This window comes from Mauremys mutica, chromosome 2, assembly GCF_020497125.1.
Source record: "Mauremys mutica isolate MM-2020 ecotype Southern chromosome 2, ASM2049712v1, whole genome shotgun sequence".
NCBI classification, from domain to species: domain Eukaryota; kingdom Metazoa; phylum Chordata; order Testudines; family Geoemydidae; genus Mauremys; species Mauremys mutica.
This window is the reverse complement of record NC_059073.1, coordinates 172,178,270-172,250,358: the sequence shown is the minus strand read 5'-3', so window position 1 is coordinate 172,250,358 and position 72,089 is coordinate 172,178,270. Positions and strand designations below refer to the sequence as shown.

At 40.5% G+C, this 72,089-nt stretch overlaps 1 long non-coding RNA gene across 1 annotated transcript; it reads left to right on the top strand.

Annotated features, from left to right (window-relative positions):
- The first annotated feature begins 25,981 nt into the window (after window positions 1-25,981).
- On the top strand, window positions 25,982-33,787 carry LOC123362693. Its single transcript, XR_006576523.1, has 4 exons — window positions 25,982-26,041; window positions 30,284-30,404; window positions 30,752-30,786; window positions 33,139-33,787. It is a non-coding gene; the product is annotated as an uncharacterized LOC123362693 (long non-coding RNA).
- Window positions 33,788-72,089: the final 38,302 nt, after the last annotated feature.

The window sequence follows — 72,089 nt, the reverse complement described above, 5'->3', positions numbered from 1 at the left end:
CTGCCCTGTGTAGATTAACCATGGTAATTGGCACTGTTTTTTTAAGAAAAAAAACCCAACATATTGTGCAGTGCTTTGCAGGCAGTAGTAATAAATAATGTGCACTTAGCTGCACCATTGGTCATTCGCAGTCCTATCACAGCAACCTCCCCCCATTCAGGGAAGATAAATGTGATTTAAATTAATAGCCAGTCCTAAATAACTCCTCAGCTGGTAAACGATGCATTTATCAGGCCCAGACAGGCAGTGTCCTTTGATTCATGGTCCCCCCCTTACATTGTGAAGGGTGCGTACAAAAATTGTTATTACTTTTTAATAAAGTGTAGCAGTCAGTCTTCAGTCATTTATCAGAAATAGAGGCATTCTGACAAACAGAAATATCTTAGCAGTGGATGAAAGAGAGGGATAAAAGACACATTTCTCAACAAAAATAATCACTGCCTAAATAATCTCATAAAAGTCAGCTTTTAAGTACCTTGAAATAAATGTATCCAGCTGAAAGGTAGAGCCTTACTTAGTGTGTCGTTAAACTAAGAATTAAACCAACTATTACAATATTAATCTTTACACTGAAGAAAAACATTGTTATTTTCATCATCTCTGTGTGTGGTATGGATTCAAACATATATAAAAGTCAGCTAGCTACTGATTATAGCTTAATGACAATCTCCCAATGAATTGCCATTTTGATTTCTTAGCCGATAGATAAACTTTTACTCCTAAGCTTCATCTTTCAATTCACTGTATTTACAGGAAGAAACACAACAGGATGAAGAAGATGAAGATACAAACGATTAAGTTAAATGAATCAAGCAATTTATAAGCAACTATAATATGAATTATTTGATCATTTAGTGCATTTAAAAAAAAAATTAGAGCTACTGTAGGTTTTAATAGAAACCAATTTAGCACCGCCTTGCAAAGTACCAAGCACCTTCATCCACCAGTGAAGGTAATGAGAACTGAGGATGTTCAGTTCCTAACAGTGTCAGAGGGGTAGCCGTGTTAGTCTGGATGCATGTCCACCACATGCATCCGACAAACTGGGTATTCTCCCACGAAAGCTCATGCTCCAATATGTCTGTTAGCCTATAAGGTGCCACAGGACTCTTTGCTGCTTTTACAGTTCCTAACAGGAGGCACTCAGGGCTAGATTCATAAGGGGGACTTACCGGTTGCAATGCTGAGCATAGCAATGCTTAACTCTTGGGCATCCTGCTGCCCCGTGTAATTTACAACCTCAAGTGAGGCCTCCAGGCTCCTGACACATTGTGTGGGAAGAGTTAGATGCTTATAAAAGGGATTCACAGAAGCCAGTTTGCTGAGTTGGGAGCCACCTAAACTAGCCACTAAAAGATGCTGAAGAGAAGGGTGTCCCAAATCCCACCCCTCAGAGGGAGTTGAGTGCCTTATTCCTACCCAGAGGGAAGTGTTTATCTCGGTTCACAATTCATAGCTATGAATCATCTCCTGGAATTCAAATCAGTCCTTTCTCTCTCAAAAAAATTTACCCAGTGATTAGTGCATTCACTTAGGACATAGAGAACTAGGGTTCAAATATCCCCTCTACCTCATTCAGACCACAGACTTAAAACCAGATTTCTAGCCTCCTAGCTAAGTGCACTGGCCTAAAGAGCCATTTATTCCCCTTTCTCTAATCCAATGAATCTTTGAGTGTGCAAGACAAAGTGAAACAGTTCTGACAGGCGAGATTGAGAGGGGGACACCTCAGAATACCCCATAGCCCAGTGACTAAGGCACTTACTCTCAGAAGGAGACAGACCTAGGTTCAAGTCCATGTTCTGAATGAGGCAGAGAGGTAACTTACAGTGTTCATCCTAGATGATGCTAGTACTCTAATCACTGGTCTATTGGGTATAACAGGGGTATCACCATTGCCTTTCATGCAAGTTAGGCATTCTGTGAGTATGCCTACCAGATTGGACCCTGCAGGTAAACTAGATGAGGGAATACCTAGTCTGAGAACCCCACCAGGGTGTTAGGTGTGTGTTAGATTTCTCAAGCAGCTCAGTGGTGTCCGGGCTTAGGTGAATTTGCACATCCCCACAGGAAGAAATTCATGTGCTATGGGGACTTTACCAGTGGAAACTTAGGTACCTAGGTAATTTCACTGCCTGAATGGTTAAACCTCAGCTGAGCAGGTGTTTTGTGAATGCCAGTGGCACCTAAAAGGGCAGTTAGGTGCCTACATCATGCTTATGAATCTAGCCCTCGGTACCTTGAAAAATCAGGCCCTTTATTTTAAATTAATTTACTGAGGGCATGACTCTATAAACTCTAAGTCACATGAGTGCCATACCCATCCAATTTCCACAATACTTGGATAAGGGCTTTAGAACTAGGCTTTCTATCATATAGTAAAATTATTTCTTACTGGAATCATTGTATTGTACTGGGATGTAATTCTTCTCTTCAATATTTTCTTACTGAATCTAAATAATGATTCAAGAAGACATTAAAGAAACCAAAGGCTCATCCTTTCAATGAGATTGCCAAGGTAACAGTGTTTACAGAAGGGTGTTAACAGAAATTAACTCAAAACTTTTAATTTTGTTTAACTTTTGATTCACTTTTTAAATTATTTCTTATTCCAGATTAGAGTTTTATGTATGTATTTTGTAACAAACAAAAAGTGATTTTTTCACAAACACCATATACTAAAGCGGCACAGGCACAAGCACCACTAAATTGGCAGATGAAGATTAAGACATTCAAGCATTAGCTACTCATCACTGGTTGCTCTGCACGCTTCACACCCAAGAATCCCACCCCAAGTATTAACATTTACCTTTAAATACAGAACAGTATGGATAAGAAAGAATAAGAGTGAGAAAGAACTAGAGATAGAGAAACAGAGAGAACAAGCCATCTCCATGTGGCTTGGGAGCTATGACTGGAGTGTAAGGGAACTGGATTTTCTGGAGATAGGATGAGTAGAGTAGAGGCATGGGAATTTGAGGAAGGGTACAGCTTGGTTTTGTACTTCTGACAATGCTAGCTTGACATATAATGGTTACACACATGTTCCAGGGATTAAACCAATCTATAATTAGTATAATTATTAGGAATTAAGATGAGATATCCAGAGGGGACAGATTATTCCACATCTCCCTACTGTAGGGTTTCTTGAACTTTCCTCTAAAATATTTGGTATTGGCCACTGTTGGGGACAGGATCCTGGACTGTATGGACCTTGGGTCTGATTCAGAATGGCAATTCCTATGTTTCTGTGAGGCAAGTGAGGAAAGGAGGAGGAAGTCAAGGCATGGCATGGCTCAGAGATGTGGAATGTGCCTGTAACTTCCTACCCATGTCTATGAGTCTATGGGTCTTTGACCTAACTGAGATTTAGATAGTCAAGGGATACAGGTTCATCCTGAAAATCAACATTGACTGAAGGAGGTGCCACACAGGAGTCATGACTTATGTGGAACCTGATCAAATTAGCATTTTCCTGATTCTGGCCCCACTGCTTGTTCTTCTGGGCTGATCTGTGTCTTTATATATGTAAATGTTTAGCAAATAGTTAAGGTGCCACTAAATGATGCTCGAGAATATGCTGTAGTTCCTGGGTTTTGTAGAACCAATAAAATTTACTGTCTTGCACTGCAAATGGCTTCTGTGCATCTCTTTATCTGTAACTCAACAGTGGAGGTGTTTTGGACTGTGGGTCCAAAAGCACTTCATGGTGAGGGTTACCTCCTTGATAATCACACCAACAGTACAACCTTGATTTTACAAATACCAAACTTATGAACCATCAGTTATACAAACCATTTTCCTGATGGAAAAATAAATAAATCACAAAACAAAAATGATATGGATGAAGAACTAGTCAATTTCTTTTTGTATCCCAATGCCTTACATGGAGTGGAGGACAAGACAAAAGGGATGCAGTGCACTATATTGCAACTTATGCATCAGATCTACTGTAATCAATTTTTTGATTTTATGAACTCCCAAATCCCCAATTAGTTCATAAAATAGGAATTCTACTGTATTTCTGAATCTGTACAATTTGTTTTCCTTTTCCCCTGCATGTGTGTGCCTACCATCCCCATGGCCATTACTGGATGCTGCCACATGCTTGGATCTTATCCTGGTGTTGCTCCACCTCTTGACCTTGCTCTGGTGGCAGCCAGCATCTTGCTTTGACTAGCAAGCACACACACAGAGAATGGATATGGGCTATTTACATATGTAGATGAGGTTATTAGGGGTTGACCCATTCAGGGCTGCACTTATGGGACATATACCCATTTGGCTTTGGAGAAATTCCACATCACATGCTCAGACCCTCATGGTGCTGAACAGTTAGACCTCAATGTGTATCTGAAAAGGTGATTAATCAGTGAGCAACCAAACAACGAGTATCTGGTCAGTGTACTCATCACACAAAAGATATCAGCACAGTATTGATGCCTGAGCAGCCACTGAGGGGCATTTGTTTCTTGGTTTGTACTTAATTTACCTGTTGATTTCTATTTGGGCAGACTGTGCCATGCAGCAGCCAAAATTCTGTCTGCTATTTTGCTTTCTGTAACACACTGCTGCTTTGTGCTGGAGAGGAGTAGGAAGATGAGGACATGATGGGAAGGTGTATCACTGGTGGCAGTAATACAACTACCAAACTATTTGAGAGAAGATTTAAGGATGAACCTGAGTCTCTTTTTGCCTTGATGCAGGCACACTGGTGAAATGAGGATAGGAACATGGATGGATTGTAAGTGGTATGTGCCAATTTTTATTAAACTTAAACATATGGGGAAGGGGCACCTGCCCATGACCCATACTCTTCTATACCAGGCATTTATTTGTTCCAGTTCAGGGGTTACAGGGCTCCAACCATATAACCTACAATTTGGGAAAGGCTCTCCTCAGCCTACCCCTCAGGAACCAGGTTGCAGTCCGACCATCCTCCCTGGCCGTGAGGTCTGGGGCCCATGAGAACCAAGAGGTCTCACCTTATCCCATAAACCCACAGCCCATCACAAAAATCCCAGGTTTGTTACCTCTGGGAACTGTTCATTTGATCCTTTTAACTGCACTGGAAATTATCCACAAGTTGTAACAAATTAACAACTCAGCCAAGTACCTCACTTCCATACTAAGCATATTCCTGCATAACCCACTGTGTCTCGAAGGTGCTGCAATGAGGGAAACAAACTCCTTGCTCCTCTTCCAGTTGGCCCATGGGAGAAAAAATCCTTTCTTACCCCCAAAAGGGCAATCTATTAGATCCACAGCATCTTTTAGGCTGGATTCCTAGTATAGGGTTAATAGGATGGGGCAGCTGAAATGAAGCTTGACAAAGCCCTGGCTGGGATGATTTAGTTGGTGTTGGTCCTGCTTTGAGCAGGGGGTTGGACTAGATGACCTCCTGAGGTCCCTTCCAACCCTAATCTTCTATGATTCTAAGCTGGAAGAGAATCCAGATTGCCCCTTCTCCAGGTTAAATCATAGGAGCTGGAGATTGCTGGCTGGTCAACCAGAATCCCTGTCTCCCACCTGGCCAATAGGTGCCAGAGACTTCATGGGGGAAAAGGAGCTACCAATGTCTCCAATGGGTGTCTCCCTCCCTCCCTCCCTCCCTCCCTCGCTGCTGAAGCTGTTCCTTTTAACTGCTGGCTTCCTAAAGTTCATCTACCCATTCAGGCAGGTGAGTACCATTTTATGTGGACACAGTGGTGAAATGAGGACAGACATGTGGCTGGATTTTAAGTGACCATCTGCAACTTTTATTAAACTTAAACACAGGGAAGAGTACCACACGCCCATCACCTATATTCTTCTATAACAGACTAATTGGTTCCAGTGCAGGGATTATGGGGCTCCTTACCATATAACCTGTAATTTAAGGTAGGCACTCCTCACCTGCCTTCCCAGGGTTCTTCTCACTCTGAGTCCTCCCAGCACTCCTCCACCTTGTGAGGGGGACAGAGGGTGCAGAAGGGTGGGGAGCTCAGTCTGTGAGGACCACAAGGTCTGACCTTATCCGACAAGGTCTAACCCTATCCCATGAGCCCAAGGTCCATCACCAAATCCCAGATATTTTACCTTTGGTAACTGTTCATTATTCTTTCAACCACACTGGGAACCAATCACAGTGGGCACCAGTGACTAGCTTGGTCTACCCCAACCATGCTGACTTCTGTCACAACTCCTGCCTAGTCAATTCCTTCACATTCTGTAGCCATATGTCAATGCCTCCCTCTGACAAATGTACACCAGATATTTTGAACTATGGACAGAGCCATCTGTCCTCTCATGCCAAGGCTAGGTTCTGGAATGTCTGAAGCAAGTGCTTTCAGCTCTCTGTTCCTAATCTTCCTGCAAATAAGATGTGACACTGTGTCTCACACACAGTCACCCATTCCAACGTGGAGCTGAATCCTTTGAAAGCGACACATGGGCATAGGGCACTTAGAAGGCAGAGGCATAGGACACTCCAAGCACCCATAAGCATAGGTTTATCAAAATAGTAGTAGCCTTCAACATGAAACCCAAGCAAGTTAAAGAATCATAGAATCATAGAAAAATCATAGAAAAATCATAGAAAAACCAGCTAAATCATCCCAGCCAGGGCTTTGACAAGCTGGGTCTTAAAAACCTCTAATGATGGAGGGGCCTTAAAGGGGCCTGCATCTCTGTCTACTGCCTCTTCCATGATGATCTTTGCCCTTACTATATGCTCAAAACTTTTAATGGGCGTCACGTGCTTTGCCTAGGAGTGGCATGTCACTCATATGGGTTTTGAAAACCAGCTGAAAATCCATTCCATAAATAAACTGAGACTTCTGTCTTGGAATAGTCCAATAACAAATTCCATAACACTCGTATCTTAACTGGAGAAGGAGCCTTTCCCATGGCTACTGGCTCCCCTTGTAGCATTTCTCAAAGCTTTGGGTTTGGAAACACTGTTTTGGAACTGTTCTTTGCCCCCATAACAGGAGCATGTTCTATGCTGATCCCAGCACCTCCTGCAGCAGTGTTTGTACTTGCATTGGAAGCAAAAACATTTCACAGCATTAAATGCAAAGCACACATTGGCTTTTCTATTTGCATTTTGAAGCCATGGTTTTGGCATTGGCAACCTCCTGTCTGTGAATGGCAGCTGGGAGTGGGGCATGATAAGAAGTCATACACTCCAACTAAAATTACCTCCAGGGAAATTCATGCTTCTCTGCTGCCTTCTGTCTAAATTCTCTGTCAGTCCTTACCCATGCTACTCCACCATATGTAGCATTAGCCCTCACTGTTAAGACCTCACACTTGAGGCAGGAAATGTATCCCTTGGGGCTCCTTACACACATTATACTCTCATAAATGCACAAGGTTACAGACCAGTTCTCAAGAGTTTGAGGCACCTTAAGTCTGTGGGGTTTGTCCTCATCTTTTCTGTCTGTTTTGCCCCATTCTTCTGTCTGCTATTTCCTAAACAACAAGGTAAATAAATCTATAAACTCCACCTTTCAAATCTCTTCCTTAACACCTTTAACCAGGTGATTCCTGAGGGGCTAATCTGATCCCATATAAGACCCAGGGGCATTAGCCGCTGTGTCCTGCTTGAGTTTTATTAGGAATGCTGCCACTTGCTGATGGGGGTAGAAAGGGGAGCCCCTCCTCAGTTGTTCCACATCAAGTTCTGCCACCAGTGGATGGCAGAGTGGGTGGCATTTTGAAGTGACAAGGTAATATTTTATGTTTGCCATAGGCCTATTGAGGCCAGGAATTCCCATACTAATAGGGTCTCTATTTTGGTTGCTTTGCATGTGCTAATCTATCATCTATTGTTTAGATAGACATGTTTCCCGTGCCCTGGCATACTGTCCCTGGCCACTGTATTAACTCACCTTTCATGATATCATGTCACGTAAATGCAAACCAATTTTACTGATCAGTTCTTTAACAGATTTCTAATTCTATTTGTAAACCATAGTCCCTTGTTCAGTGATGGGTTCCAGCAGCCCCAATGCCTTGGTGTGTAGCAGTGCTGAAGTGGAAGGAACATCAGTCACTGCAAAGTGTCTTCTCATCGTAGCCCAGACCAGGCAAGCTAACTTCTGGTAAACCCATTTTGCTAGGATGTCTTTCAGGGAATCAGCTAGAGCTTTCATTTCTCTGTTCCTGATGAAGCTTGCACTCCACTTAACTTCTGACATGATGTGGGCTGGCATCATCCTTTTAAAATCCTGGAGGGCAAAGTTGGCTGCTGGCTCATTGTACCTAATGTAGAGTTGATTTCTAATGGGAATGCTGAGTAGACGTCTGCAGGTAGCATCCCTGGTTATTTCTGTTCCCATATCTAAGTGTCTGCAATGTTAGAACACTGTTCTTGCTAACTTCACATTCAATAGAGATCATTCCACTCCACTCCTCCTATGCCAAGCTCTATGTGAAAGTCATAGACCAAAGCTTATCAAGATATAGGTTTTACTGATCAGAAATGCTCCTGGCAATGTGTGGTTCCAGATGTTGTCTATAATTTTTATTGGCATACAAAATATTTAGTACAAAATACAAAATATGCACATTTTGTCCCTTGTATGGTATAATTTCCTTTTCTCCAACTTTTTCTCTACAGCTAGCTTGAGTAGGTATAAGCAAACAACTTTTTCATGTCTCATATCAGGTATATTTCTTGTGTCTGTGTAGGTTCTTCCTGTTGCCCTATGGTCATCACCTAGCCTATTTGTAGCTTCTCATGAGGGACACTCTTGCAGTTAGCATTTGGGAAGCACATCAGTAGACAGGTAAGTATGACTATTCTAACAGCTTCCTTTGGAAAATTCCAGTGACTGAGCACTCAGCTGAAGTCAGGGCACCCAGACACCCGAGGCACCTATGTCAGAGGCCAGTCTGGAGCATCCAAAGCTGTGTGCTCACATTCCTTGATCTGTCTAAATGGTTCCCTTCATGGGACTTTCTTAAGCTACAGAAGGAGTCAGATAGCTTGTCTACACTGCAAAGAAAATTCTGCCACAGTGAATCTCAGAACCCAAGTCAACAGACTCAGGCTCCTGGGGCTTACGCTATGGGGCTGAAAATAGCAGTTGGGTTGGCGCTCCAGCGCTAAGCTCTTCCCCCATCACTGGGTCCAGTCTGAGCAGGAACATCTACACTGATATTTTCAGCCCTATAGTGCAAGCCCCATAAGCCCAAGTCAGTTGAACTGCGTTCTGAGATTTGAGACGTGGAGTTTGTTTTTACAATTTAGATGTACCCTATGCAGATTGCATAAACAAATACAAAGGCCTGAAAAAAATTTGCTAATATTATCAAAGAAATAAATCTTTCATGATCGTTAATATGCTAATCTCTTACAGCAAGACAAACAGAAAAAATAGTTATTTTTATTCCTTTGTATTGCATGGTTTGGGCTTCATCCTGAAATCTGTAATTGGGCAAGCCTCCCATTGATTTCAATGAAAAAAAAACAGAGTTCAATAATTGATTTAAGTGGGAGAATTGCCTGAGAAAATACTGCAGGTTTGGATCTTTAATACATCATATAATACTATAAAACAACAGATTGGTTAAGAGCTAACTAAAGGAATCACAGCAGATACTTGAAGGGTGTAAATAAGGGCTAAATTCTTGTCTCAATTACGGAGCATGAGTGCAACCATATTTACTTCTAATGTATAACTGAGTGCATAATTTGGACTCAAGTATACTGAAAAATAATTTAGAGAGTTACTCGGGAGTATAAGTATGAATACCAGGAAACACTTCCTGACAGTGAGATGTGTTATGCTGCAGTACAGACTCTCTTGAGAAGTGATGGAAGACACTTGAGATACTTAAAACTAAACTGGACAAAATAGCAGAAAATGTACTGTAGGAAACAATCCAGCACTGGCAGGGAAACAGAATGACAGGACAGATTTTCATATGAGCCTCAAAGTGGGCTCTAAAATTGCACCAATAATTTTGCAAATACAAATAATTTGAGGGTGAAAATTATAGTATTCAAACATCTACTTGATTGCTTTCCTTAATTAAGTAATTAAGACTTCTAAACTCTATTATTTGTCCCCTCAAATGACTTGCACTCACAAAATTACAGAAACAAATAACTGGGTGCAAAATTGCAGGTGCAATGTTAACACCATTTTGAAAAAATTCCCAATCTGAGTATTTTTTCCACCTCTAACTTCCATGTTATTATTTTGAGACTTTTTTAATTTTCATAGGATTAGTACAAATAGAAGATAGTACTTTTAAAACATATAAGTTAGATAATGAAATCTGCACAATGATGAAAAAACGTTTACAACATCCAAAGTACTTTGCATGTTCTAAACCTGGTACTATGGTTTTTCCTTTAAATGTGTTTGTCTTCCCATTATTTCATTTTCTGGGGACAGAAGGGTATTGACTGAGTTCACCCAAACACACTTAGCAGCTCCTCAAGGCTGCTCCACAATACTTGGTGCACTTAGGCTACACCAGTGAAAACTTTATAAAATGCCAAATTTTGTTGTGTTTTTAGGATCTTATGGAAATCAAAGTGTTAAATCAATAGGTATGCCATCTTATGAAAATAGCAGTTAGAATAAAACATTAAATTATATCAGCTTATTTTATTCTGTCCTGGAGTTAGTGGAATTCATGGAGGTAATTTATCTTTATCACATGTATGTGAGGTAGATAGATAGACAGTCTGACCGATAAAAGAATAAATCTTTTATTTTATGCCAGCTCCAAAATTCAATCCAAAATCACTAGGAAATGACATGCAATGTCTGCTTTATGCACATTTCAAAAATGAATTCTAAAGACAGAAATTAGAAAGTTAGAGGAAATAATGATTTTTGTATTCTCCTGTTCTTTGAAAATATTCACACCTTCGTATTTCCCCATTTCTTTGTGAAATCAACCTATTTTCATTTTCATTAAGATTAAATAACCATTTTAGCATATGTTTAATTATCTCAACCAGTCCTGTCAACTACTCCATTTAGATTTTATGTAAGTAACTCTTGATAAATATATTGGTTATTTCTCCCTCCCTCCCCCCAAGCCCCCGCCCATAAACATGTTGATTGTGGTGTAACTAGAGAGCAAAGATTTTGAACTGAAAATATCTCCTTGTGTATTTCTGAGGCAGGGGGGAAAAAGCCATCTCACTCTTTTATGCTAGAATAAATTAGCCCTTTAATTTAGTTTCATGGAAAAAAAATACAACCTAGAAGCAATCCTCTTGTGTATAGGCCAACATTAAGGCTCAAACACAGGTAACAGTCAATCCATTAACCTTTGCTTTTAGCTTAACCTGTGTGTCGCTCGCATCACAGTTGTTCCTCCTTTTTAATACCTTTTCCTTAATAGTTGCTCACCCACAACTGAAAAGGGCAGTGCAGCTTCTCCTGACATTGACTGCACCACTACAATAATAAGCTTCCCTTTTCTTTCTTCCTCACCTCCCCCATCACCCACCTCCTGCCTCACTATGGTGTCAGCAACCATTTTTTTTTTTGGAAGGTAATCTAAAAAGAGCTGTAGAGGCAGAGGTCATGTTAAACTGTAACGCAAATGTTATTCCTCGATTATCTAGCTGGGGTAAATGTCAACTGCTTCAGGCTAAAGCAATTGGAAAAGCAGAGTGTGTGAATCTAACAAAGGGAGAGGGAGAGAGAAAGACACACACAGAGGGAGGGAGGGGATTGTCTAAACTGGGCCTAGCTTGATGGCTGAGAATGTTAAACCAAGCAGTTACTTCTGCATTTTTTTCTCTGGCATATGGTCATGCTGCATCAGCTGGGGTCTTACTATTGCTTTCTTCAGCTCCCCTTTTGTTAAATGTGCATGTCTTTAACAAAATCGCTGAATACTAAGGCAGTACCCTAAATGTTATATACACTTGAGGGATGACCGGTGATAGCATTTAATTAAGAAAAAGGTAAATAATAGTTTAATAAAATGGGCTAAATCAATTAATTAATAATTGTTTAATGTCCTTCAGCACTTTGAAGAAGTAAACCACTATTCAACATGTTCTAATTACTACCATATGTATATTTATATTTCCTACAATATGGAAATAAAACTATTAAAGATCAGAAGTAATTATTGTTGCTAATATGTAGTTATGTATTTATTGGTGAAGCATTTAGGAAAGAAATCAACTTCCATGTGATTGAGAGTTCTTGTCTCCAGTGCAGTTAAATATTTGTTTAGCATGAACATCTCATATCTTTTTCCTGACTTTTCTTCATCCTCTTTATTATTTATTGTTATGGGAGTTTTGTTTGTTTGTTTGTTTGTTTTTGTGGCATACCACTGTGGCGACTAGACAATTTAATGATAAAGATTAAATTGACACACAAAACTAGGTACTGAAATGCTAAATAAAATAAAGTGTTTTATATTATTTTCTGAAGATTGCAAGTCACAGGCTGTGGAATACTTTCAGCAGATATAGATAGCAAAGAATGGATACTTCAGCTATCAGAGCCCCCATCACTGGATGCTCTGGACATAGTTCTCCACTCACTTACACTGACTTTACACTTCAGTGAAATAAATCCTGACTCTTTTGGAAGGAGAATTAAATGTATCATATTCAAACTTAGGTTTTAACAGAATCGTCTTTCCAGCTGATTCTAAATCTCATGAACAAGTGACAGGTGGACTCTCAGAAAACTGACTCCCAGACCTCTGTGGGATTTAAAGGACATCTCTAACATATTTATCTACTCATGTTTCAGATAAATAAGTTGATGATTCCTTACAGTGAGAAACACTGGACATTTTAATATGATGCTGTGATAGTCCACGTTAATTAGACTGCACACATCTTTGAACAATACCGCAGGTCTGAATTTTCTGAAGTCATGGGTAAGCTATTGTCAAGGAGAAATAAACTTTCTTGTTCTCACTGCATCAACATCTATAATATAGGAATGTAACACCTTATGACACCTTCAGTTGAACTTGGAGTGATCATTTGCCTCTCATATTCCAATCTCAGCTGCTTCAACTAATTCAGATTATCTGTATTTCCTGGTTACTGGTGACTTGTGAAGATAATGTAGGTGGAATAAATGTCCATATACCATTAATGTATGTCAACAAATGGTTATAATTTTCCACCATACTATCCAAAATGTGACTTATCTGTAAATTCCTGCAGAGCATTCCAGAACCTCATTTGTTAAGTCTCCCAGACAAACTATCAAAACTGGGCTACACCCTGACAGAAGAAAGAAAAAGACTGACCTCAGCCTGAGCAGATGATAAACTGACCATGATACACAAATGTGTATTTTTAACATACCCTGTTTCCAGAATTAAATGACAATAAGGTTTAGAGTGTGGCCTTTAGTATGGATTGAATCAGAAACTATATGGGATAGTTTCATGGTTGCCATGGAGGTTGAAAGACCTTGATCAAATGCAAAAGTCATATTTTCAACATGGATCTTGGGCTAAACTTGTGGTTTAACAGTTTACTCAAAAAAACCCAACAACCCCCAAATCATGCCCAATAGAATAACGTTATGAATAACAGTAACTTAATTGAACACTCTAACATTTATGTTCTAGACGACAATCTCCTATATTGGTCTTGGGTCTACATTATCCATTTTCTTCCTACCACAGAGACTGTTCCTACATGTGTTATACGTTGCACTGGACGCTGTGGTACATTATAATATAAAGATGGCCATACTAGGTCAGACCATTGGTCCAGTTAGCCCAGTATCCTTTTTTCCACCAGTGGCCAATGTCAGATGCTTCAGAAGGAATTACTTGAACAGGGCAATTATCATGTGATCCATCCCCTGTAATCCAGTCCCTGCATCTGGCAGTCAGAGGTTTAGGGACTCCCAGAGCATGGGATTGCATCCATGACCATCTTGGCTAATAACCATTGATGGACCTATCTTCCATCAACTTATCTAATTCTTTCTTGAACCCTGTTATACTTTTGGCCTTCACAACATCCCTTGGATATGAGTTCCACAGGTTGACCGTGCCTTGTGTGAAGAAGTACTTCCTTTTGTTTGTTTTGCTGCCTATTAATTTCACTGGATGACCCCCTGTTATGTTATAGCTTATGTTATGTTATGTGAAGGGGTAAATACACTTCCTTATTCACTTTCTCCACACTATTCATGATTTCATAGATCTCTGTCATATCCCCCTTCAATCGTCTCTTCTCTAAGCTGAACAGTCCCTGTCTTTATAATCTCTCCTCATATGGAAGCTGTTCCATACCTTTAATCATTTTTGTTGCCCTTCTCTCTACCTCTTCCATTTCTAATATATCTTTTCTGATACAGGGCAAATAGAACTGCATGCACTATTAAAGGTGTGGGCATACCATAGATTTATATACTGTCATTATGATATTTACTGTCTTATTATTTACCCCTTTCCTAATGGTTCCTAACAGTCTGTTAGCTTTTTTGACTGCCACTGTACATTGAGCAGATTTTTTCAGAGAAATATCCACAGTTATTCCAAGATCTCTTTCATGAGTGGTAACAGCTAATTTAGATCCCATCATTTTGTAGATATAGCTGGGAGGTGATTTTCCAATGTGCATTACTTTGTATTTATCCGCAATGAATTTGATCTGCCATTTTTTGCCCAGTCAGCTAGTTTTTGTGAGATTAACAGTCTGCTTTGGACTTTACTATTTTAAATAATTTTCTATTATCATCTGGAGAGAGAGAGAGAGAGAGAGAGAGAGAGAGAGAGAGAGAGAGAGAGAGAGAGAGAGAGAGAGAGAGAGAGAGAGAGAGAGAGAGAGAGAGGTATTAATGAGTCTGCTCTACAGCCTTAGCTAATAGCCAGTTGGTTTTTAGAATCTAATGCATTAAGCTCCAGAGGTCCCCGGCTCAATCCTGCCCACTGATGACCGGGTTCTGTCAGCATTACATTTGTGTACACATGTTAGATGTCTAAATAATCAGATGGGTGAACTTCAGTGGTTGGTATTAAATGAGGATATTGATATATTAGACATCACATATATTTAGTGGAATGATGATAATCAATGGGACATGGTAATAGCAGGGTACAAAATATATAGGAATGACAGCATAGGTTGTGCTGGTATGGGGGTGGGGTGTCACTGTATGTGAAAGAAAGTATAAAGTCAAATAGAGGCAACCCTGGCAATTACAGGCTGGTAAGATTGAATTCAGTACCAGGAAAACTGGTTAAAACTATAGTGAAGAACAGAAATATCAGACACATAGATGAATATGATTTGTTGGAAAGAGTCAAAATAGCTTTGTAAACAGAAATCATGCCTCACCAATCAATTGGAGTGGATCCAGTGGATATAGTGTACTTGGACTTTCAGAAAGCCTTTGACAAGGTCCCTCACTACAGGCTCTTATGCAAAGTAAGCAGCCATGGGATAAGAGGGAAGGTCTTCTAATGGATCAGTAACTGATTAAAAGACAGGGAAAAAATGGTGGGAATAAATGGCCAGTTTTCAAAATGAAGAGAGGTAAATAGCATGGTCCCCCAGGGATCTGTATTGTGACCAGTGCTGTTCAACATATTCGTAAATTATATGGAAAAAGGGGTAAACAGTGAAAAGTAAACAAAGTTTGCAGATGATACAAAATTATTTAAAATAGTAAAGTCCAAAGCAGAGTTACAAAGGGATCTCACAAAACTTGGTGACAGGGCAACAAAATGGCAGATCAAATTCAATGCTGATAAAAGGAAAGTAATGCACATTGGAAAACCTAATCCCAACACTGCCTACAAAATGATAGGATCTAAATTAGCTGTTACCACTCAAGAAAGAGATCTTGGAGTCACTGTGTATATTTCTCTGAAAAAATTTGCTCAGTGTGTAGCTACAGTCAAAAAAGCTAACAGAATGTTAGGAACCATTAGGAAAGGGATAGCAAATACAAGAGTAAATATCACCCCAACAAAACATTTTCATCTATGTGTCTGATATTTCTGTTCTTTACTATAGTTTCAACCAATTTTCATGATACTGAAGTTAGGTCTACTAGTCTGTAATTGCCAGGATTGCCTCTGAATCCTTTTTAAAAAATTGACATTACAATAGCTATCCTCCAGTCATCTGGTACTTAGGCTGCTTTAGGTGATAGGTTACATACCACAGTTAGTATTTCTGCAATTTCAGATTTTAGTTCCTTCAGAAGTCTTGGGTGAATACCATGTGGTCATGGTGACTTATTACTGTTTAATTTATCAGTTTGTTCCAAAACCTCCTCTATTGATATCCAGTGTGGGACAGTTCCTCTGATTCGTCACCTAGGAAGAATGACTCAGTTGTTTGAATATTCCTCTCATCCTCTACAGTGAAGATGGATCCATTTAGATTCTCAGCAATGGACTTTTTTTCCTTTTGTACTCCTTTAGCACCTTGCTTGTTTAGTGGCCCCCATTAATTGTTTGGTGAGCTTCCTGCTTCTGATTAACATAACAATTTTTTGCTGTTAGTTTTTGTGTCTTTTGATAGTTGCTCTTTCAAATGCTTTTTTACATATTTACCCAGTTTCAGAATGCCTCCCCACTCTCACTGGGGGGATGTTTGATCAAACCAGTGAAGGAAAGATAACCCATGAGAGAAGGGGGAAGGGCAGGCTTGGCTGCTCTGCACCTTTTCCCCCCTCCCCCCCACTTAGAATGCATGTGGATATCATGTCAGTGTGGGTTGTGGGAGGATGACAAGGACAGAATTCCCTGTGTCTTTCCTTCCAACTTACCCATTTATGGTGGGAGAGGGAAGAGTTGATTCATGTCTCATCTCCCTCCCTTTCTTTTGTATGAAGCCTTCAGGGCATGAGATAACCATTCCGATGTGGTTGCTTCCCAAGCTCCCTACCCTATTATGGAAGTATAATTTGATTTGTGTTACCAAGATGCTGTGGGTCTGACCGATCCCTAGTTTTGGGGATCAGGAAGGAATTTTTTCCCTCATAGCAAGTTTTTTGGTAGGTTGTTTTTTTTTTACCTTTTTTGCAGCATCCTGGAGGCCTGGTTTTAGGTTAATAAGGAGTAAGACGGGCTTTAAAAATTGTACATGAGTTTGTAATTTCATCACAACTTGTGACTGGTGTCCAGTGGGAGTGAAGAGCTCAAGGAAACCAACTCCAAGTGGTAATCATGAAACCTAGGAGATGAGAAGTGAACCCTATTATCCTAGAGAAAGAAGGGAAGACTATAAGTCTTTTCAGATTGAGGTACCCTTCATGTATATCTTCATTCCCCCTTGCAGAAGGGGAGCAAGAGGATTCAGAGGTGGTTAGGCTGAAGAGGTCCAGCCCTGAAAATTAGTTATTTGACTAGGAGACAACAGGATGCAAATAAATGCTTCGAATTAGCCCCTCCCTACCGTAAAGTTAAAAATTTATAAAATTGCAGCCTTCTGCTTCAAAATCCATCCCCAGATCTGTGTTTTATATTCCTGTGAGTCCTGATCAGACTGATGGTGTAATCACTTGCAAACGTGAGGCCGATCCAAATTCCACTGTAAGATTCCAAAATTAGGAGACAAGGCTGTGACAAAAGCTAACTCCAACAAATACACTGGAATCCATTCAACCTAATAGTCCTAAACAACTTGAGGGAATCATACATTACTCTTTTCTGTTTGGGGAAAGAAACCAATGAATTTAAAATTTCCTTTCTAACCAAAAACAAAACTAAAGAAAAATTGCAAAGGATTGTCCCATAGTGACTGTAATATTAAAATGGAAAAGTGCATCATAACATTTATCAACATCAAGACTCCAAGGCTCCAAGCACATATGTACATGCTTAACTTCATACATGCAAGTAATCCCACTGAAGTTCGAGGCTCTGTTCATATGCTTACTCTTAAATATGCTTTTAATTTAAGAAATTTGAAAAATAATACCCAGAATTTTGTAAGAAATGTTGACATGATTTTTTAGAAATAACTTTGTCTTTATAGAAAATACTTTATATGTAAAAGCAGATTTAATTTGAAAATATTCTGCTACTTTTTCAGATGTATAGGGTTTTTTTTAATTAGTTCTAAAATTACTGAAATTTTTTAAAAAGAAAAAAGGTATCTCAAATAAAGGAAAATTGCTAACAAAATAGCCTATTCAAATATAATTTAAATTTGATATTGACTCTCCCAAATTGAGCTAAATTCTAATTCTTGAACTAATCTCAAAATAGAAACATTGGGTCAAAGGCAGAGCTAGTGAAAAAAGGGTTCAGAATGGATAGGGTTTAGAAAAGAGATACAAGAATGATTCAAGGTCTGGAAAACATGCTGTAGGGTAAGAAACTTAGGATGTCAATCTATTTTGTTTATCCAAGAGCTAGTTAAGAGATGATTTGATCATGTCTATAATAACTTACATGGGGAGAAGATTTCTAATAGGTAGTTCTTTAATCTAGCAGAGAAGGTGACAAAATATGATGTCTGTAAGCTGAAGCTAGACAAATGCAGACTAGAAATCAGGTGCAAATTTTTAACAGTGGAGAAATTAAACATTGAAACAACTTACCTAGGATATGATGGATTCTTTGTCACCTGAAGTCTTTATATCAGGACTGGATTTCTGTCTAAAAGACATGCTCTAGCTCAGTTATGGCTAGATGCAGGAATCACTTGGTAAAATTCCATGGCCTGTGTTTTGCAGAGGACTAGACCAGATGATCATAATGTCCCTCCTGGCTTTAAAATCTATGAATCTATGGTTTAAATATAGCTCCATTGATGTCAATGAAGTTATGCTGATTTGCACCAGCTGAGGGTCTGGCCTATCCTTTCTTTGGATACATTTTGATATAATATTATGACTTTATTCTTTAGTGCAGTAATTGGCATGAAAATGTTTGTATGCTTTAAAATGTTATTTATCATTAATATTCTGGACTTCACAAGCAGGACACAGGAAATATTTATGAAACTCAGACATCAGGGTTGTTTCTTTTTATCTATCTGTTCACCCAGCCCTAGTACAGCCTAATTGAAATGCAATAATTATAAATGGGCTTAGCTTCTCAATGTAATTTCCTTGTGAGTAGTTTCATTTATTTTTCTTAGGCTTTGTTAACATGTTTTAATTAAAAAAAATAACAAAGCTAAAGATATAAAGCATCATTAGGTGAAGGAACATTCTGGGCCATATTTGCAAAGAAAGAATTGGTGTGTATCAGTGCATGAGTTTGTCTCTGTGCAGCTGAGAAACTGGTCTAAGGAGAACTAATATATAATGAGATCATGCACAAGTAATGGTCTGTTTCAAGGCCAGTTCAAACAAAAATGGACAACTGCACTTCTTCCTTACCAATGGATATTTAATTTAACTGTAAATTTTACTACATACAGCAAGCAACAGCAAATATTATTGCCAGTGAAAGTCACATTGGAATGTACTGAAACAAACTGTATGTTTCCAAAAGACTAAGGGCAGGTCTACACTAAGGGCGGGGGTCGAACTAGGGTACGCAAGTTCAGCTACGTGAATAGTGTAGCTGAACTCGAAGTACCCTAGTTCGAACTACTTACCCGTCCAGACGCCGCGGGATCGAAGTCCGCGGCTCCAAGGTCGACTCCGCCACCGCCATTTGCAGTGGTGGAGTACCGGAGTCGACCGGAGCGCGCGAGGAGTTCGAACTATCGTGTCCAGATTAGACGCGATAGTTCGAACTCCGAGAAGTTGAACTCACCGCGTCGACCCGGCAGGTAAGTGTAGACTAGCCCTAAGATATCTTCTGCAAGCAGGCTGACCCCACATCAGTTTGATTTGTGCTTATATAAGTACACCATAAAGAGTCACTAATGGTGTAGCCAGCCAGAAAGGCAGCCACACAGCCAGATACCCTGGTTGGGGAAAAAATCATTTCAGACCTCAACATCTGTTTCTTGCAGATGCCAAAATCACCTCAGATTTTCATTCCATTGACAAAAAATGTCAAAATGGAGTACAGTATTGTCCTTACCAGAAGTACATTTAAACTCTGGAGACAGAGAATTGAATATTCTCATTTTGGAGATGTGCTGATTCTGTCCATAGAAGAATGTAGATTGAGCCCATGTATAATTAGGGAGTCTCAAACTGTATTTTGAAATATTCTTTTACTTTCCATGAGTGAAATGGGTTAAGTAATAAAACATGTTTTGTGTTAAACTGGTAGAGAAAAGAGAACTATCATAGTCTCTCAATATACTGAGAAAATATAGTACAAAAATGTCAACCAGAAATTGGCTATGTCCCTCTGCCCACTGCATTGATAAGAGATTGTGTTCTGACTAAATTAGATGAGGGTATGTACCACTCAAGAAATCCAGGTTCTGAGACTCTTGGTCTTTCTCAAGTTCTTTTCAGCAGCTACTCTTCAAATGTCCAAGCTGCTCATTTTCTTGTTGCATCTATGCCAAGAGTAAATAACATACAGCATGTACATAAAAAGAAAAACATTTTTGGGGAAAAGGTGAGTTATTCATTGGAGACATGGATGCTCACTCACTTGTGGAATTTTCCTATTTTTTGACAATCCATTAAAATAAAACTCTTTGGACATTTAGAAATAGGTATACGTTTTTCATGATACTGTAATTTGATTTTGGATTTCTAACTGTGGCAGTTCTGCAGAAAAGGACCTGGGGCTTACAGTGGACGAGAAGCTGCATATGAATCAACAGTGTGCCATTGTTGCCAAGAAGGCTTATGGCATATTGGGCTGCATTAATAGGAGCATTGCCAGCAGAATGAGGGAAGTGATTATTCCCCTCTATTCAGCACTGGTGAGGCCACATATGGAATTTTGCATTCAGTTTTGGGGCCCCCACTACAAAAAGTATGTGGACAAATTGGAGAGAGTTCAGAAGTGGGCAATGAAAATAATTAGGGGACTGGGGCACATGACTTATGAGGAGCGGCTGAGGGAACTGGCCTTATTTAGTATGCAGAAGAGAAGAGTGGGGGGGGGGGGTTAGGAGCCTTCAACTACCTGAAGGGGGGTTCCAAAGAGGACTGAGCTAGGCTGTTCTCAGACTTATTTCTTTTTCAGTCAATCACTCAAACAAGTTTGTTCACATTTGCAGGAGATAATGCTGCCCACTTCTTGTTTACAATGTCACTTAAAAGTGAGAACAGGGATTCTCATGGCACTATTGTAGCCAGCGTCGCAAGGTATTTACGTGCCAGATCTGCTAAAGCTTCATTTGTCCCTTCATGCTTCAACCACCATTTTAGCGGACATGCGGGTTATATCCTTGGGGGCAGTCGGTTTAGGAAGAAATCACTTGGGGCCAGAGAGCTGACAGCTAACAAAACCACCATTTTATTTACAGACACAGAGAGCTCACTCAGCCGGCTGAAGCTGGCTGAACTAACCCATAATAATCTAACTCAGTTGCCATAGCAACAAAAACCATGACAACCAAATACACAACATATTCCTCCCCCCCTAATAAGAACATCCCCTAAATAAAACACACTCTAGACTAGAGAAGGAGGGTAGACTGCCTCCATTCCTGGCTAAACCCTGGGGATTATTTTGCCCCATAACCGTGGGTTCGCCCTAGCTAAAGATCCAGCTGATGAGGAGGCCTTCTGTCTCTAGGTGGATTACGGCGAACTTCTGGTGTTATTGCACCCGAAAGCACTAGGGGCTCAGGGTCCGCAGCACGAACGGGTGAGGAGGTGGTATCAGCTCGTGCTGGGCAAAGGGGTATCTCAGCCGCCGGCAGTAATGGAGGAGAACAGTCAGGAACAGGTGACTCGTGATTCGGTGCCTCACCAGAAGAGGTGAAGTCAGACCACTCAACTGCAGATGGGTCCTGAGGACTGGAATGACCTGGCAACAGCTGATCTACATGTCGCCGCCAGGTAAGATTCTCTGCAGTCCGGACTGTGTAGGAAACAGGTCCTGTTTGAGTGATGACTGTGGCCGGGACCCATTTAGCTCTGGAAGTATAATTCCGAGCCAAAACTGGCTGTCCCGGGCTAAAGGTTCGTTCTTTTGCTCTGGGTGCCCGTCTAATGACTTGATATTGCTGCTGATGTTGCACAGTTTGTCGGGGTTCAGAAGGTTTCAGCAGATCAAAGCAAGTGCGCAGCTGTCGTCCCAACATTAGAAAGGCTGGGGATGCCTGGGTCATAGCATGAGGTGTGTTTCTGTAGGAAAGTAAGAAGGTATCCAGACGCTTTTGAATGGAGTGTTGTCCCCTTGCTGATTTCAAAGCGTTTTTCATTGTCTGCACAAATCTTTCAGCTAATCCGTTGGTGGACGGATGATATGGTGCTGACGTGATGTGGTGTATCCCATTTGCCTTCATAAAATTTTGAAACTCCTGAGAAACGAACTGCGGTCCGTTGTCGCTCACAAGTTGTTCTGGCAGACCAAAACGACTAAAGAGTCCTCGTAGTTTTTGGATAGTACTCTCTGCAGAAGTGGACTGCATTATAGAGACTTCTGGCCATTTAGAATGGGCATCTATTGCCACCAAGAACATGCTTGCTTCAAGGGGGGCAGCAAAGTCAACGTGAATATGTTGCCACGGGTTTTCAGGCCAGTCCCATGGGTGTAGGGGTGCCCACTGGGGTGCATTCCTCACACCCTGACATGACATACAAGCTTTTGCCTTCTCTTCAATAGCGCTGTCCAATCCAGGCCACCAAAAATAGCTTAGTGCAATTTCCTTCATGCGCACTATTCCACAGTGACCGGAATGTAGCTGTTCTAACATCTGTGATCTCAGTGGTGGTGGAATAATGACACGTCTTCCCCACAACAAACAACCAGATTGGACCAATAACTCCGTTCGCTTGGACATGTAGGGAACAAGGTCGGATGAGACCGGAGAGGTTTGTCGCGATTTTCCATGCATCACCAGGTCCATAACTTGGGACAATACTGGGTCAACGCGAGTTGCCTTCTTTATCTGAGTAGCAGTGATGGGTGTATTCTCTACCTGTTCAAAGTAGAAGATTTCCTTTTGGGCACTATCTTGATGTTTGACCGGCAAAGGCAACCTTGAGAGGCCATCTGCATTGCCGTGCAGAGTGGATTTATTTGATTTCATATGTGTGTGCTGAAAGTAACAATGCCCAATGTTGCATACGACTAGCAGCTAATGGGGGAATGCCTGTGTAGGGTCCAAAAATTGACAACAGAGGTTGATGGTCTGTAAGAAGAGTAAACTTTCGCCCAAACAGGTACTGATGAAACTTCCGAATTCCAAAAACAATTCCTAATGCCTCACGTTCGATTTGGGCGTAGTTAGTTTCTGCTTTGCTTAGAGTGCGTGAAACAAAAGCAATAGGTCTCTCTTCTCCCGAAGGCATAATGTGTGACACGACTGCTCCCACTCCATAAGGGGAAGCATCGCAGGCCAATTGCAGGGGTAAGGATGGATCAAAGAGCATTAGAACTTCAGAATTTAACAATGCATCCTTAGCTTTGTTAAATGCAACATCACAGGCTTCAGTCCACTTCCAGGCCTTGTTCTGCCCAAGGAGCTCGTGAAGTGGTTTTAGCAGTGTGGCTAACTGTGAGATGAACTTTCCATAATAGTTCAGTAGTCCTAGAAACGAGCGCAGCTGGCTTACATTTCGTGGTGGGGGAGCCTCCACAATATCTTTAACTTTTGCAGGGGCCTTATGAAGACCTGCAGAATTGATGATGTGTCCCAAATATTCAACAGAGGGCTTGAAGAATTCACACTTGTCTTTGCGAACTCGTAGGCCATATTCTTCCAATCTTTGTAGGGTAGCCTCTAAATTCTTTAAGTGATCCTCTTCATTTCTTCCAGTGACCAGGATATCATCCAGATAGCACTGAACTCCTGACAAGCCACACAAGATCTGGTCCATAGCTCTCTGGAACAGGGCGGGAGCCAATGTTATTCCGAAGGATAGGTGACAGTATCGATAAAGCCCCTTATGAGTCACAATAGTCAACAGCTCTGGGGACTTTTCATCGATGTGCATCTGTAAATATGCTTGACTCAGATCAATCTTACTGAACTTTTGTCCCCCAGCCAGGCCTGCGAAGAGGTCACCGATGCGGGGAAGCGGGTATTGCTCTGCACACAACACTGGGTTGACAGTGACTTTAAAATCACCGCAAATCCGGAGAGAGCCATCTTTCTTCACTATTGGAACGATAGGAGTGGCCCATGAGCTATGGGTAACTGGTATTAGGACTCCATTGGTGACCAGGCGCTCCAGGTCTGCTTCAACCTTTGGCCTGATGGCATATGGCACAGTTCGGGCTTTCAGATATTTTGGTGGACTGCCAGGTTTAATGTTCAATGTCACAGTGATTCCCTTCATACTTCCCAAATCATCTCCAAAAACAGCAGCATGTTTCCTTAGTATAGGGGTTAGACTGGTTTCTTCTTTAGTCATCCAGTGCACTTCTGCCCAGTTCAGCTGAATCTTCCCAAGCCAAGACCTACCCATTAAGGCTGGGTAGTTACCTCTCACCACAAACAGTGGCAATCTAGCCGCCTGTCCATTGAGCTCCACCTTAACATCAATAGTGCCCACCATGGGCACAGCTTCTCCCGTATACATCTTCAGAACAGTTTTTGTTGCCTTAAGCGGAAGATGCTGTAGCTTTTCTTTATACACAGTCTCAGAGACAAGCGAGACAGCTGCACCGGTGTCCAGTTCCATGCGCATAGGTTTGCCCTCCAATAAGGGGGTTACCCAGTAGTCATGTGAGCCCACTGCCAAAGACAAAACATGCAGTGGCACTTCCTCTTGCGATGAGGTGTCTCTTTGATCATCCTGGGTCTGCTCTAGGGTATGCAAGGTTCCTCTTTTTGTCGGCCAGACCACGGGCCTCTTTTTCTTTTGTTTACAGGCACACTCAATGTGTCCCTTTTTGCCACAGTGTCGACACACCAGGTCCTTACACCAGCATTCTGATGTGTGGTGTCCTGGCTTACCACAGCGGTAACATTCTTGACTCTGCACCGTTTTGTGGGTCGGTTCTTGTGACACTTTTTGCACCCTAGGGGATGCACCGATGTATTGCGCCTCCCTTGTAGCCAGTTCCATGGAGACAGCAATATCAACAGCCTTCTGTAACGTAAGCTGAGCCTCTGTCAGTAGGCGCTTCCGTATAGCTTCACTGCAGAGGCCACACACTAACCTGTCACGCAGGGCATCATTTAACATCTCTTTAAATTCACAGTGTTCTGCTAGCTTTTTTAAAATTGCTACAAATTGTACAACTGTTTCCTCTTCCTTTTGGTCTCTTTTGTGGAACCTATATCTTTCAGCAATTACCAGTGGTTTTGGGGAAAAATGGGACCCCAGGATTTCCACAATGTCACTGTAAGATTTAGTCTCAGGCTTAACAGGGTGTAGTAAGCTGCGTAGCAGGGAGTAGGTTTTAGCCCCTACAACACTTAAGAATATTGGCACCTTCTTCGCTTCTGTAATGTCATTTGCAATACCAAAAAGCTCAAAATGCTCAGTATACACATGCCATTGCTGTATATTCTCATCAAAAGGTTCCAGTGGCCTAGTCAGAGTAGCCATGATTTTTAGTTTCACTTTCACAGTCAGTGCAAACAAGCAGTATTTTTCTTTGTTTGTTCTTTACCTTGGCTTCTACTTCCTTCTGTTACTGGAGCAGCACCAGGATCCCATCCTCGTCGCCACTTGTTATATCCTTGGGGTAGTCGGTTTAGGAAGAAATCACTTGAGGCCAGAGAGCTGACAGCTAACAAAACCACCATTTTATTTACAGACACAGAGAGCTCACTCAGCCGGCTGAAGCTGGCTGAGCTAACAAATAATAATCTAACTCAGTTGCCATAGCAACAAAAACCATGACAACCAAATACACAACAATGCGTCCATGCTGATGACGGTTCTGCTGGATAATAATCCAAAGCAGTGCGGATCAACGCATGTTCATTTTCATCATCTCAGTCAGATGCCACAAGCAGAAGGTTGATTTTATTTTTTGGTGGTTTGGGTTCTGTAGTTTCCACATCAGAGTGTTGCTCTTTTAAGACTCCTTAAAGCATGCTCCACACCTCATCCCTCTCAGATTTTGGAAGGTATTTCAGATTCTTAAATCTTGGGTCGAATGCTGTAGTTATCTTTAGAAATCTGGTAACTTCTTTGTGTTTTGTCAAATCTAGAATGAAAGTGTTCTTAAAATGAACAATGTGTGCTCAATTATCATCCAAGACTGCTATAACATGAAATATATGGCAGAATGCAGGTAAAACAGAGCAGGGGGCATACAATTCTCCCCCCAAGGAGTTCAGTCACAAATTTAATTAACATTATTTTTTTAACAAGCATCATCAACGGGGAAGCATGTCCTGTGGAATGGTGCCCGAAGCATGAAGAAGCATACAAATGTTTAGCATATCTGGCACGTAAATGCCTTACAATGGCATCTACAAAAGTGCCATGCAAATGCCTGTTCTCACTTTCTGATAACATTGTAAATAAGAAGAAGGCAGCATTATCTCCTGTATATGTAAACAAACTTCTTTGTCTTAGAGATTGGCTGAACAAGAAGTAGGACTGAGTGGACTTGTAGGCTCCGAAGTTTTACATTGTTTAGTTTTTGAGTGAAGTTATGTAACCAAAAAAAAAATCTACTTTTGTAAATTGCACTTTCACGACAAAAAGATTGCACTACAGTACTTGTATAAGGTAAATTGAAAAATACTATTTATTGTGTTTATCATTTTTACAGTGCAAATATTTGTAATAAAAAATATACACTTTAATTTCAATTTCAATACAGAATGCAATTAATATGAAAATGAAGAAAAACATCCAAAATCCTTAATAAATTACAATTGGCATTCTAGTACCACTGTGATTAAAACTGCGATTAATTGAGAATTATTTTTTTAATCACACTTAATTTTTTTGAGTTAATCGTGTGAGTTAACTGATTAATCAACAGTTCTAATTATTAATTACCACGTGTGAAACTGAACTAATTACCAAAAGTGGGAAATCAGGCAGTGTAGGGGGAAGATAGTGTAGGGAAATCTTGAATGACCTATTCATAGATTTGTTAATAACAAGCATGTCACGACATTCTGTACTCCTTTATTTACCTCTAGTACCATAGGTAAGTCTGCAAACATTTCATCTTCCTAGTTGCAACATCATTCAAAATTATATAAGTGAGGTCTAGAAGGGTATAACCTCACCATGTTAATGGGCATATGTGCATGTTTGCATCTTTTGTGGTATATACTATTCAGCTATGCTGGGGCAGGAGGGTCTGCATAGGTTTCTGAGAAAAAAAAGAATTAATTTTACTATCCAAATATACAGTTCAACATACTACCCTCAGAGATCCAGATCTTCAGAAGTCTGTTTAACTGTGTGCTCTTTTGTTTGCAACTGATTTATGTGGATACAAACTCTTATGTATGTGAAAAATCTGACTTACACATACAGATTCATTTATACATGCACAAATCAATATCTATGCACATGTATCAGAGTGTAAGGATGCACACTTCTTAAAATCTACTACATAGTGATATTTTTGTACTATTAAAAACATATGATACACCAAGCATTTAATAGAAGAGACACATATACATTTAAATCACTTGATCCTGCTATTTGATAAGGGAATTGAGGTTTTTTTACCTAGCTAGAGTCGATGTAGCTTAGGTTGACTTACTACGGTGTCTACACCGCTCTGCGTCAATGGGAGACGCTATCCCATCAATTTAGCTTACTCTTCTCTTTCTGGTGGAGTACCGGAGTTGACCAGAGAGTGCTCTGTAGTTGATTTAGTGGGTCTTCACTAGACCTGCTAAATCGACCCTCGCTGCATCGATCACAGCAGCATCTCGATCCCTGGTAAGTGTAAACATGGCCTTAGATAAGACCATTCACAGTGTGAAAAGTTAACCACCTGAGTAAATCTTGGCTGAATGGAGCCCTGGATTTTCAGTTTGTATGGTATTAGTAATTTTATCCTATGAACCTTTTCCACTGAATGAATTACAAGAATTGGAGACAAGAATTGTGACTCACTGGTTCTAACAAGAGGCCATGATAAAGTTTCATATTACTTTTCAAGAATAGGAAAATGAACCAATATATGATCACAAATTTGCTTGATATGCTGAAATGCATCCCATCCCATTGGTAATGGTTAGAGAAAAATTCCATAAGTTATGCAGAATTGTCATCAGAAATGAAATTTCCCTCTGTTATATTATTTCAGTTATTTAGTTTTAGAAAAATATAATTCTAAAATATAAAAATATAAGTCTAGTAACAGATATTCTTTCTCTCACAAAAAAGAAGAGACGATATGTTATTAACATATTTTCAGGCTTTTTAAGTAAAATATTAGAAAGCTGTATATTAAGTCTCAGAATTTTGAAGAGAATCCTCCACACATATCCCCAGATGAATGAATATTCTTGGTATTTATTGTTTTCTAATACACACAGGGGCACTGTACATTTAATGTATTTCATCTTATGAAGGGAAGATGACTTTGAGGACAAGCACCCTTGTGTTTACCAGTAAGAATACATGTGCTGAGGATTAAAGTGCATATTTATTTTATAAAACAGCAATATGTAGTTGCAATGTGTTGTCTTGAACTAGCCTGCATAGAATGGGGTACAGTGTATTTAATGAAAAGGATTGACTTGAATGACAGCTGAATACCACAAAGAAAAGGGCAGCCCTACATGGGTCATGACTGAAATTGGCTTCTGCTGTGATTTAGTAAGAGCTTTTCAACTGGGAAGTGGATATTGTAACTCACAAAAGGTAACTTATAGCAACAAATTGAGCTGAATAGAGCTCTAAACTAATTCATGGTTTATTGAGTTCCTCTCTTGTCAGTGATAGCCCACAGTTAGCTGAAGTGATCAGTCCAATAATCAGTCACAATGATATACAACCAGCTTGCTAGCTCATGGAAATCTGTAAAGGGTTTAAAGTTTGTGCAGGTAAATAATTTTAAAAATCAAAATTTCCCAAACTTTTTCAAGTCTGAGAGAGATGAACTAAATCTGAGCCTTACAAATATTTTAGATTCCTAGGAGAGCATGAGTACTCTTGAAATTGATTATGAAATGAAAAGTAGCATTTTGAATATTTAGAGCCAAAAATGATACTGTATAACAAGAAATGTGCTGAGTTACACAAATCTAATATTATTGATCTTTTGCATTGTTGACACTATTATGTAGTGACATATCCAAGTCAACAATTATTTATATAGCTCATCCAACTTTCACAATAGTCCCTAACCATTATAATTCAAAGTGAATTCTATGTGCACATTTTTAATGCCTTAGAAACAAGACATCAAAGAATTGGCGAGGTTATATTTTTTATTCAATCAACTTCTGCTGGTGGATGCAGCTTCACAGCACTCTATTTCAGGCATGGGGAAGGAAAACACAGTGTCTGACCTAAATACAAGTTAGGATAGATTGTTAAGGATAAGGGGTTAACACATATTGTGGGTGATCACTTAAAATGAAGTGGACAATTAATGATTAACAGAGGGGAGTTTTACATATTGTAGTAATAAGACGTAAAACCAGTGTCTCTGTTGAGCCCATGGTTTTTAATGTCTGGTAGAGTTATACGTTTAAATTCCTAGGCTCACCTTTTGAAGGCATTGTGCAGGTTTTCTTTGAGGATAAGTACTGAGAAGTCAAATATGGAGTGATCGCCCCATGTGATGTGGTGTTTTTGTGTCTTTTATCATTTTTCTGTGTGAGTTCATCCATTGATTGATTCACCCACATATTTGTTGTTGGGTAATTGATGCATGGCTACATCACTGCAAACATAACAGGACTGGTCATCCTCAACAGCTGTTTATAAGGATTAATTCAATATTGCTATCACGGATTAAATATATAACATAGCTATTAACATTTGTAAGTAACGTTGTTAACAGTAGGCTTTATAATCCAAAGTATATCAAGCTGCATACAAAGTGAGCTACATTGTGCTCTTCCACTCTGCCCATAGTATGGGATGATGCACTGATGTGCTGGAGAGACACAGTTCATTCATGCATTGCTTTACCCACAGGGTAATAATTTGCTACTCATCCACACTAGCTGTAGAGGGACATGGATGGCCAAATGCTGCTCTCGGGCATGTGGTCTACAGTGTGTGGGGTGTGTGTATTATAAATCACTCCTTTACCAGAATGTCATCTAAAGACTCACTGAGACATACAAAAGCATCTAAAGAGAACATGAGTGATGCCACAAAAATGTAATATTAACAATAAAGATTAAAGGTAGATAACTTTTTTCTTTTTTCAGGCATTCAGCTCTTCTGAAAGAATTTGAAGCCTACTAGAAGTTGTCATTTTCTTATTTTTGAAAACTTTCAATTGAAGTTTGATTATCAACCTGAAGGAAATGGGTCCCTCTGCTTTCAATTGTAGGTATAACATGCCTTTTCAAAAGACAACATCTCATATGGTTAGGAAGGCTAGATTATAATCATTAAACTGTAACTTTACATGTCCTTCAAAGCGGGTATACTAAGAGTCTCAAAGCAGAACAATAGGGTAGTGAAGAGAATGAAAAGCCAAGCCACAAGTGGAAAAAGGGATTAAGACTAATTAAACCAGGGAATGTTTAGCTAATGGAGTTACAGCAGAAGATGACAGGGAGATATTAAGAAATGATTGTCACAAGGCACAGAACTGTTCAGGAATCCAAACGTTCAAGCTGGAAGAGATCAAGTTTATATTACCTCATATTTTCTTTTCTGCTTTAAAACAGGTAGTGAAGAAAAGAAGGGCAGACAAATCTGTAATGTAGGTAACTGATTTATTTCTTTTACTGATTACCATTGTATTCATAATATATTTAGGACCAAATTTGTCTTTCTGATAGCACCCTGGATATCAGTGATGTTTGACCACTGACGAGCTTAGCCTTTGTGCTCATAAGATTGCACACTGCATCCAAACATATGAAGGTTTCCTTTCACCATTGACAGCAGTTTATCTGGTAATCTCATAGACCTTGTATAATAACATTGTCATCTTGTGTTTCTTCTAGTGTAATAATACCAGCAAGCTAACCTTTAGCAAAACACAAAAACAAAAATGGTCCTAAAAAGGAGGAACCTCACATTGTTTATGGAGCTTTATAGATTAATATATTGTACATGATAAATTAAAATGTTTAGACTATAGGGTTATTTTTTATGTCAGCTTTGACAAGTAGTCTCATAAGAACGTGCAAGTGCAACACAACTAATATTAATAGCAGGAAATACCTAGAATATGGTAGGTACATTTTTCAGTAAATATATAATGTTTATGTGAAGTCATTTTGGTTATGTGCATGCCCTTTTATGATTCCTTGTGCAGGCAACCACAGAAATACATTTTTAAATTTGTAACAAGTATATGCACGCTAGAAGCATTTATGCACTCATCCAGTCAGGTAACAGAATCAATACTGTGGAATTTATCTGTTTATTAAATATCAATTATCAAATGCTCACAGAGTAAACTGTTAGTGTTCAATTGACTGAGTTAAAAAAATCACAGCAAAATGCATCAAATTGGTTCAAATAATGAATAAATTCAAAGAACTCTTGACCAGTTCGCAGACATTTTGCAAAAAAGAAAAAGAGACTGTATTTGTCAAATAAATTATTCATTAGTAGTTATTTGTTAAAATCTAGAATGCAGTGTATTTACCACAATCCAGCAAAATATTGAAGCACATGATTAACTTTAAAAATATGGGTAGGCCTACTTGAATTCAATGAGATTAAATATGCACATAAGCTCGTTCTCAAGTATTTTGTTGGTCTGGGACCTCCAGCTGCAATCACTGGAAAAACTGTAATTCACTTCAGTGAGTGAAGTACAGGGTCTATGAAGGTTGTTATACCAATTCTTTTTCTTCCATTCTTCATATTTTCCTAAGTTGTACATAATTAGTATTCTAAAGCTAATCTATTTTTCTATCTATTCCTCTACCTATGTGTCTCTGACATCTGTAATGCTCCTAATACAATAGTATCTGGATGCTTATGATAAAACTATAAAGAAAAAAAAACATAAGAGATTTAGCACAGTCTCATGAACTGCGGTCTGAAGTAGCCCAAATCCCATTGCAGGGTAGAGTGTACACAGTGAAATGAAGGGCATGTAGTGGTGGTTGCCCACAGCACTTTCCAGAGGCTCACACTGAGATATGGGTATGGAGCTCAGAGTAAGGATCACAGAGCCTGAAATACTAATACAGGCAGTCCTCGACTTTACGACGTTTGACTTAAGATGAAAGGCACTTATGATATTTCTGAATTGACACCCTGATTCAATTTACGACCATTGGTTTTGACTTTACTATGCTTGGTCCTACAATGGAGTGTATTGCAGTTCCAAGTTACAATGTTTCAACTTAGAACACAATTTTCAGGAACCAATTGTGTTGTAAATCTGAGGACTGCCTGTACAAATATCAGTGGGTAGAAACCACTGGAATAGATTAATGGACAGCAGTGGGCATGATACCAGCTGTTTTTATTTGTTGAGTTTATTTAGAGAAGGGATGAAAGAATCCAAACAAATTTGGTTAGAGACATAGAAAAGTAAAAATAATAACAAAAGCTATCTGACCTGTAACTAGGGGAATTAGTAACAATGTCTTAAAGTTAATCCAATTGGCAATATAGCCTTAGAAGCTTCCTTGAGACTATACAGGTCAAATCCTCCAGATTCTCGGTTGGTCTAAATCACCATAGCTCCAACAATGTCAATGGAGCTACTCCAATTTGTACCAGGTGAAGACCTGACCCATTCTATCTCTATGCTGTGATACAGTTATTAGTAGATTTTCTTTCTTTCTTTCTTTCTTTCTTTCTTTCTTTCTTTCTTTCTTTCTTTCTTTCTTGTTTTTGTTAAAGCAGCATATACACAAAAAAATCTGTACCTTTGTAGGTATATTCCATGCCTAAAAACTCTATGCTACCAGTGGGCAAACTCCTGTATTTTTGTTTAACAACAGTTCCATTCCAGTTTACATTTTTCTGGTAACATGTCAAAACCTCTGAAATATTTTGATAGGATTTCTGTATTTTAGTCAGTGATTAAACCAGCTTTATGAAGGGAAGAGGGATGTGTAATCCTTTCAACATTGTGTTTTAGGTGCAAAGAATGGATGCAATCACTTCATTGATCAACCATCTTTACAGATCAAGCTATACTCAGTCTGCCCTGAAGATTTTATTTTGTGATCACTGTACAAGAAACTAAAATGGTGAACAGGAAATTGAAACTGTTATTATACAGGAAATAACAGCACTCTGTCAAAATCTACAGAAGAAACATATGTTCAAAGTTACTGTCAACATCTAACATATCTGATCAGATACAGAGAAAGACCAAAATTACAAGAGTCATTATATTATCAATTCAGGACAAAGTTCTGTTTGAAAATAAATCCTTTCCAACTTTGTGAAATCAGGGTTAACACAGAATATCTGATGGAGCATATATCCCATAATAATTTCATATACCAGTTGATCAGTAGGCAGAAATTTCAATTCCCCCCTCCCAACCCTCATAAGCAGTCACAACTCTGATATCTAACACATATAAGTAATTGTATTTCCCTCTAGCTGTCTGTTATCTGTACTTAAACAAACAGGTAAACTTCATACTGGTTAGCACTAGGCAACAAATAGGTGAATAAGTACATACAGCTCAGATATGGTACAGTTCTATTATTGTATATTTACACTTATTTGTAACATTGAATATGGTTTCTTTAAAGCTGTATGAAACTTTCATAACAAAGCCCAAAGGTCAATTTTTATATTATTAAATTATCTATAGATGGATGAATATTAAAAATTATGCATACATAATTATTTGATTAACATTTGCCAAAAATGTAGCATTGATTTTTCTGTGGCATTGTACATAGCATCCACAAGGAGATATTTGGTGTTAGAAACTGGATCATAGAAAATCATATTATGTTGTTGGTTTTCAATTCATTTTCTGTGGTATACCTCTAATTTTGAAAATCGGTGTAACATGACATCTCCATGTTATATGCTCCGTGTGTTCATGTAGACCTCATGATGCAAGTTCTTATCTTTCTTTCATTTTTTTTCTGGCAAAGACATTATTCAATTGACCCATATCACAAAATAGTGTTTGCACTCCATTTAAAGTATGCAATAATAATAATTAATAATAATAATGCTGGAATTCACAAACTCTGCTAGAGTTTACGCTGTCTCTCTTTTTTTGTTTTTTGTTTGTAACTGCAGTCTATGCAAAATTCACTTCCTTTAGATCGACGGCTGTGGTACACACCAAGCTCCAATTTTTTAGAGTCTGACCAGCTTGGGTGATATATATTAATGACTTACTTTAGCAATACAACAAATATAAATCTTGCAATTGTTGATGGAAGAAATACAAGTTTTATTTGTTAATGAAATATGATGTAGTCTTTTCAGTGTTCTATTTAAACATCACCTCGGAGTAGATCATGTTTTTAGAAGTCAGGAGTAGCCCCAGGCTCTCCATAATTCTAATTGATGTAAATGAAGAAAATAATGAAAGCTTGTGTGTGCTGACCCTGTTATACAGGGTGGTTCACCTCAATTAATCAAAGAACCTTTAGAGATGCAGCAAGCATCTGGCCTGAATAAAGAGTTCTTGAGTTACTGATATTCAACTGTCCACACTTGGCTGTGAGATACCAGACCCGCGTTTCTAGAAAAGCTGCTTACCTTCCAAATGATGAAATGTTTAAAGTGGCTAGCATGGTAAGAAATACTTAGTCCTTTGTGTTGGTTAAACAAAACCCATGAGAACAAACAGCTCTTCCTGGGAAGTTCATGTTCTTCCTATGGAGCTGAGAAAGCAGAGAGAATTTCCCTTCTATATTTGAAAATGCTGAATGTCAACTTTGGCAAAACTGAAAATATGTGGAGCAGCACCTGGATATAATCATCTCTTTTTGTTCATTATATTCGTAAAACTGGCATTTGTAAATGATAACATGGTTTTATCATATTTATTTTGACTAAGTGTAACTTATGCTGTTTTTTTCTTAGAACACAGATACTCTGGTATCATGTTACCTTTGTCACATCTGATATGTGTACTTTCCATAAAATGACCTTTGTGCCACACAACTAACAATGCTCTCAGGTAAAACCTGAAGACAAATAAAGGTCTGTAATAACATACTGGAAAGTATGTATATTGATTACAGGGCTGAGTTTTTCTACAGTGATATTGCTTTGTTTTAAAAACACAGCATTCTTGCATTTTGAACGTATTTAAAATGTTTTACAAATGTGGTCAGTTAATTTTTTTTTTTCGGTGAGGTGAAGTGGTAATTCTAACTAAGGATTGTGTAGAGAATGGATATGTGAATGGGAAAAAAATAAACACCTTGGGGAAAATGTACACCCATATGCTGCTCATACAAATTTGAAACCTGCCTGGTTTCTTGAATAGTGAATACTGTATGATGCAAATGATGTAAGTTTAATGTCTTTCAAATATGTAAACATAGCCTTATTGTACAAATTGTGAAGAATGCATTTCAAACTCGGGAACAAGATCTGGAGAAGATTAAAAAGAGAAAAGTATTCTGATTTAAGAAGCAAAGTGTTAAATGAGCCATTTAACATTCACTATAAATGTTCTTACTTTTTTTGTGTTAGATGCTTCATAGTACTGAAAAGTCTGGCAAGTAGTCTTCTTTTTCCTATCCATAAGTTTTATAAAAAAGGTATGTCAGTATGAGTTGGAGTGCAATTGGGAATGTATTTAAGTAAAAACATCAATTTAAATTTTACCTCATTGGATCACTATCCAATGTTTTTCCCACTTCCTTCCTATTTGTAGCAGTTGCTGCAAAGTAGCACCTAAACTAATCTGGAAGGAGGGAATCTGAGAGGAAGAGATAGGTGACCAGAAATTGACATCTCTGCATAGCCTTCCTCATGCCTAGTGAAAAGGGTGTTGTATTAGCCTGAGATTAACATCTCTGACTATGAGCCTTGATATATAAACCCACAAGGAAATACAGGAAGACACATTTATCCTACACAAGAAATTCAAAGATGGATCTGGGGGTTGACAAGAATGTGGAGGATAGGCCTGCTGTATTCTGTGCCTGTTCCTGTATCTCTTTCTGCCAATCCTTTGTGCTACATTTGGGAGGGAAATCTTATAAGCCCTTGCAGCCCTTTCTGACTCTCTTTCTTTCCTGTTTGAAGGCATGGGCATTGTGTTCCTTAGTTTGTGAGGTGTTTGGGAGAGTAAGGATAATGAGACTAAGGGTGTGTCTACACTACAAAATTAGGTCGAATTTATAGAAGTCGGTTTTTCAGAAATAGTTTTTTTACAGTCGATTGTGTCCCCACAAAAAATGCTCTAAGTGCATTAAGTTGGTGGACTGCGTCCAAAGTACTGAGGCTAGCGTTGACTTCCAGAGCATTGCACTGTGGGTAGCTGTGAGTAGGTATCCCACAGTTCCCGCAGTCTCCGCTGCCCATTGGGATTCTGGGTTCAGATCCCAGTGCCTGATGGGACAAAACCAGTGTCATGGATGTTTCTGGGTAAATGTCGTCAGGCCCCCCTCTCCCTCCCTCCCTCCATGAAAGCAACAGCAGACAATGGTTTTGTGCCTTTTTTCCTGGGTTACCTGTGCAGACGCCATACCATGGCAAGCATGGAACCCGCACAGCTGACCATCACCATAACTCTCCTAGGTGCTGGCAAACGTGGGACTGCATTGCTACACAGCAGCAGCTCATTACCTTTTGGCAGCAGATAGTGTGTTATGACTGGTAGCCATCGTCGTCATATTCCTGGGTGCTCTTTTAACCTCGGGGAGGGGTGCCTGGGCAAATGGCAGACGTGGGACAGCATTGCTACACAGCAACAGCTCTTTACTGTGCGGGTTCTTTACTTTTTGGCAGCAGACGGTGTGCTATGACTGGTAGCCATCTTCGTCATATTCCTGCCACCCTAAAGATGTAAAAGATAGATGGAGTGGATCAAAACAAGAAACAGACCTGATTTGTTTTGTATTCATTTGCTTCCTCCCGCCCTCCGTGAAATCAACGGCCTGCTAAACCCAGGGTTTTGAGTTCGATCCTTGAGCGGGCCATTCTGTGTATGACAGTTGTTTGTGTTTCTTCTCATGGCCAGTGCAACCTATTAGGCAACCTAGGCGGTCACTTGGGAACTAGGATTTGGGGGGCGGCATTTTCTTCGGCAGCGACCATGGCAGCCAGCTCTTCAGCCACCCCAGTTGCTGCCGGCATTTAGGTGGAGGGACCTAGGGCAAGGGGGTGCAGGGAGGGTCACCTGCAGTAGGTAAGGGGGGGGCAGCATGCAGGGGAACTCCCCTGATTGGCGCCGCAAGCCTGGGAGGCGGGAGAAGTGAAGCAGCGACAGCGTGCCTGGGGAGAAGGCAGAGCAGGGGTGAGGTGGGGTGAGAAGCTGCCGCATGGCTCCCCGGGCTGGGGAGGAGAGCTGCCACGGGGGGGGGGGGGGCTCAGGGTGGAAGGAGGGTGAGGAGCTGCTGCAGGGAAAGTGCCTCAGGGCGGAGGAGAGGGAGCTGCCGCAGGGCTCGGGGAGGGGGTGGAGCAGAGGTGAGCTGTGGCGGGGAGCTGCCGCACGGCTCCCCAGGGGTGGGAGCTGCCACACGGCTCCCTGGGGGGTGGGGAGCTGCCGCAGGGGAGGGTGCCTCAGGGTGGAGGGAGGGTGGGGAGTTGCCACGGAGGGGGTGCCTCAGGGTGGAGGGGGGGGAGCTGCCGCAGGGCTCAAGGAGGGAGGAGGGCGCAAGATGGAAGTTTCGCCTAGGGCGCAAACATCCTTGCACCAGCCCTGTTTCTCCTTGATGCAAAGCCACCCCCTTTGTGGACTGTAATTCCCTGTAATCCATGTTGTCAGTCGCCCCTCCCTCCATCAGAGCAGACAATTGTTTCGAGCCTTTTTTCAGCCCAGACGCCATAGCACGGGGATCATGGAGCCTGCTGAGATCACTGCGGCAATTATGAGCACTGTAAACACCACACGCAGTATCCTGGAGTATATGCAGAACCAGAACCTGCCAAAGCAAAACCAGGCAAGGAGGCACCGGCAGCCCGCTAACGAGACTGATGAGGACATAGACATGGACATAGACTTCTCGCAAAGTACGGGCCCCAGCAATGTGCACATCATGGTGTTAATTGGGCAGGTTCATGGCGTGGAACGCCGATTCTGGGCCTGGGAAACAAGCACAGACTGGTGGCACCGCATAGTGTTGCAGGTCTGAGATGATTCCCAGTGGTTGCAAAATTTTTGCAGGCATAAGGGCACTTTCATGGAACTTTGTGATTTGCTTTCCCCTGCCCTGAAGTGCCAGAATAGCAAGATGAGAGCAGCCCTCACAGTTGAGAAGTGAGTGGCAATAGCCCGGTGGAAGCTTTCAACGCCAGAAAGCCACCGGTCAGTCAGGCATCAATTTGGAGTGGGCAAATCTACTGTGGGGGCTGCTGTGATCCAAGTAGCCCACGCAATAAAAGATCTGCTGATATCAAGGGTAGTGACTCTGGGAAATGTGCAGGTCATAGTCGATGGCTTTGCTGCAATGGTATTCCCTAACTGCGGTGGAGCAATAGATGGAACCCATATCCCTATCTTGGCACCAGAACACCAAGCCAGTGAGTATATAAACCAAAAGTACTTTTCAATGGTGCTGCAAGCACTGGTGGATCACAAAGGATGTTTCACCAACATCAACATGGGATGGCTGGGAAAGGTACATGATGCCCACATCTTCAGGAACTCTGGTCTGTTTCAAAAGCTGCAGGAAGGGACTTTCTTCCCAGACCAGAAAATAACCATTGGGGATGTTGAAACACCTATAGTTATCCTTAGGGACCCAGCCTACCCGTTAATGCCATGGCTTATGAAGCGATACACAGGCAGCCTGGACAGTAGTCAGGAGCTGTTCAACTATAGGTTGAGCAAGTGCAGAATGGTGGTAGAATGTGCATTTGGACATTTAAAAGCGCGCTGGCGGAGTTTACTGACTCAGATAGACCTCAACGAAACCAATATTCCCATTGTTATTACTGCTTACTGTGCGCTCCACAATCTCTGTGAGAGTAAGGGGGAGATGTTTATGGCGGGTTGGGAGGTTGAGGCAAATCACCTGGCCACTGATGACGCACAGCCAGACACCAGGGTGGTTAGAAGAGCACAGCAGGACGTGCTGTGCATCAGAGAAGCTTTGAAAACCAGTTTCATGACTGGCCAGGCTACGGTGTGAAAGTTCTATTTTTTCTCTGTGATGAACACCCCCCGCCATGGTTCACTCTTCTTCCCTGTAAGCTAAACACCCTCTCCTCCCCCCTTTGATCACTGCTTGCAGAGGCAATGAAGTCATTGTTGCTTCACATTCATGCACTCTTTATTAATTCATCACACAAATGGGGAATAACTGCCAAGGTAGCCCAGGAGGGGTGGGGGCGGAGGGAAGCGCAAGGTGGGGTGCGGGAGGAGGGAAGGACAAGGCCACACCGCACTTTAAAACTTAAACTTAAAAACTTTAAAACTTATTGAAGGCCAGCCTTCTTTGCTTGGGCAATCCTCTGGGGTGGAGTGGCTGGGTGGCCAGAGGGCCCCCCCCCACCGCGTTCTTGGGCATCTGGGTGAAGAGGCTATGGAACTTGGGGAGGAGGGGCTGTAGCGGTGGTCTGTGCTCCTGCTGCCTTTCCTGCAGCTCAGCCATATGCTGGAGCATATCAGTTTGATGCTCCAGCAGTCGGAGCATCGACTCTTCCTTCTGTCAGCAAGCTGATGCCACCTATCCTCTTCAGCCCGCCAGCTCTCCTCACGTTCCTATTGTGCTTTCCTGCACTCTGACATCGTCTGCCTCCACACATTCTGGTGTGCTCTGTTAGTCTGGGGGGACAACAGTAGATCTTAGAACATCTCATCCCGAGTGTGTTTTTTTTACCTTCTAATCTTCGCTAGCCTCTGCGAAGGAGAAACATTTGCAGCTGCTGGGGGAAAAAGGAGATTGATGGTGAAAAAGACACATTTTAGAGAACAATAGGATCACTCTTTCCTGTTAAACCTTGCTGTTCACATTACACAGCACATGTGCTTTCGTTACAAGGTAACATTTTGCCTCTTATATTGAGGGCCTGCCGGTGTGGTGTGAGAGATCACTCATGCAGTGCCAGGCAACAGAATTTGGCTTGCAGGCAGCCAGGGTAAGCCACAGTCTTTTGGCTTCTTTAACTTTCATAACATGTGGGAATGGTTTCAAACAGCAGCACCCTCATTTCCCATACTAAGAGGCCGTTGGGTTGGCCATTTAAAATGGGTTTGCAATTTAAAAGGAGGGGCTGCGGTTTGCAGGTTAGCATGCAGCACAAACCCAAATAACACCCCCCACCACCACGCTATTCTCTGGGATGATCACTTCACCCCACCTCCCACCACGTGGCTAACAGCGGGGAACATTTCTGTTCAGCCACAGGCAAACAGCCCAGCAGGAACGGGCACCTCTGAAAGTCCCCTTAATAAAAGCACCCTATTTCAACCAGGTGACCTTGAATGATAACACTCTCCTGAGGATAACACAGAGAGAGATAAGGAATGGATGTTATCTGAATGCCAGCAAACACCGGGATTTCTGCTCCGTCTCCATGTGTTAACAGACTTTTGCAGTAGCTGTACTGGCCGCGAATGCCAGGGCAGATTAATCATTAAACATGCTTGCCTTTAAACCATGTGTAATATTTACAAAGGTACACTCACCAGAGGGCCCTTCTCCGCCTACAGGGTCCGTGAACATGCCTTGGGTCAGTTTGGGGGCCACTGGCTCCAGGTTCAGGGTAAGAAACATATCTTGGCTGTTGAGTAAACTGGTTTCTCCACTTCCTTGCTCTGAGCTATCTTCAATCTCTTCATCATCATCTTTATCGTCCTCAAAACCCACTTCCTTGTTGCGTGATTCTCCATTGACGGAGTCAAAGCACAGGGTTGGGGTAGTGGTGGCTGCACCCCCTAGCATGGCATGCAGCTCAGCGTAGAAGCGGCATGTCTGTGGCTCTTCCTTCCGTTTGCCTCTCTGGTTTTGTGGTAGGCTTGTCTGAGCTCCTTAATTTTCATGCGTCCCTGTTATGGCCTCTGTCCTTCATGCCCTTTGAGACTTTTTCTAATGTTTTGGCATTTCATTTACTGGAACGGAGTTCAGCTAGCATGGATTCGTCTCCCCATATGGCGAGCAGATCCCATACCTCCCATTCAGTCCATGCTGGAGCTCTTTTGCAATCCTGGGACTCCATCATGGTCACCTCTGCTGATGAGATCTGATGAGATCTGCACTCACCTGCACCTTGCCACCCTGGCCAAAGAGGAAATGAGATTCAAAAGTTCACGGGCCTTTTCCTGTCTACCTAGCCAGTGCATCTGAGTTGAGAGTGCTGTCCAGAGCGGTCACAATGGAGCACTCTGGGATAGCTCCTGGAGGCCAATACCATCAAATTGCATCCACACTACCTCAAATTCAACCCGGCAAAGCCGATTTCAGCACTAATCCCCTCGTCGGAGGTGGAATAAAGGAACTGATTTAAAGAGCCCTTTAAGTCGAAAAAAAGGGCTTTGTCGTGTGGACGGGTCCAAGCTTAAATCAAGGTAACGCTGCTAAATTCGACCTAAAGTCATAGTGTAGACCAGGCCTAAGCTAATTTCCTCTCCTCTTCTTGCCTTTGACCTCATTAGCAAGGGGAGGGTCTTCATTTTATAACTAGGGAGAAAAAGAGTTGTCATGAGCCCAAAACAAAGTAAAATGCTAATATTTTTAAATAGATGTTCATTGATTTATAACTCATCACTGCCCTCTTTTAAAAATGAGACTCCAAGCTACAAGTTAAAAAAGGATTTTTTAAATCATTTAATTGAGATATTATTTCAGTACATTTTATCATCATTAGAAAAATTGAGGTAAGGAAAGAAAAGCATGAGTCATATAAGACAGAGGTCTCCAAGCTGTACTCCATGAAGCATTTGCTATCAATCCTTGTAGAAATGACAGATAAATGGCTCCTTCTTCTCGTTTCCAGCTGTCAAATCACATTAAAAAACATGAAATACTTTTCTAATATAACTTCTCCAAGCAGAGCCCTGGGAAGATTTTTCTCTTCAGTGATTGCAAGATGAGGGTGAGGGTGAATATGAGGAGGGAGGGAGGTGTTCTTCTAAATACCGTCTTACTTGCAACATTGATGCCAAGACAGAAACTGTCCACTCTTCTGTATGGATCTCTGGCTTTTCCTAGCGGGGAAGCTGGGAAAGGTCCTCTGAGAATTTTTGAACCACTCAAAAGTCAAGGACTTTGACATGAGGGGAAAGAAAGTAAAAGGCTGAGAAGAGGCAACACTTAGGGGAGTTACAAGGGCACTGGAACAGTCAGCTGATTCTCTGCAGTTTCTGCTGTTGATACAGGGGACTCAAGATCCAGTAATCAACTTGGCAGGAATTTGAGGAAAACTCCAGGCCAAAGAACAGAAGAGAGACTCTCTGCTTCTGGCCTCCTCAGAAGTCTCTGCCTGAGTAAGGAGGGAGAAAATCATGGACTTATCTATACCATGCCCTTTTTCATTCTATGGACTTAAGGCTATTCCTTTTACCTAGACTGTGCAAGTCAAAATGTACTTCACACGACTGCCTTCCACTTACAGCCCAAATTGAAACACTGTTTGAGTGGTGCAAAGGGTCTAGATCATTATCAAGAATCTGGCCATACATTTGCTGCACTGGCCACTGCACAGTTTTGGACTTTTGCAAATCATTCATGTGTATGGAAAGCATCCAGCCCCTTTCTTCAAAAGGTTAAAACTAACTCCTAACACTAACTCCTAACACTTTGTACTGTGACAAGTGGCACATTACAGTTAAGATAAGAGCATTATGCTACTCAAAAGAAAAAGAAACAATTCTCCAAACTTTCAAGAACAAAGAAAATCTAAGCCTCAGAAGCACTCTAACTCATTCCTGTTTTACAAGATCACAGTTTAAATAAGATTGTAATTTACTACCCTGAAGTCTTACTTAAATAGTTCTGTGATTTGCATCACAGTGCATGAGACTCCAACTTTTGCTTTATAATATAATGGAGCTGTCACTAGGACATGATTGTTTTGGACAGAAGCATACTTCTACTTGATTTCAGCCATTTAATCTGATTCAGCATAGTAAATTTGCGGCATGATCTTTCCCTGTAAAGATTGCACAAATCTTTCCACTACTTCTGCTGTTGCATCTTTATTCACAGGCTGATTGTTATTTGTGCATATACAAAATAAATACTAAGAAAATGCTTCATTCAGAAAGATAAAATGTAAGAATGAAGTAGACAAAATATATACAAAACTGTTCAGTTTTACAAATACTGTTACAGTGCTTGTACAGAAGAAATGCTGTTTTCTAAACTGTATGCTGTTTTATCATAGCTTATTTCCTTCATCATTGGGGTATATATAATTTGGAAGGTCTGACTGAAGTTGTAGTACCATACCTCTTTAATATTACTACCAAGAGTATAAAAAAAGTAATGAGCTTTTTTTTCATAGCTGGAATTTTTGAATAGGAAAGAAAACACAAGTCAAAAAGAAACAGCTTAATTTCTGCCTGTGGGAATGATGCCTGTTGTGATATAGATCTCATGTTCTCTGTGATAACCATGGGGCTACTTCTTGTTCCACACACCTAGGGCCTAATCCAACTCCCAATGAAGTCCCTGGGAGTCTTTCAACTGATTTTTTATGGGAGTTGGACCAGACCCATAGTTATCCTCAGTGTGGACCTTGTTTTTTTTTTCATCTGCAGTTTAAGGTGGGTGGTTATATCTTTCTGATGTAGTAGCTTCCATTTTGAGTTTGGGGAATGCTTTTCCCATTGAAAAGTAGGACCAATTTTATTTTTCTGCCATTAGAGGCTATTTGATCCATTTTAATTCTAGATTTCTCTGAGGAAGAATACTGATCAATTTAGAGACCACTCTGCTATTAACACAATTGTCCATATGTACTCTTTTCCTTGGCTTGATGTCACAATGGTATAGATATAGATGACCTTTGATAAATGAAATGGCAGGGAAGATGGCTTGAGTGCTAACATTGGGAGTCTGGTTCTGATTCTGATTGACTACAGTATAAAGATTTGTTGAAATGTTTGTGCTGGGACACTAAAGGAGTTGCAAAGAGATTTCTTCACTTCACTGAAACATCTGTGATGTCCCTGTCCAAAGAAATGTTTGGGAAATAAACATCCAGGTGAGGCTGATTTGTCTCTGCTTAGTGACAAAGTTCAGTATGTCATGCTGTGAGGAATTTTCAGTCTTCTTCTTCATTAAACCAATGAATTTTGATGGAAATGTCTACCTCTGGGGTATCAAAACATTTGATATTATTAGATATCAGTAGAAAACAGTTTATTAGAACTATATTGCTACCTGAATTTTTGCCAGGACCACTTATTAAGGCTCTGGAGCGACTGAGGAACTCTTGGCTTTGACCTTCATGTTGGACTGATGTCTTTCTTAGCTGGTGAAGTTCACTGTTGAGTTACTGCTCTTTGGGAGGGGGAGCAGCTCTTAAAGAAGTGATTTGTAAGTCTCTGCACAAGAAATCACCTATTGATGTAGCACCATCTCAAAGTGAACTTTTCCAATGAAGATTATTGAAAATATTGTGTTGGTTTTACAGTGCGTATCTCAATAGGAACCTTATCCTGCTTCAGACCTATAGCTGCTCTCCATTTTCTGAAGCATCAGGGATAGCCAGGGATGGAGATGGGACTTTTGATGGGGAGGGTTAGGGCTCTGAGGTGGCATCAAGCATTCTCTGTCTCAGGCACGTAATTGACTGGTTCTTGCTCATCTGTTCCAGGGTCTAACTGATTGCCATATGTAGTGTCAGAAAGGAATTTTTCCAAAGGTTAATGCCAATCCTCCGCAAAGTTATTTACCTTCCTCTGTAGCATGTGGGTGCAGGTCACTTTCCAGAATTATTTGGATATATCTCTCTAAATCATTTCCTTCAGTCCCTTTTATTCTCGGCCAATGGCAAATAATAGCCTAATCTCGTATGGGCTGTGATTCTTTGGTCTAATTTCAGTTGTTAGGTTTAGTGTGTGGGTGCTGGGTGGTTTTGGTAGACTGTGGTATACAAGAGGTCATACTAGATGATCTGATGGTCCTTTCTGGCCTCAAACTCTCTGACTCTATGCTACACCAATAATATAATGAGGAACACTAAATAATAAGGAATGTGAAATCCTCAGAATTCTTAGCTTATATCTAGATATGTTAAGAAGACTGAGCATCCTGTGTTTTTCAATTATCTTCTTCTGGTGATGGATGAAAATCAAGTCATTCATTCAGGACATGCTGTAAAGTCCAGCTCTTTCCCCAGGCTTTCTCTGTGGGGGTAGGTTGAAATGCAGCATGAGTGGATGGAGAGGCTAAAATTTTATTTGTATGGGGCTGAGTAGGATTGTTTTCAGATACTGATCCATTGATATTTCTATGTGTTTCTTTATAGAATGTGCAGTTTTAAGACAAATCGTGTTAATATTAATAAATTACATATATAATTTGGTAATTCATTTTTGCCTACATTTTCAGTGGTATGAGATATTCATTCCTTCTTCTCTTTCCATTGGCTTATTAAGGAGTAATTGGGAGAAAATATAGCCCAAGGATTCCTGTATGGTCAGATTCTGTGTTGCTTAAATGTTCCAGGGTGACCAGATAGCAAGTGTGAAAAATCAGGACAGGAGGTGGGGGGTAATAGGCACCCATATAAGAAAAAGCCCTGAATATTGGAACTATCCCTATAAAATTGGGACATCTGGTTAGACTAATATGTTCCCTCAGAAAAGTGGCAGTAGAAGCCAGGAAACAGTTTAATTGCGGAATTTATGGTCACAAAAAGTCACAAAGAAAATACTCCCAGGTTTCTTTACTATAACAGTGTTTGAAAATGCTTTAAGAGTGATATGATACAACGTTGTAAATGTCTGTAGCCTTCTTTCTGGTAATATGAATTCAGAAAGGGAATGTAAATATCTTACTTTGTAAGGAGCAAACCCTTTTAATCTCTCTCAGTATCATTGTAGATTGAGTGTGCCTAGAAATCACTAGCCTCAAGAATCACAACTGCTTTAAAAGAGACAAACAATTTGTTCATAGTCATGAATAACTGTATTCTTTCTGGGTGAAACTCACCCTGTACAGAAGGCTGGCACAAAGGCCACTTACTTGTTTTGGACATTTAGGGCTAGATTTACAAGAGGGAGTTAGGTGTTGCAAGGCCCAACTTTTAAGTGCCCTGTTGCCTAGTGGAATCTGCAGCCCTGAGTTAGGAGCTCAGGTTCCTTATACAATACATGGGAAGAATTAGGTGCCTAAAAAAGGCACAGAAGCCAGAATGCTAAGCAGGGAGCTGTCTTAGCCAGCCAGTAGGAAAAGTTGAGATGTGGGGTGGCCTAAACCTTTATCCTTAAAGGGAGTTTGGTTGGAAGGAGGCATCTATTTCCAGTCAGGATTCACAGCCCCATGAAGTTAGATTCCTAAACCATGTGAGCCCTTTCTCAAGAAGTAAGAGAACAAGAAGTAGGAAATGGGGTGGAGGGGGATTGCCTCTTTTAACCCAATAGCCCAGTGGTTAGGGCACTTGTTGTGTGGGAGGTTGGTGTCCTGTTTTTAAGTCCCTGATCCACATCAGGAAAAGAGTGGGGCACTCCACATCCTAGGTGAGTGCTCTAATCACTGAGCTAAGTAAAAGCGTAAAAGGGAGGAGGTGGCATCATCACCATCACCTCCTCCTACTCTGTATGTCTTTTGTGAGGGAATATGCATGCCCCACAGGAGAGAGAGTTAGGGGAATGCCTCGCTTGTGAATCCCACTGGGGCCTAGGTGTGAGTTAGGTGCTGATTGGCTTGGTGGGGTAGTGCCAGGACAGAGGAGGCTGTGCACATTCTCAACAACAAACATTTAGGCACTTAGGGGACTTAACTGGTGGAAACATAGGAACTTTAAGCATCTGCAGTGTTAGGCAACAAATGAGTGGGGTTGTGTGAATGTAAGTGGTGCCTAACAGTGGACTTAGGTACCTAAAGTGGCAGTTAGGCACCTAAGTACCTTTCTGAATCTAGCCCTTAGCTGAGACTTAAATGGTGTGTAAGCTTTGTGCTTGTCCTTTGCATGGAGTAGATTTTACTTGTGACAGCATTTCAAATGTAGGGCTGTGTGAATAACTGAATGTTCAGTTCAGAGGCAGGTCCAAAATACTGAAAGTTTTGTTATGGGTCAGTCAAAAGGTTTTATTTTGATTTTGAGGTTTTAAAAATATTTTAAGTGGCTTTTAAATAAAGTTGTGGCACATTCCAAAATTAAATGTCTTTATGAAATAAAAAGTTGATTTTTTTTCAGAAATGCTTAAATGAACTGTTTTGACCTTTCTTTCTTTCTTTCTTTCTTTCTTTCTTTCTTTCACAAAACATTTCGGTGAAATTGACCCAAATTTGTGACTTGTTTTAGGCGATCCAAAGCTGATTTTTGACAGAAAAAAGTTTTCATGAAAATTTTTTGTCCATCAGTTATTGACTGGTATATGTTCTGAAGCATTCAGACTTAATTCCATTATATTTCTAATGTAATTGTGGATAATCCCATTTTCCATTTCCTTCTTTGAATCTGAATCAATTCTTGGATTCAGTGATATCTTGTGCCAGTTATTTCCATAGGTTAATTATGTGCTGTGTAAAAAAAGTTTCCCTTTATCAATGTGCTGCCTTCCAGTCTCACTGCATGTCCACTTTTATTAGGAGTATGCGAAAGGGTCTTTTGTATACTGGATTGGATCCATCAATACAGCTGCACCAATGCAAAATCCTGTTGTAGACACAACTTATACTGGTGTGGCTTGATTTGCACTGGGGCAGCTTACCCAGGTTTAAAAAGCCAGTAAGGTATATAGTTCATATTATTTCCATCAATGTATGCAAGATTTCATATTTCAACAATAAATTTAATCTGCCCTTGTGTTCTCCACACTAGGTTGTGGAGAGCGACAGGAGCATGTGGGAGCTTATTTTTCTGCTAAAACTAAACTGATTTCTCCCTAAAACCCACTGTTCTAAGAAATCCAATACTTTTTTGTTTATACTTATTTCAATTGGAATAATGTTATATTGAAATGCTATGCATTTAACTCAGAGAGAAAAGCTTCATATATTTGTGTTTATTTTTATCCTTCAGTTCCTCCCTTTCTTCTGCTTCCCAAACTCTTATATTCCACTAGGGTTCACAAATGCAAAAGCAACCAGTTTAATTAAATTGCTTGCTATCAACTGAGCACCAAATTATCGGAAGCCATTGGTTTATTCTTCATGCAGCAATTGTCTAATCCCCTACTGGCTCTTTTATACAAACTGGCAATTGAAAGTGGTGCTGCTGTTCAGAGATTTGTTAACATTTTCTTTTGATTAAGTGTTTTGGGGTTTGTTACTTTGTTTTCTGGTTGGCTGGTTGGTTTGTGGCTGCCTCATACTTTCCAGATTTGTGCTGCAATTTTACCTTCTTAATGTGCATTTTCACCCTTTAGAAATAAACATATAGGTCCTTCTTCTCCACTGTTTTACATCAGTTTTACATCAATACTTTAATATTTTAATACAGGTATACCAGCGTACATTTGGGTTAATAGAATGGAAAATCAAGCTCGTACAATTCAGCTACTGCAGAATGAGTGACAACAAGAATTCCAAAAGGAAATTATCATAATTTCTTATTAAGAAAAGAAACTATACATCAAATTCCAAAATCATGGTCAAAGTGTCAGAATTGCAGGGGAAAGGGGTGGGAATGTGCGAGGGAGAGAGAGAGAGAGAAATTAGTCACTGAGCTGAGCTAAAAGGAATGTAGGATTGCACCAGGGTGCCTTTGCTAATAATGACAAGACCGTGAGCTTCTCACATCTGTAGCAAAAAAATGAAAACAGAAGATGGAAGAGAGGTCCTGGGATGCACCAGCTGTTGATGTTGCTCCTCCCTGCTGAGCCCATAGCTCTGAGCCCCCACCGGAAGGCATAGCAATCTGTTGACATATCCAGCTCTCCGCTACTTCGGGACACTCAGCTGAATCTAAGACGACAATCATCTGGCTGAGGGAACAAAAATCCATGTCTACAGTGAAAAAGCGGGACAAACACACAAAGCAGATGGCTGGAGGCCTGCTCATTCCTGTTTCTAGAGCTGTTTACATTCTTAAGTGACTAATTTTGACATGTTATATCACTAATGAAGTTTTTTTGGTGTGACCCAGTAAACTGCATACAGTGCAGTCTGGGACCACTCTAATTTGACTTCTGAGGCCCAGTGCTATTTCTGTTCAACAAGCAGTCAATTAAAACTGCCTGTGCTGACTAATCATGGTCAGTGAGCCACCAAAGCTTAATTTCAAAACTCAACTTTTCCCTCCTTTTTACAATTAAAAAATCTACAAACATGAAAATATCTAAGATTGTTAAGATATTGCATTATTTTCCTAAATCAAATTCTCCTGTTAATATTTAATATCAGCTCTCATTTTCATGGTCTGCTTTGACTGAATTCAGAGCTGTGGTGGAGCAAAGGCGAATGGGCAAACCTCCAAAGATTTTGTTCAGTTTGACTAATCTTCCAGAAATTCAAAGTCTTATCCAAAATTTGCTGTATCACAAGGTGTTTGCCTGAAATCTCATGAGAAAATTTTCTTATGAAAATGCCAGTGCCGCACATTTTCACTCAAGTCCAAAATACTATGATGTATTAGCTTTGCTTATTGTTATTACATTATTTATGTTTCCAGTCCTGATAGAAACAAGGACATTCAAAGGCATACAAAAATATGAAAAACAACAAAACTAAAAACAAACTCCCTAAATCAAATATTTTTAAAACAAAAAACCATTTAAGGGTCAGGTAAACTGAACTTTGGGAGAGAAGTTTGGACGAATTCTTATTCGTACTAGTCTGTTCTCAGTTCCTAATCTACAGGCTGTGAAACATCTTACACACAAGAATCTGATATTGTTACTCTTTATACATTTACCCATTTTTAGAGGCAGAAGTTCTTGGTAGATAGTGTGTAGGTATCCCAGCCCTCTACTGTATGGAAAGTCAGACCTGTGTTTGTGAATATAGTATTCTTTAGGTCTGCTTTTGTAGCCCTCAATACCAATGGAATAGCTCCTTTAGCTCAAAGATTAGGAACCTAATTTATGAAGTTTATTCCACTAATATTGTCATCTTTGGCCTCGTTTACACTGGAAAATGTTAGCTCATTAAATAATGTAAACAATAATGTAGTAGGCTAATCATCTACATACAGTTTTTTTCTACAGATGTTACACAGACATTCCTTATTCCATTCAGTTTAGCCACAGTGTTTCTTCTTAGCTCATAATATTATAGCAACAGCCTAGAAGAGAAGTACTGATGAACTTGCTGAAGCAATCTCAGAATCATTAACAATAATCTTTGAGAACTCCTGGAGGATGGGTCAGGTTCCAGAGACTCCAGAAGGACAAACATAATAGAGTAACAAAGAAGACTGGGGGAATTATACACCAATCAATCTAACTTCAATACTTTGAAAATACTGGAGCAAATTATTAAACCATCAATTTGTGAGTACCTAGCAGATAAATATGGGTGTAAGGAACAGCCAACATGGATTTGTCAAGTACAAATCATGCCATACCAGTCTAATTTCCTTCTTTGACAGGTTAACTGGACTAATGGATAGGTGGGACACAATATATGTCATCTTTCTTGATTTTAGTAAGGCTCTGCCAGAGTCCCACATGATTTTCTCATAAGCAAACTAGGGAAATGAAGTCTAGATGAAATTACTATAAGGTGGGTCTATAAATGGTTAAAAAAATGTCCTAGGCAGATTACCTAGGAAATCACACAAAATCACAATCTAAGACTTATACAAACTTGAATCAGTAATATCTCACCCTGACTGATGATACAAACATGCTGACAGATTCTTGAGGCACGGGCTGCATCTGCTTTGCAGCCTGGGTTCCCCTCCCCAATCAAATTCCTTTTTCTTCCAGAGGATCTTTCAGGTGTTGAGTTGCAAGGGAATGAAGACAAGTGATGATATCACTCCGCATCTCTTATGGTTTCTTCCAGCTTGCTGGAAAGTCTATGCATGTGACATCGGGGGTTCACCCCCATTGGCCAAACATTTTCCATTGTCTCCGTACTCCCTCTGAGAAGGCTTCCTTATACAGAGTTCCTGTGTTAGTAGATCCTTGATGGGAGTTGATGACAGCAATTAACACTCTCTGAAAGGCTGTTTTTTGGGTGTTTCCAGTCTCACATCATACTCTAGTAAATCACACATAGCAAGATTTCATAACTTCACATATGATGATAGCACATGCAATCCAATAAGATATTAACATTTAGCAGATCAAGACCTTTAGAATGATACCTTAAACGGCATACTTTGTACAAAGCATATCATAATTACAGCACCGTGGTAAATATGGGTTGCTTTGGGTTGCAGAGTGTCACATCCCCATTATGGTGATGCAGTAACACCACCTCCCTGAGCAGCACTGAGCCAGGGTCAATATACTGAGACCAATGAAGCATGAGTGTAGATACTGCATTATCTATGTTGACCCTAACAGCCTCCAGCAGCTGTCCCACAGTGCCAGACACTGACCACTCTGGTAACAATTGTGATCTCCATTGCCCAGGAGACTGGAAGCCCCACCTGTTAAAAGCCCCATGAATTTTTAAATGCCTTTTCCTGATTGTCCAGCTTGATGAGTACATCTAGGAGCTCTCCACTGTTGTGTGCAACTGTCCAGCTGGCCATGTTGGCTCCGTGCTCCAGATGCACTCCAGCTTAGCGTAGACAGGAGATATTAGATCTCCTGAGCCTGTGGCAACCAGCCATAGAAAATGTGGACATCTACAAGCAGATTGCACGGGGTATACAGGAGAAGAACTGAGGCAGGCACACCAGAAGACCAGGGAGACCAACAGTCAATCCAGTGCCAAGTTGCAGACATGCCTCTTTTACAAGGAGCTGCATGTCATACTTGTCAGTATGACAGTACACGGCTACCACTCTGATACTTGTCAGAGACTCCATCACCAATCTGCAGACTACAGTGGATACTTCTGAGGATCTCAAGACATAGACCCCTGGTGTGAATGGCGAGGAGGATGAGGGACATATGACCAGGGGATCGAGCTATGCTCTGAGCCACAATCTGTTTGAGACTCCACCACAGTCCCAGTCAGTCCTGCCAGCTAATCATGAGAAATCCTGTTGCAGGAGAAAAAAGTTTGGGGAAGTGTGTAAATGTATTTCCCATTACAATGATGTCCTGATGGCACCCCCAACATAAAGGACACAATTATCAACTTAGCATTAATTTTCTCATATCAGAAAATAACAACTCTACCTGCTTTTCATTCCCCCGGGGATTTAGGTGGCAGGGGCAGCATGTAGAGCAGTTTGTTTGTGTACATAGTTATGTTCCTTGTATCGTCCTGAGAGATCTTAATGAAATCTTCAGAAGGGTAATCCACAATCCTCTCCCAAAGATTTCTAGGATGGCAGGCTTATTTCTTCCTCCTGAGTAGGACATTTTCTCACACCAGTCAGCGATAACAGCAGCAGGCAACATTGGAATAAACAGGTTAGTGGCATATGGGCCCAGGAGGCTTCGGGAGTGTCAGCAGTAGCTGTGCTCTCTGTGCCTTTGTACCCATAGGAGAGAGATATCAGTTAGAATCAAAACCTTCTGTGGCTGTATTCAGTGCCATTGCAGTGTACTCATAGTTCATGCAACTGAGCCATTCCTTCACATCTCCCTTAACCACGCCGTGCCATACTCACTATGGCTGATGCTGTGACTGGGGCCGTGCACAAGCAATCCACAGCAGAAGTGTAAATAAGCATGTCTTCTTTAAAACTTCAGAGATGCCAGGCCAAGGAGATCAGAATCTTCAAGAAGAGAGCTCTGCCTCAGGGAGTGTGGGCATCTCCTGACTGTCTCCGTTTGTCTGAAGTAGGGTGACAGCAACTGTGAAAAAAACGGGATGGGGGTTGGGGGGCAATAGGTGCCTATATAAGAAAAAGTCCCCCAAAACGGGACTGTCCCTTTAAAAACGGGACATCTGGTCACCCTAGTCTGAAGGAGTAACTGATGTACCCTCTTCAAATCCATCTTCTCCTTCCTTTCACATACTTCCTCTATATTTACTCTTGTCAATAAAGTGTACATTGATTGTTGGTTCATCCATTACAGAGATGTCAGAAGAGTATGTGTATAAGGTATCAGACTAGTAATAGGGATAAGTCCCAAGTAGGGATAATCAAAAAAACAGAGGGAGGTATGGTAGGTTTCCTGAATACATTAAACAATCAGGTAGAGGCATCACCAGTTAGTAACTAAGAACCCAGTTCATTGAAAACCACTGCGGTCAAAGCAGAGAGATAGGAGGGAAAGGATCCTGTTGATGATTAGTTGCCCTTAGGGATACAGCAAACCATAAAATTGCCTTATGCAAGTTTCTACAGTGTGATCACCACTTGCTTCTCTACTGTCAGTGCAGCTTCCATTCTGGTGTCTCTGTGCTGGAGGGTTTGTGCGAGCTGGGCTTTTCACATCTGAAAGTTCTACAACCACTGCTCATCATCCCAAACCTCTATTGTGATCCCATCAGCTCATTTCTTGGGCCAAGAAACAGTGTTCCACCATTTGCAGCTGCTCCATGAATGCCACCAACAACCTATGTCCCACAGCAATCTGTCCTCCAAAAAATCATCAGGTTCCCTGCTCATGTGGTTCCTCTGCAGCTCTGCAAATACTGGAGGATTGTGCATCCTGTGGTTGCAATATTCTGGACAAAAGTGCAGAGCTGTTCCAGGCTTCTGTCAGAGATGCATGGCAAGAAAGGCCACTCAGGTTCATGTTGGTTTTTTTTAAAGTTACGAAAATTATGGATATGGATAACACTGAGAAAGTTGAATTCTGGGAAGTTGACCTCTTGCTCCCAGACACCTCTGCAAGACTTGTTTCTGTCCCATCATGCACTGACAAAACTTCCCAAACAATGCACTGGACTGTGATGAGTTGCACACTGGAATACATACCCATGGTGTACCACACAAGTAGTTCTGGTGAGTATGTGCTGCACCAATTCAAGATGTTAAGTATGTAAACACAAGTGATACAGTAACTGTGGCAGCTTTATGCTGATGTAACTTGGGTCAGCCAAAGTTTGTAGTGTAGACATGGCCCCAGTCTCAATAGTCCAGGAGTTAGAAAATACAATGGGCTTGATTGTCCACTGTCTTACAAAATTAGTGTAAAGTATTACTATTCTGATTTGATAGGTTTTTTATTATATTTTGCAGTCATTTTGCACAGGTGAAAATGACTACATGGTATGCAGGGAGAGGGAAAGCTGTTGCTCAGAAGGCCAGGTGTTCACTTGATATAAATTTGTATAACATTGAAAAAAATGGAGTCACAATGATTGAGGATTTGGCCAATGCTACAGTTCACAGCACCAGGTGTACAGAAGGCCCATACATCTTTTCTAAATTGCTGATGATTCCTCTGGTGTTGGAAAACCTCTGGCCAGTGTAAAGGCAGCATAGCCAGCTCTATTTTCTCATCATTGTATTCAGTGTGGTGAAAAAAAGTGTGTTCTTGACCACAGTTAGCTAACTTGAATTAAAATCAAAGAGAAGACAAGGCAGTTTGTAGCTTTCACATGCATTAGTATGTTGATTTAAAGTCTAGTGGGAGCTAACTCATGAAAACTACCAACTATCTTGTCTTCTCTAGTAATTTACCTTGAATTACTGAACTCACACCTTTTTCACAATGAAAACGAGTTCCCTGTGTGAATAGATCATGTCAGGGATGTGTGAAGAGAGGGAGGTAAAGATCCTGGCCAGGGCTTGCTATGCTTCATGAATCCCGTGTGGGCATAAGAATACTAAGGAAGACTTTTCAACCTGAGGGCTGCTCTAACTTTCTCTGGAGACTGAGCTGCCCTGCAACTGCTCTGGAGGTTGGTGAGTGCAAAGATGGCATACAGCCTGCCCTTTCAGATCCTGCACTGAACAGAGCTCAGCCAGAGAGGAGGATCAGGGCCACTTACTATTTAAATATGCTAAACGACTGCATTGGATGTTGTCTAATATTGGTTCAATGCTAGATATTGCATAGATTTTAATTAAGTACAAAGAACCATTTTCTCCACTTTGCTCAAGCAAAAACCCCTTGTACATTTCACAATCACTATAATCTTCCTCAATCACACAAATTTACAATTAGAACATTTCAACATTACATAAAAGCCATGTAGAGTTGGACCTTGCAAAGGGAATTAAAACCAATAGTAAAAGGTTCTATAGCCATATAAATAAGAAGAAAACAAAGAAAGAAGAAGTGGGACCGCTAAACACTGAGGATGGAATGGAGGTTAAAGATAACCTAGGCATGGCCCAATATCTAAATAAATACTTTGCCTCAGTCTTTAATAAGGCAAATGAGGAGCTTAGGGATAATGGTAGGATGACAAATGGGAATGAGGATATGAAGGTAGACATTACCACATCCAAGATAGAAGCCAAACTCGAACAGCTTAATGGGACAAAATCAGGGGGCCCAGATAATCTTCATCCAAGAATATTAAAGGAACTGGCACATGAAATTGCAAGCCCATTAGCAAGAATTTTTAATGAATCAGTAAACTCAGGGGTTGTACCGTACGACTGGAGAATTGCTAACATAGTTCCTATTTTTAAGAAAGGGGGGAAAAAGTGATTTGAGTAACTACAGGCCTGTCACTTTGACATCTGTAGTATGTAAGGTCTTGGAAAAAAATTTTGAAGGAGAAAGTAGTTAAGGACATTGAGGTCAATGGTAATTTGGACAAAATACAACATGGTTTTACAAAAGGTAGATCATGCCAAACCAACCTGATCTCATTCTTTGAGACGGTAATAGATTTTTTAGACAAAGGAAACGCAGTGGCGCTAATTTATCTCGATTTCAGGAAGTCATTTGACATGGTTCCACATGGGGAATTATTAGTTAAATTGGAAAAGATGGGTATCAATATGAAAATTGAAAGGTGGATAAGGAACTGGTTAAAAGGGAGACTACAATGGGTCATACTGAAAGGTGAACTGTCAGGCTGGAAGGAGGTTACTAGTGGAGTTCCTCAGGGATCAGTTTTGGGACCAATCTTATTTAACCTTTTTATTGCTGACCTTGGCACAAAAAGCGGGAATGTGCTAATAAAGTTTGCGGATGACACAAAGCTGGGAGGTATTGCTAACACAGAGAAGGACTGGGATATCATACAGGAAGATCTGGATGACCTTGTAAACTGGAGTAATAGCAATAGGATGAAATTTAATAGTGAAAAGTGCAAGGTCATGCATTTAGGATTAATAACAAGAATTTTACTTATAAATTGGGGACGCATCAGTTGGAAGTAACAGAGGAGGAGAAGGACCTCGGAGTATTGGTCACAGGATGACTATGAGCCGTCAATGTGATATGGCCATTAAAAAAGCTAATGCAGTTTTAGGATGCTAGATTTGAATCTTTGTATGCCCCAGATAGACAGACCTCCCACTGTAGTGCTAGTGTATTTTTGAAGGAACATAGTGGTTCTGAACAGTGCTGAGATGGATAGCTGTGGGGGGCATTGACCGATACCAATTGAGGATCCATTATTTATCCTGAGAATGGGTATAGTCTGTACAGCAGCAGTGTAAGCCAGAATCCCCCACACAACTTTGTCAGTGTCCTTCATTTATCTAATAGTAAAGTCCATTCTATAACTACCTACTTCAGGGTTTGTTGCACTTTCTTCTGAAGCATCTGGCAATGACCACTGTTGGAAACATGAGAGTGGACTAGGTGGGCCATTGTCTGATTCAGCATGGCATTTCCTATGTCCAAATGTTCCCAATCACTGACTTGAGCTTGATCTGGTGCTCTAATTGTGAAAGTCTTTGTATATCATTATCTGTTACTTGAGGCATCCATTGTCAATCAGTGTTATCAGATAAGCTCAAAAAATACTGCCATTGATCAAAGTGAGTGAAATAATATCTTGTATTGGACCAACTTCTGTTGGTGATAGAGACAAGCTTTCAAGCCTATATGTGGCGTACTGCATCCAGGGTAACAAATGCCCCAGTAATAACTTATGTGGGTAAAACTAAGGCAAAATGAACTCACACTGAAAAATGATAAAAGACAAAGTAACCTATCGCCTGTGGGTAAACAATTTTCAGACCTCCCAGTCCTCATCCTCAGAGGAAACCTGCACAAAATCTTCAAAAGATGAGCTTGGAAACATAAATTTATGTCTCATTACAACTATGTGTAACTCACTAACTCTCCTTTGTTCTATGACTGCAGATGGTGTTAATTGCCCAATTCACTTTGAATGGTTTCTTGTAACATGTGTGATACTCTGTTTACCTTTCTTAGACCTGAAGAAGAGCTCAGTGGAGCTTGAAAGCTTGCCTCTTTCAGTAGCAGAAGTAGGTCCAGTAAAAGATATTATCTCACCCTTCTTATCTTTCTCATATCCTGGGACCAAAGCACGTATAACAATACTATAAACAACATATTTAGCTATGTCAGCCATGTCAAAATATAGCATATTAACCCTGGGTGTGGCAATTATCAGTACTAACATGTTTTTAACTGTGATCTACCAGAGGAAACGTTCAAACCATTGAAGCAAGTAGTGCTGCTGGAAAAAGGTGTGTGGAAAAATCTGTACATACAGAAACCACACAATCTATGGCTTTTGGCCAGTTTCACAAAACAAAGGGGAAACAATCCTTTGTGCAGGTGCAGTTTAATTCATTTTGGCTGTAAAAATAAAACTTGAGTTCAAAGTGTAGCTTTTGCTTGCAATAACATGATTTGCCTGCTAAATCAATGTGACAGCAGTGCTTAAACTCAGTAGAAAACTTATGGGTGGTGGTGTAACAGGGAGAGGAAATTATGCAATCATCGTGGGAACACACACAGGAGAAATTACTGGAAAACTTTGTGAATAAATGGGGAAAATAATATTCCTTACTTTTGTTTTTAAATATTCAGTTGAATGTACAGTATGTGAAAAATGACAAATTGACAGCCTTGAAAACTACAGACTTCTATCTTTTCTACAAAACAAATACAACACAAGCAATGGGAATGCATCCCCCACTACATTATCCCATCAATGTTCTTCAACTTGTCCAGGAAAATTTTGCCGAGACAGAAAACAATATTACAGAGAGAGGATTTTTTGTTTGTTTATATATATATAGAGAGAGAGAAAGAGCAAGAATAAAGGGGCAGGGGTATTTATTCACTGATAAACATTTTAAAGTAATTATTTATAGATCATACTTAGACCAAATGGCAAAGGGAAAATCTAATCAATAAATCAGTTTCTGAAGTCTTTTCTGTTGTTATTGCATACTCTTTGATTAAATACTTAATTTTATTTAATCTATAAGATCTTCAGGGCAAGGTCTTTGGTTTCAATCCATCACCCACTGAAATCAATAGAAAGATTCCCCATTGACTTCAATAGGCATTAGATCAGGCCCTTTGATTCCAGATTTACTGCAAAGTGCTTAGCACATTGCTGGCACTATATCAATACATATAAAAGTGCAAAATTTAGCTCAGCTTTAACTATGAAGCTGCAGCTGATGAATTCATATTATATTGTAAGTATTAAGAAAATTAGAATGGCCGTACTGGGTCAGATCAATAGTCCATCCAGCCCGGTATCCTATCTTCCAATAATGGCCAATGCCAGATATTTAAGATGGAATGAACAGTACAAAGCATTTATCAAGGGATTTGTCCTCTGTTGTCCCGTCCCAGCATCTGACAGTCAGAGACTTAGGGACTACCAGAGCATGGAGTTGCATCTATGGCCATCTTGGCTAATAGCCACTGATGACCTATCCTCCATCAACTTTCCTATTACTTTTTTGAACCCAGTTAAACTTTTGACCTTCGCAACATTCCCTGGCAAGGAGTTCCACAGGTTGACACTGCCTTGTGTGATGAAGTACTCCCTTTTTTTAATTTTAAATCGGCTGCCTATTAATCTCATTGGATGAACCCAGGTTCTTGTGTTATGTGCAGGTTTAAATAACACTTCTGTATTCACTTTCTCCACACCATTCATGATTTCATAGATCTCTGTCATATCCCCCCTTCAATCATCTCTTTTCCAAGCTGAACAGTCCCTGTCTTTATAAGCACTCTTTATATGGAAGCAGTTACATGCCCCTAATCATTTAATGCCCCTAATCATGCCCCTAATCATGCCTCTCTACCTTTTCCATTTCTAATATATCATTTTTGAGATGAGGTAACCAGAACTGCATGCAGTATTCAAGGAGTGAGCATACCATGGATTTTTATAATGGCATTATGATATTTACTCTCTTATTATCTCTCTCTTTCCTAATGGTTCTGAACATTCTGTTAGCTTTTTTGGCAGCTGCTTCACATTGAGTGGATGTTTTCAGAGAACTATCCACAATGACTCCAAGATCTTTTTCTTGAGTGGTAACAGCTAATTTAGACCCCAACATTTTGTATGTGCTGTTTGGATTATGTTTTCCAATGTTCATTACTTTGCATTTATCAACACTGAATTTCATCTGCCATTTTGGTGCCCAGTCACCCAGTTTTGCAAGATCCCATTGTAATTCTTTAAAGTCTGCCTTGCATTTAATTGGCTTGAGTAATTTTGTACTGTCTTCAACTTTGCCACCTCATTGTTTACCCTTTTTATAGATAATTTATGAATATGTTGAACATCACTGGACTCAGTACAGATCATTGGGGGACACTTCTCTTTACTTCTTTTCATTCTGAAAATGGACCATTTATTGCTACCTTTTGTTTCCTATCTTTGAATAACTGGTCCATGAGAGAATTATCCCTCTGATCCCATGACTGCCTTTGGTGAGGGACTTTGTCAAAAGCTTTCTGAAAGTCTAAGTGCACTATATCCACTGGATCACCCCTGTTCACATGGGTGTTGACATCCTCAGGAATTCTTATAGATTGGTGAGGCATGATTTCCCTTTACAGAAGCCATGTTGACTCTTCCCCAACAAATCTTGTTCATCTATGGGTCTGATAATTCTATTCTTTACTATAGTTTTAACCAATCTGATACTGAAGTTAGGCTTACCAGCCTGGAATTGCCTCGCCTCTGGAGCCTTTTTAAAAATTGGTATCACTTTAGTTATGCTCCAGCCATCTGTCACAGACACGGATTTAAGTGATAGTTTACATATCATAGTTAGTTCTGCAACTCCATATTTGAGTTCCTTCAGAACTCTTGGGTGAATACCATCTTGAATTGTGAATACTATATATTATATAGTTAATAGGTGGCATAAAAAGTAGAAAACATATTAAGGCTGGAATTTTCAAAGGATCTGAAGGGAATTAGGCACCCAAAAAGAGTGAGCACTGAAACTAGTTTATATATTACCAAGTGTGTGGGGGGGGGGTCGGGGGTTGTTTGTACTTACTATTGAATTAATTTAACATAGCTGTAGAGACCTCTAGCGATACACTGAAGACACACAGTCTGGATAGCAGTATTGTGTGCTTCCTCCATACTGTCCGTCAAAGCATCTCAGTGATCCCAGCATGGAAAGCATCATTATGAGTCAAAGGCTAGTTTATCGTCAGTATCCACTAGGTGTTAGCCTCTCTGTTGAGAGTTATAGATTTAGTCAATTAATTACATTTATGAAAACATTGTCCCTTATTTGGACACCTGTCTTCTAAGAAAAGGACTGAAATAACCAACTAATTTCAAATGAACAAGCTATTAGCTGTGTTATCCAGCATTTTACCACCGGAAAGCCCTAGAATGTGGCATTTCAGGGTGCCAGATCTGGGTGGCACTCACCTCGGGCAGCTCCCTGCAAGTGGTGACAGGTCCCTGATACTCCTAGGTGGACGAATGGCCACAGGGGCTCTGTGCACTGCACGCACCCCACCCCAAGTGCTGGCTCCAGAGCTCCCATTGGCTGGGGATCTTGGACAATAGCAGCTGTGGGAGCGGCACCCAGGGGTGGCAGCTTGCAGAGCTGCCTGGCTGGATCTCCGCCTAGGAGCAGCAGTGACATGTCGCCGCTTGCTGGGAACTGCCCAAGGTGAGCGCCACCCAGATCCAGCACCCTGAAACCCCTCCCTTGCCCCAACCCCCTGCCCGAAGCTCCCTCCCACACCCAAGCTCCCTCCCTCCATTGGTAAGTATCACTCTTAGTTAACCAGAATTTTTGACTAACTGGCACCCCCCATTCCCCCAACATGCTGGATAACAAAGCTTTTACTTTATTTGGTTATGAATTTCGTTGACTACCAATCTGGGCTGTATTTGAACTGATCTAAAAAAAGGAGAGGCTTAATACCACATGACAAGTTTCCTAAGACATCCACTATACCATGTGTGTTATTTCTTAGTCTGAACAATTATTAATGTGCAGTCTGATCTGGATGTGAGAGATGGACTTTCCTTATAATCTGAACAATTTATTTTAAAACCTTGTACATATCATTACATAGCTCCAAAGTAAGACAAATTGAAATGCCTATTATAAAAGCTTGCAGTTAGAACAGCCTGAAACAATGTGATGAATTTAGGAAGTTTAGCAAGAAAACCCACATTTAATCATCTGGGGGATGAGTGCAGCTCCATTTCCTTCAAAGTACTTCCTATTTTAAATCTTAATACCACTTGCAGCCAAGAACTGACTTTACTACAGATCCAAAATTAAAAATCGTATATCTGTTTGTTTTTTTAAAAAAAGACTTTTTTAAAAAGGTTTACCAACTCTTATAGAATAACCACATTATATAGAAGTTATGTGATGGTTACACAATAGAACTCACATGATATGATGGCTCATTCTCAAACTGCAAACAAAGGCAAGATACTTCACACTGTTACTTCAGAGGAAGAAGAAGTTTTTCCTTTAGAAGCAATGTGGGCTAATGGATAAGCTCTGTCCTAGACTGCAACTTAGGTGATCTGGGTTCTATTTCTGGCTCAGCCACCAGCCTGCCACGTGATGTTGGTCAGGTCACATTGTCTCTGGGTTTCTCTTATCAGCCTTTGTACTGTAAGTTCTTTGGGTCAGGCAATTCCTTTTACAATGTGTTTTTGCAGTGTCTATGCACCACAATAAAACAAATACTACACAATTATAGTGAGATTGACCAATCCATATTGGATATTATAAATGTTGTGGCTTGATTAGGCTGCTCTTACTTCAGCTAACTCGATACACAGCATAAATAATTTCATATTTATATATTTCAGCACTTACAAGTAATATAATGTTCAGATAAGCTAATGGCTTTCCAGCTCTCTCATGACATATGGGCAGCATGTTAACACATCTGAATATGGTCTTATACTATGAAAATGTAATTAGTTCCATTAGACAAATCCTTGGTTTCACTGAAATCAATATGAGTTTTTTCCATTGACTTCCATAGGACTAGGCTTTGACCCATAATAGATATATGTCCATAAAAGTACAAATCCAGTCTAAATGCATACTAAGGATTCATTTTAAAGGTAAGTGAACCATTTTAGGGAAAAAACAACAACACTGGACCATCCCGAACTTTTACACAAATCATGCATTGCATCAAATCTGGAAACCTTTTTACATTTGAAGAATGGATAGAAGCATACACCCTGCTCTTTCTTTCTGGCCCCTAAGGGTATGTCCGCACTGCAGCTGGGAGCAAACCTCCCAGCCAGGAGAGTAAGTTGGGCTGGAGCTTGGATTCTCAAGACCACCTGACCCCCTAGGCTTGTGAGCCCAAGGTCCGTCCCAAATCCACACAGCTACTTTTAGCATGTTAATTTGAGCCCTACTAGTGCAAATCTGCACAGGCTCAGAGGCTTGCTCCCAGCTGCAGTGTAGATATACTGTAGATCCACCTATCCTTGCTGAAATTAGAGCTGGGCAGGCAATGATTTTCCTAAGATTTCAAAATATTTCTTATTCTAAATCAGATGAAACTGAGACCTTCCAAACAGATACACAGCCCAGAATAGCCAATTGCCAGGTGGTTAAGGCATTCACCTGGAAGGAGGTGGGAGAATCAGACAGGTAAGGGCTTTGGGATGGGTCTCTGTTTGAGTTGTTCTGCTTTGTATAAATAATTGAGTCCACCTTTCCCACACTACAGCTGAGTGCATAAACCACTGAGCTCTGTGGCCACTTTCTCTCACACATGCTTGCTTTCTCTCTCTGGCCTAATAAATAGCATGTCCTAACCATTATTGATTATTCTGGTATGTCTTTGATTTTTTACCATAAATTACAACATGGACAGGAGACTCCTTTCCTGATGAAAGTTTCAATTAAACAGATCCTTTCACAGGACAAATTTTTGTTACTATGAATCGGCATTTTCCAGCAAACAACTCTTTTGTCAATAATTCCCCTACCAGCTCTAGCTGAAATCTGTCACAGGCTTCAGCAGGTCTGGAAATCTCACTCTTCCAGACTGACTGTTAATCTTCAGATCTAGTGAATTCCAGGGCTTTTTCATATTTGGGTTAGAATATCAGGGTTGGAAGGGACCTCAGGAGGTTATCTAGCCCAAACCCCTGCTCAAAGCAGGACCAATTCCCAACTAAATCATACCAGCCAGGGCTTTGTCAAGCCTGATCTTAAAAACCTCTAAGGAAGGAGAGTATCAGAGAGGTAGCCGTGTTAGTCTGGTTCTGTAAAAGCAGCAAAGAATCCTGTGGCACCTTATAGACTAACGTCTATAAGAACCAGATTAACACGGCTACCTCTCTGATACTTGACACCATGCAAGGCACTGCATTTAGCCGTATGGAGTGGAAATCCATCAACCTCATGAAGAAACTTGCACAAATACAGAATCTGGTTAGTCTATAAGGTGCCACAAGATTCTTTGCTGCTTTTAAGGAAGGAGATTCCACCACCTCCCTAGGTAACACATTCAAGTGCTTCACCACCCTCCTAGTGAAAACGTTTTGCTAATATCCAACCTAAACCTCTCCCACTGCAACTTGAGACCATTACTCTTTGTTCTGTCATCTGCTACCACTGAGAACAGTCTAGATCCATCCTCTTTGGAACCCCTTTTCAGGTAGTTGAAAGCAGTTATCAAATCCCCCCTCATTCTTCTATTCTGCAGACTAAACAATCCCAATTCCCTCAGCCTCTCCTCATAAGTCATGTGCTCCAGCCCCCTAATCATTTTGTTGCCCTTCGCTGGACTCTTTCCAATTTTTCCACATCCTTCTTGTAGTGTGGGGCCCAAAACTGGACACAGTACTCCAGATGAGGCCTCACCAATGTCGAATAGAGGGGAATGATCACATCCCTTGATCTGCTGGCAATGCCCCTACTTCTACAGCCCAAAATGCCATTAGCCTTCTTGGCAACAAGGGTACACTCTTGACTCATATCCAGCTTCTCGTCCACTGTAACCCCTAGGTCGTTTTCTGCAGAACTGCTGCCTAGCCATTCGGTCCCTAATCTGTAACAGTGAATGGGATTCTTCCGTCCTAAGTGCAGGACTCTGTACTTGTCCTTGTTGAACCTCATCAGATTTCTTTTGGCCCAATCCTCTAATATGTCTAGGTCCCTCTGTATCCTATCCCTACCCTCCAGCATATCTACCACTCCTCCCATTTAGTGTCATCTGCGAACTTGCTAAGAGTGCAGTCCACGCCATCCTCCAGATCATTAATGAAGATATTGAACAAAACCAGCCCCAGGACTGACCATTGGGGCACTCTCCTTGATACAGGCTGCCAACTAGACATGGAGCCATTGATCACTACCCATTGAGCCCGGCTATCTAGCCATCTTTCTATCCACCTTATAGTCCATTCATCCAGCCCATACTTAACTTGCTGGCAAGAATACTGTGGGAGACCATATCAGAAGCCTTGCTAAAGTCAAGGAATAGCATACTCACTGCTTTCCCCTCATCCAGAGAGCCAGTTATCTCCTCATAGAATGCAATTAGGTTAGTCTGGCATGACTTGCCCTTCGTGAATCCATGCTGACTGTTCCTGATCACTTTCCACTCCTCTAAGTGCTTCAGAATTGATTCCTTGAGGACCTGCTCCATGATTTTTCCAGGGACTGAGGTGAGGCTGACTGGCCTGTAGTTCCCTGGATCCTCCTTCTTCCCTTTTTTAAAGTTGGGAACTGCATTAGTCTTTTTCCAGTCATCCAAGTCCTCCCCCAATCACCAGGAGTTTTCAAAGATAATTGAGGAGTAAAAGTTGAGGAGGTTGAGGAGTAAAGCATTGTAATACATTTCTAACTAGTGTTGTGTGAATTATGAAGTGTGCCTCACAGAGTACGGAAGTAAATTAATGTCTGCAGGAACCACCACACTATACCCTGCAACACTGGACTTTTCACTGAATGGCACTGTTAGTCTCCATTATATGTATAAAACTTGTATTTTGTTTACGTGTCTACCCATTTGGACAAACCATCCCTATTTCAGTCTAGTGGCCATTGTTCATAAGAGATTCCAGAATGGGATCACTTAATTTCAGCAGACAGAAAATCCTACCAGTAGATGTTAAGATATTTCTCATACATACATTATATAAGTCCAGAATCTCAGATGGTGTAAGTCAGCATAACTGTATTAAAGTGGATGGAGTTTACACCTATAGTAATAATCTTGGCCCTTGTTTTTTATCCAGGAAAAGTCACAGACATATAATACCTTAGCTATAAGTAGGAGAAATCAAATGGCTAGAAATTAAACTGTTTTGTAACCTTAACCAGAGTAGGCACTATCAAGTGACAACTTCTGTAGAGAACAAACTGCTGGCAATCCTTAAATTGCTAAGGTCCACACTATGCTCAAGAAACTGTCATCTGATGTTACTGGTCATGAAAATTACATCCCAGCCTTTGCTTTCACTTTCTATTAAGGTTATTAGGAAGTAGTGGGCTGGCTCTAACAGCATCTGAAATCATCCACTTTTATTTTTACTCTAGTCAGTTTGGCTTCAGATTGTAATAGATTGTTTGTAATATACCACTGTGATCATTTAATCTGTCCTCCATAGAACTTCCCCAAAATAATTCCTATTGCATAGTTTTTAGGAAAAAATCCAATATAGATTTAAAAATTGTCAGTGATGCACCATGACATTTGGTAAATTATTCCATGGTTAATTATTCTCACCATTAAAAATTTATACCATATCTCTCTGAAGCAGGGACCTGTCCTCTTCATTATCTACTACTCTATTTTTTTTTGTCATCTGCAAACTTTATCAGTGATGATTTTATGTTTTTTATGTCATTGATAAAAATATTAAGTAGTGTTAGGACCAACAACCAATCTCTGTGGGATCCCACTGGAAACACACCATTCAACAATGAGCCCCCATTTACAGTTACATTATGAGACCTATCAGTTACTCATAGACTCATAGACTTTATATTCAGAAAGGACCATCATGATCATCTAATCTGACCTCCTGCACATTGCAGGCCACAGAACCTCGCCCGCCCACTCCTATAATAGAACCCCTAACCTCTGGTTCAGTTACAGAAGTTCTCAAATCGTAGTTTAAAGACTTCAAGTTACAGAGAATTTACCATTTGCACTAGTTTAGATCTGTACATAACTTGTGCCCCATGCTGCAGAGGAAGGCAAAAAAACTCAATGTCTCTGCCCATCTGACCCAGAAGAAAATTCCTTTCCGACCGCAAATATGGAGATCAGTTACATGATGTGAAGGCTTTTACTGACATCATGATTTAAATTTGTAATTTTATCAAATTTAATAAATTGTAGGAACACAGGATCAATGTTGTTTACTCCTTGCTCCTGTATTTGTTTTAAAATTACTGTGCAGTCTAGTACTCGTGGCCAATTTTGTAACTGTAATTGTAATAAACTTCGCTCAATTATTTCAATTACTCTATCACCATAGGCCACATAGGCAACTGCCAGTGAAACATCATTCTTTTCCATGCTGTTAATAATTGGCAAAATAGTAGAATTCAGGTGGCTGAACCCTTGAACAATAGAATGTATGTTATCAATGGTAATTGTTTGTTGATCAAGCAATAGGCTGCTAATGCCTCCTCCTGTTTTGACTGCCTTACCTTTTCCATTTGAAAACCCTTCCAAAATTGCAAGTGCATGTCAATTTCTGAATTGAACCAATCTTCATAATGTTGGGGGCATTGTATTGGCATGATCATACTAGCAAAATTTAGTTTTAGTGGCACATATATCCATCCCACGTTCTCTACCATATACGCTGTGCTAGAGTTCAGGAAGATTCCTGATGTGGGCCAAAGTTGTAGAATTAGAAATTCCATTGGTGGGGTAGTGTCAGTGGTGAATGGAGTGAATGGGGGTGGTCTGGGTGTTTGAGTTGGACAGGTACCCTCACATACTTGTACTTGGTAGATACATTTGCTAATACTTGGGATCATAACCCAAGTTCCTATGTACATTCCCTCATCTTTTAGCTGAAGTCTATGTATGCGAATGGATGCGCTCCATTTATCCTCTGAATTTATAAACATTACTCTGTTTGTCCATTACTCATATGTTTTTAAGATCCTTTCCACATGACTGATTACTGGATTCACTGCTTTAAACCAGTCAACTGCTACATTAGCATTTTTTTGTGGGTATGGTTGAATATTGCACGGCAAAGTAAGATCCTTCCCTAATACTGCTGTGACTTGCCATTCCATTATTTGATGTGCTGTCACAAGGACTCGCTCCGTTTTGGGAGTTTCTACTTTTTGTCCCTTAATCTGTGTGCTTTCATGTTCAATGTGTGCCTCAGTCTCCGGTGTGTCAATAGAATCAGTGTTAGAAAATACAGTAAGGACAATGACCTGGTCACGATTAATAGTATTATCAACCTTCCAACAACATGCATATTCTCCTTGTGTCTCTTTGGTTAGAGTCAGTTCTTTTTAAATTCTTTGTCGAGTTTTATCAGTTTCTTGAACAGGAACATTTGGACCTGGTCATGTTTGTAATAATCCATCCTCAGGCAATCTTTATGGCAAATGGTGATACTCTAAGGATGTGTTCTGCTTGTCGTTTCCCAGATTAGCATCCTAACCTGTGAAAATACAAATCAACAATTGCTTCTCTTTTTTTTTCTTTTTTTTTTTAAGCAACAGTAATGCTACATATAATATACCTCTTAACCCACTCTTATTTTAGATTTCTTTTCCATGCCATCTTCCCAGTCCAGTATTGCCAGGATCTCCTGGTCATTCAAGGGGTTTATAAATAGAAATTGTGTCTATGGGGGAACAATGTGTCTTGTATTCATCCATCCAATTCCTGGACCCAACAGCCAAATAGCCTGTTTTCCTTCTTGGTCCAGTTTGCATATTGAGGTGTGTCTGTTGTTCCATCAGATGGTGATTACATTACCCATGCTCCACTCAATTTATCCCCTTGCACTCAATTGTCTTAAGGGGTAAGGTCTATACACCTCAAATATTTTTAATATGGATCAATATCCAAGGTACAGATATGGCCTGGAGATTTAAGTTCAGTAAACCTACATCATTCATGTGAAATGATTCCATTGTGCTTACCTTAACCAGTTATTCCTTATGCTTGATCTATAAAAAAAAACACAGAACATGTAATATACAGTTTAAACTTTGCATTCCTTTAACTGAATGGCACGTTTCCACCGAGGCTGAACTTTTACATCAACCAGCTATAATGAGTGTTCCAACTTGTCTATGATTGGCCAAGGACCTTGCTGTTGCTCCTTTGGAATTGTTTTCTTAGGTACTGGTTAATTTTTAACAATTACTTGCCTTCCAATTTGCAATTGCTTAATATCACTGTTTTCATCAACTTCTCGATTCATTTTTTTTCTGTTCTGCAGCTTATTGTGCCGCAGCAGCTCCTTGGACCATACCCAATCAGTGTTTATAACTATTCATCCAGATTGTTGTTGCCAGTGCTTTTATAGTTTCCCAATCTGGAAGATATAGCAAGTTTTCCCAACCTGGCATGGGTCTCTGAAAGAGCACCTCATAAGGACTAAATCTTGTCATGTGGTTTGGAGGGCTCCGGATCCTCATAAGAACCCATGGGAACACCATGGCCCAATTTGTTCCCAACTCATTGCACACTTTGGATAATTCAGTTTTAAGAAACTTGTTCATTCTTTCCACCTGCCCCCCTACTTGAAGGTAGTAAGGGATGTGTAATGTTAGGGGAATGCCAGCCCATGTACCCATAATTTGGTACACTTGCCCGATGAAAGCTGCTCCATTATCAGAGTCAATGCTTTGTGGTAAACCCCATTTAGGAAAGATTTAAGTCATTAACACTTTTGCAGCTGCCAGACTACTTTCTTTCCTAGTGGGAAATAAGCTATCTACAATTACAAACAGAAATCTCTTCTTCCTAGGTGTACTGGACAAAATCCACCTGCAAGCTCTGTACTGGACCCTTTAAAGCCTGATGCATTAATTCACCTCACCTTTTCCTTCTAGCAGGATCTTGTTTTGCACATATTAAACAGCTATGAATATGCATATTCAAATCTTCTTTCATTCCAGGCCACCAGCCCATCTTTTTAAATTTTTCCAATACCTAGAATCATAGAATCTCAGGGTTGGAAGGGACCTCAGGAGGTCATCTAGTCCAACCCCCTGCTCAAAGCAGGACCAAACCCAACTAAATCATCCCAGCCAGGGCTTTGTCAAGCCTGACCTTAAAAACCTCTAAGGAAGGAGATTCCACTACCTCCCTAGGTAACCCATTCCAGTTCTTCACCACCCTACTAGTGAAAAAGTTTTTCCTAATGTCCAACCTAAACCTCCCCCTCTGCAACTTGAGACCATTACTCCTTGTTCTGTCATCTTCTACCACTGAGAACAGTCTAGATCCATCCTCTTTGGAACCCTCTTTCAGGTAGTTGAAAGCAGCTATCAAATCCCCCCTCATTCGTCTCTTCTGCAGACTAAACAATCCCAGTTCCCTCAGCCTCTCCTCATAAGTCATGTGCTCCAGCCCCCTAATCATTTTTGTTGCCCTCCGCTGGACTCTCTCCAATTTATCCACATCCTTCTTGTAGTGTGGGGCCCAAAACTGGACACAGTACTCCAAATGAGGCCTCACCGGTGCTGAGTAGAGGGGAATGATCACATCCCTCAATCTGCTGGAAATGCCCCTACTTATACAACCCAAAATGCCATTAGCCTTCTTGGCAACAAGGGCACACTGTTGACTCATATTCAGCTTTTCGTCCACCGTAACCCCTAGGTCCTTTTCTGCAGAACTGCTGCCCAGCCGTTCGGTCCCTAGTCTGTAGCAGTGCATGAGATTCTTCCGTCCTAAGTGCAGGACTCTGCACTTGTCCTTGTTGAACCTCATCATATTTCTTTTGGCCCAATCCTCTAATTTGTCTAGGTCCCTCTGTATCTTATCTCTACCCTCCAGCGTATCAACCACTCCTCCCAGTTTACCTCTTCTAATTTAGTGTGTCCCCCAACAACGGAACCGTGTAGCCATCCTAAAAGGAGGTATTGCATTTGCTGAGGTATAGCTAAGACCCATTCACTGTCTTGTTTTGCTATAATTAAATCTTTTTCCGTTTTCAGTGAAACACCCTGACATTATTCAGGGCATTCTGCAATCCATTCCTATATTAGCTCATCTTTTGCTTGCATGTCCTGTAATATTTGCAACTCTTTCTGGTTGTTTTCATCAATTTTTTGTTCTTGTTTTGCCTGTACCCAGGTAGTTACTGCTACGGGCACAGCTTTCCATAATGCTCCAGGAAGTGCTGCTTCTTTGGTGAATTTATCTGCCTGTTCATTTCCCCTTTGTAATGGGCCTTTCCCTTTATGCACTTTGATATTTACCATCCTGACCTTGCTAAATTCAACTGCCAATTTTTCTATCTGCTGCTAATGGATTCTGTGTTTAATTTCAAATCTATCTGTCCCTGTAAAGCTCATGGTATTGCACCATGGATTATAGCTTATGGTACCTTTGTAAACATAATCAGAATCAGCACCAATGATTATTTCAATTTGTTTGTTTTTCATTCTTCTTAACACTTCTAGAACTGCTAACACTTCTGTACACAGGGTTACTCCCTTTTCTAATTTGTACTGGAAAGAGTAAATTATTTGCATGTTTCCAGTCAGGCACACCCCTGCAAATCCTATAACTCACTTCCCTTCCTTATAATATGAGCTAACATCTGCAAACCAGATTGTTTTCCCGATTATCTGTTCAACCAGAGTTGCCTTAAAAACACGGTGTGCTTTGGATTCCTCTTGGGGCTCACAAACATGTCCCTGAGCATTTAAGGTCAGACCCCATATAGATATTTTAGGTTCTTTCAGGGTGACCAAGTGAACATTTTCAGTCATGAGAGCAATTCAGTGAACCCATTTGCTGTTCCAGCCATGATGAATATGGCCCCAAGGCATGGGCAATGGGTCTTTGCTGCAACTTGTGGCAAACCCACTGCTCCCTGCCAGCCAAACCACCGGCATGTTGTCAAGTACAATTAAACCTGATTAAGAAAAACACAATCTGGCCCAAAATAACCACTCTCTGAGACTGCCTTGCTCTCCATACCTTATTGCAGCACTAATACTTGGCAGGAAAACTTTAGCTATCAGTTCCTGGGGTGAAATTCAACCTAGCTGATAGCAAAGCATTCACAGTAACTAGGCCTCAGAACTTCAGTGAGCTTCCACCAGATATCTGTCTGAGAGTTTTCTATAGCATCCATCACTGTGGTATCTTAGTACTTACCAGGTAAATTACATCCTCACAGAGAATCCATGGCATATTTTATGGAGTCTTTTACTCTTCTCCCCTGTACCCACTTATATGAGGGCTGGATTTGGCCAATTAAATGCCATTACTTTTTTATT